Here is a 72,089-nt window from a genome sequence, read left to right on the forward strand (position 1 = left end):
GCCGCTCGAGTTGTCAGGTGAATTATTGATCAGCTGACTCAGCTCCCTTTTTATTAATGAAAACAGGAAAAAAGTGGACCGAGCGGAGTCTGGAGAGCCGAGACCAGAAGGAGGACTCTCAGGTGTCTGCTCCAGGTACACTACTAAATCTGATCCGACCACAACGTGTCCAACCTGTAGGACAGACCGCAGACAAGGTAGCAGAGGGACTTCCGGTGAGACTGTCAAAGTAAAACTCATTGGACGATGCGGACGATAGTAAGAAGAGTCTGGAACTTTAAATACATTAGATGAAGCATACTCGAAACACACTTTAAAGTAATAAATAAAATGTATCCTGTGGCAGAACTATTATTATTTATTTTTTTCTATAAATGTATTTATTTTTTTAATTAGATTGCAATTGTACCTTTTACTTTATCGGAGTGCTGTTCTTGTTTTTCTTTAAAAGCATAATAATTAATAAATAATAATAAAGCATATCATTATATATATATTTTTTAAATTTAACCCATGCTTTTAAGCAATATTATATATATATATATATATATATATATATATATATATATATATATATATATATATATATATATATATATATATATATATATATATATATATATATGGTTTTGAGGTGGATCAATGTTCCTTTTGTAATAGTGAAAAAAAATAGTTTTTCTTTCCTCTCCTTTCTTTCTTTCTCCTTATTGTATAGATTTATGAGGATCTTAAACTCTAAGCTATATTTATATAGGGTTTTTTTTTAATTTATCTATATTTTCTAAGGGTAAATGTATATTGTAATTGTTTGTAATTTTATTTACATTTTATTTTTTTCTTGTATGGCCCTGATCCTCTTCCGTAGTTTTTTTTTTGCCCTATCAAAATGTTTTGCTGTGACATAAAAAATTGGATTTCTTTAAAAAATTAATAATGTGCCGCCATTTGAATATTTATTATTAATATTAATATTAATATTAATATACTATTTGAAGTTATGTTTAAAAAGTGGTCCTACTCTCTGGAATTCTTTACCACATGAACTCAGGTCTGTTACAACAGTTTCTTCCTTTAGGGTTAGGGTTAACGACTAAAAACACACCTTTTTTCTCCAGCTTTCGTTAGGTAAAGGGTAAAATGCTCTTTTAAAAGCAGGACTATTGTTGTTTCTTTTAACAATGATAATATCATTACCTCTTACCCTGCTCCACCATAATTTTTATGCTGTATTATATGTTTTTGAGTTTTTATGTATGTCACATTATTTTATGGTTTATTTTATCTGTCTTATATATAATGTTAATGCAATGTTTAATGTGTGTATATTGTATATTTATGTCATGTATGATTTTTACTTTAAGCACATTGAGTTTACGCCTGCCGTATGAAATGTGCTATATAAATAAATTTGACTTGACTTGACTTGGTCCATTTTATTTTTATTATTATTATTATTATTTTTTTTTTCTATTTTAAAAAAAAAAAATGAGATTGCAATTGTACCTTTTACTTCTATTGGAGTGCTGTACTTGTTTTTCTTTAAAAGCATAATAATTATAAGCATAAGCATAATAATTAATAAATAATAATAAAGCATATAATTTGATATATTTTTTTTAATTGAACCCATGCTTTTAAGCAATATATATATATATATATTATATGCTTTAAAGCAATAATATATATATATATATATATATATATATATATATATATATATATATATATATATATATACATATATTATATGCTTTAAAGCAATATAAAATATTGCTTTAATTTTCCTCTGTAACCTGTTGATTAATTGTGAAAAAATATAATAAAAATAAAATATAATAAAAATAAAATAAAATAAAAATAAATTAAAAATAAAAATGAAATAAAATAAAATATAAAAATAAATTAAAATAAAATAAAATAAAAAGCAATATAAAATATTGCTTTAAAGCATGGGTTAAATTTAAATATATATATATATATATATATATATATATATAATAATAATAATAATATATATATATTTTTAAATTGAACCCATGCTTTTATTTTGAAGGCAGCATCCTTTCATCCGGTCTTCTGCTGCTAATGCTCGGTGACTTGATCTCCATGTATCTTATTTCGGTTCTGTCTTTTCCTGTTGCTGATAATTGCTGGTGGGACTCCTGCCCGGCAGCGGTAGATAGAGGAGGGTCGGTCTGGGTCTCTGTCCCCCCAGACCGGGACTCCGCTGCCCCCCTTACCCCGTCCAATCAGAGCTCCCACTGAGCCCTCAGCAGGCCGGAATTCCTGCTCTCTTATCTCATTCATCAGTTTTACCGTCACCGCTCAGGGCCTGACCAACTCTCAGTATTTAAGGAATGCTGATGCGCTGCCTCTCAGACTCTAGCACTAAAAATAGAAAATACAGGGACTGCAGTCAGTTAGCAGACCTTATCTACAGAGGTATTGTGGAATTACTCCAGTAAAAAACAACAACTGTCTATTGTACTGATGAATTCATCTTTAAAAGAAGAAAATTAGCTGGTTTTAAGCCTCTGAAATATAAAGAATTATTGCATTTATCTGTTTAATGTCATTGTGAAGTTCACTACTGGTCAAAAGTTTTAGAACACACCAACTTTTCCAGAATTTAATTGAAAATGATGCAGTTTAATGTCTCAGTGTACTCTGAAATTAATGCACATTTGCAACATTTAAAATTCTTGATTGAGCATGATAGTGTTTTGAAAGTTTAAAAAAAGATTCAAAATCACATTTTATGTTGGACAAAAGGACTAAAAAATGACACAAAATGACAAAAAAGACACAAAATGACTAAAAAAAGACACAAAATGACAAAAAAAGACACAAAATGACAAAAAAGACACAAAAAGACACAATATGACCAAAAAAGACACAAAATGACTTACAAAGATATGAAAAGAATTCAAAAATGGACAAAATAGCCCAAGACTCCATAGAGTTAAGTTGTTAACCCATTTCTTGTTCCCTGAAAAAGGCCTACTTGTATAATTCTGAAATGTACATTATTTTTCAGTTTTGGTTAAGCTTACCTTTTTTTATTTACCTCTGGCAGTTCACCACTTACCTTTGGACCCTTTCAAGCTGTTCATTTGACTTGAACTGCTTGAATTTCAATAAAAAACTGGAAAAATTGGGGTGTTCTAAAACTTTTGACCGGTAGTGTAAATATATAACACATTTTAGACGGTGTGCTTCATAAATGAGTTAAACTATGGAATTTGACTTTAAGAGCACTCTGGGTCAATATAAGGCAGAGTAAAAATGGCAAAACCTGAGCATAATAGTTTGTGTTGTTGTGTTGTTTTTGTTTTGTTTGTCTGTTCTTTTTTGTTTGTTTTCCTCATCTGTTTTATTTGTTCCTTATTTATGCTAGGTAACAATGTCTGTTGTCTCTAATAAGTTTTCGACTTTGGCAAGTTTGTGTTTCTGTGCATATTTTTTAGAGCTATTTTGATTTACCCTATGGGAGGAAATATGAGTTGTGGGAATTAACTGTTGATTAATTGTGAAAAAATATAATAAAAATAAAATATAATAAAAATAAAATAAAGTAAATTTAAATTTAAATAAAAACAAAAACTAAAATAAATAAACAAACAAATAATAAATAAAAAAAAGAAATAAAATAAAATAAAATAAAATAAAAATAAAATAAATAAAATAAAATAAAATAAAATAAAATAAAATAAAATAAAATAAAATTAAATTAAATTAAATTAAATTAAATTAAATTAAATTAAATTAAATTAAATTAAATTAAATTAAATTAAAATAAAATAAAATAAATGAGTTAAACTACTCCAGGTCTAGAATCAGATCCAGAGGGCTACAGCACAACACAACGTCCATAAGAATAAAATTAAAGAACTGTGTGAAACAACATTTTCTTGCTCTTAGAATAACTTTTATTTATTTTACTTTACAAAGAGGTCTCCACCAAAGCTCTTGGTTACTGAATCTATATTCAAATACAAACAATCTGTGAATAATCTATTCAGACAGTGGGCTAAATGTTTGACAGGGGAGGTCAGAAATTAATTTCAGGCAACAACAACAACAACAGCAACAACATTTCTGACACAAAAGTATATTTTTTTTGTCCAAACATTACACACACAAACTGTATCAGGTCAGAAATGGCAATGATTAAAATGTGCAATAAAACCAACAATGGCAGTCTTTAATAACGTCTCTTTTTTTTTTTTGGCCTCTTTTTGGCGTCAGAGGAGAGGAGCGCTTGTTGTTGACGCCGTGGCTATTTGGAGGGAGTGATGTCATCACTGACAAGAGTCATGGCCGCCGAGGATGACACGAAAAAAAAAATGGCATGACCCCTGATGAGGCTGTAGACTGGAATGAGTGGGGAGAAATGTGTCGCTGCTGCACACACACACACACACACACACACACACACACATACAAACTGATAGGCATGTACAGGAACATCTCAAAGAATTGGAATATCATGAAAAAGTTCAGTATTTTTTGAGTTTTGTGAGTTTTGTGTTCATTATCACTAAGCCACACTCTCAGAAAATAGAGTACAGAATTGTACCTTTAAAGGTACAATGGCAGTACCCTCAGAAGGTACTTTTTTGTACCTTTATTTTGAAGTACAAAAATGGACCTTTAAAAAAAGGTACGAAATTAGCCTTTATAGGGTACACTGTAAAAAATAATCTGTTTAATTTACGGTAAAATACCGGCAGCTCTGGTTGCCAGAACTTCACCGTAAAAATTACAGTGAGTGGATTTTCTATTCTAAATTTAAATGTAAATATCAGCAAAAAAACTGTAATTTAGTCTGAATAATCCTGTTATTTTTAGGGTAATTGTGTCATTCATTCACACATCATGGTATTTCTCCATACATTTTGCATGAAAATGTTATATTTTACAGCAAAACTGTGTGTTTCTTCCAGTTTATGACAGAAAAAAGTAAAAGTTTTGCGCTATTCTTTGATTTACGGTAATTAAAAGTGTCTAATACGGTGATGTACAATTTTTCATTTTATGCCCTATTTCTGATGTATTTGACAGAGATTTACTGTTATTTCTACAAACCTTTTTTACAGTGTACAGTATTGTACCAGTTATTAATTTTATATATTTTTGTGTATCTACATTATACAAAAGACAAATAAGTTTTCACTTTATCAGAATGTTTTTCACATCAGAAAGAATTTTCACATCTCATTTTCATTTAACTAAACAATGTAAAATTGTTTAAAATTAAAAAAGTTGAACTAACCTACTGCTGAAGAAAGACTAAATCATTATTTAAACAATAATTAATATTTAGGCTACTGTCATTTGTAGAGCCTGACACAGATTGTCTATTGCAGTAGTTCTCAACCTTTTTGAGTCGCGACCCCCAATTTAACATGCATGTTGTCCACGACCCCCGCTCACTGAACACAATCAAAATGACCAAAAAAAGGAAACAAAATGACCAAAAAAAGACACAAAATGACTTAAAAAAAGACACAAAATGACTTTAAAAAAGACACAAAATGACCAAAAGACTCAAAATGACAAAAAAAGACACAAAATGACCAAAAAAGGAAACAAAATGACCAAAAAAAGACACAAAATGACTTAAAAAAAGACACAAAATGACTTTAAAAAAGACACAAAATGACTTTAAAAAAGACACAAAATGACTTAAAAAAAGACACAAAATGACCCAAAAAAAGGACACAAAATGACTTAAAAAAAGACACAAAATGACCAAAAAAAGACACAAAATGACTTAAAAAAAAGACACAAAGTGACTTTAAAAAAGACACAAAATGACTTTAAAAAAGACACAAAATGACTTAAAAAAAGGACACAAAATGACTTAAAAAAAGACACAATGACCAAAAAAAGACACAAAAAAAAGACACAAAGTGACTTTAAAAAAGACACAAAATGACTTAAAAAAAGGACACAAAATGACCAAAAAAAAGACACAAAATGACAAAGAAAAAAGACGCAAAATGACAAAAAAAAGGGACACAAAATGACTTAAAAAAAGGACACAAAATGACTTAAAAAAAGACAGAAAATGACCAAAAAAAGGACACAAAATGACCAAAAAAAAGACACAAAATGACAAAAAGACACAAAATGACTAAAAAAAACACAAAATGACAAAAAATGTTGTGTTCAAAATGATTTGGCGACCCCCAGAAATCATCTTGCGACCCTAATTGGGGTCCCGACCCCAAGGTTGAGAACAGCTGGTCTATTGTACCCCAGCATGTAAAAGGAAGGGTACATATTTGTACCTTTTACCACTTGGGTACCCATATTTACCATTTTGGCCCTCAAAAAGGTACACATAGGTACCTTAAGGTCCAATAATTGGCCCTATAGGGGTTCCATTAGTGTAGATTGTACCTCGGGGGACAAAAAAAACAAAAAAACTCGTATTGTACCCCTTTTTCTGAGAGTGCAGAATCATCAAAATTACAAGAAAAACAGGCTTGAAATATTTCACACTATGTAATAAATCAGTATAATATACAAGCTTCGATTTCTGAAATAATTGACAAAAAAATATTGAACTTTTTCCACCATATTCTAATTTTGAGATGCAGCTGTAGTTGGAATGATGGCAGGGTCGGGCCACATGGAGAGTTATTCTAGGAGTCGGTGGTGAGGACTACGTATCCCAGGGGGCCGCTGGACTCGACATTAAGAGGACGCTTTGAAGGGCACCCCGGGGTCTTCTTGACACTGTTGCTGTAACTGGAGGCAATATTAAGAGGTAAAGAGGAAATAATGGCAGCAAGTTGTGCAGGAGAAGCTTTTTCTACTTGGCGTGTGATATCAGCGAGCTGGCACTGTTCTGTTTCTCATAGGGTTCTATGGTTAACTAAGCTGCCCTACAGGCTAACTGCAGTAACTACACAAAGGGTTAAACTGAGAAAAACTGCTTTAAAGTTGTTGTTTTTTAACGTTTTTAACTATCCAGCCAAATGTTTTATATGTAGATAAGTGATATGACACTTACACTACCGGTCAAAAGTTTTAGAACACCCCAATTTTTCCAGTTTTTTACTGAAATTCAAGCAGTTCAAGTCAAATGAACAGCTTGAAAGGGTCCAAAGGTAAGTGGTGAACTGCCAGAGGTAAATAAAAAAAGGTAAGCTTAACCAAAACTGAAAAATAATGTACATTTCAGAATTATACAAGTAGGCCTTTTTCAGGGAACAAGAAATGGGTTAACAACTTAACTCTATGGAGTCTTGGGCTATTTTGTCCATTTTTGAATTCTTTTCATGTCTTTGTAAGTCATTTTGTGTCTTTTTTTGTTCATTTTGTGTCTTTTTTTGTCATTTTGTGTCTTTTTTTGGTCATTTTGTGTCTTTTTTTAGTCCTTTAGTCCAGCATAAAATGTGATTTTGAATCTTTTTTTTACTTTCAAAACACTATCATGCTCAATAAAGAATTTTAAATGTTGCAAATGTGCATTAATTTCAGAGTACACTGAGACATTAAACTGCATCATTTTCAATTAAATTCTGGAAAAGTTGGTGTGTTCTAAAACTTTTGACCAGTAGTGTAGGTCTACATGTATTGATGATGTCATTTTCATGCTCAAAAATCATGATGATTTATTTGACCTCTGACCCCAAAAATGTAGTTACTGTACTCTGGTTTTGCTGTAAAAGGTTGTTTTTTTTTTTTTGCATTTTAGACTTATTATAAAGTAATGATATATTTTAGTCTTAATATCATTTTATCTCACTTTTTTACTTCATCACTATCTAGATAATAATTTCCCTTTCAAATAAACTTATAATTTCTATTATTCTTGTCTTCACTATTCAATACAATGAATAAATTCAAGGCTACACTGTATCACAGTGGATTTTTTTTTGTAGTTATTGCAATTTTTACATCATTATTTCTCTGAAATAAAGCAAAATGGAAATCTAAAACTTTGTCACAAGATAAAACAGACATCAAGGAGTTCATTTTTAGTTATAATTCAATTCCAACCAACAATGTAGTTACTGCAGTTATAGACTTTGCAGGGCAGTAAGGGCAGTAGGTGCAAAGTTACACAGGCAAACACTGCCCTCTAGTGGGCAAACAGGATATAAACATAAAGGGCATTTAAGAGCTTCGGTACTCACAAAATACAATCATCAAAGAAAAAAACAAATGAAGAAATAATAAAGCACTTTTTTGTGAAAATCTACAGATGCATCATAAGTTAATAGAACATCAAATAGTATCTGTGTAGAGTTCAATAAGAAAATAATGAACTTTTACAATGGGACAAGTGTTGACAAAGCCTGGAAGTGATCTGTCCGGATCAGATCTCATCAGGGATCCCCACTAGTGGGAACTGTAATACTGATCGCTGATGGTTGAGTATAATACCACATTTGGTAACATTAACAGCCTGGTTTTTTTAGAATCCGCTCAGATGTCCTGAACTGCCATGATTCAATCATTTTATCATTCCGTTTTCCCAATACGACCAGCAAATTTGATGCTTTTTTCCTCTCGAGACCGGGATTTATGTCAGTATTTTTGAAACAAGATGTGTTGTTTTCCTGAGATAATCAGATATGGTAGAGTTAAAAAACACACACTCAAAAACTAGTTTAGAATTAAATCACTTGTATTAAATCAACTGCATTTTAACCTTTTTGTTCAGGGTTAAAGGCAGATTTTCAAGCTTTTTCTTAACTGTTTTTTATTATCTGGGGGTTCGACTGGTGTTTTTTTTTTAAATTTATATTAGGGAACACATATTCAACATTTAGCATGCAAATAAGTAACATATTGGCTCTTAATTAATCGTTATTAAGTAGTTATTAATGCCTTATTCTGCATGTTATTGAGGGAAAACTCTTAGTTAATGTCTTACTGGTTGTATAATAAGGCCATGCAGAATAAGGCATTAATAACTACTTAATAACGATTAATTAAGAGCCAATATGTTACTTATTTGCAGCTAATAAGCAACTAATTAATGTTGAATATGTGTTCCCTAATATAAAGTGTTACTTTTTTTTTATTACATCATCCTGTTGTGCCTTCTTCTTCTGCAATATAATGATTTTCCGACTGGAGAACTGGCTCCATGAACCAACTCCTAATAATCCCATAACCATAGTGGATGAAAATAATTGTGTTATCACAGAAAAACTGGTGAAATAAAATGTTTGAATCATGATCATTTAGGTTTTCTGTAATCGTCTGATCAGAGCCAGTGACATTAACCCTTTAATGCACAACGTGGGTCTAAAGTGACCCGACCAAGTTTTTATATTCTATATCTTTGCAATAAATTAATTTCATCATTCAGTATTCCAGGTTTTCCTCAATTAACTTATTGTTGATCATCATACATCCTAATTTTATGTTTTCATTTCTTACTTTTTGAATAAAAAACCTTTTTTGTATCACTACGCTTCTAATGCACTTCTTGGCTAAGTAGTTAGCTAAGTAGCTTGCTAAGCTAACTACCTAGCTAACTTCTTGGCTAAGTAGTTAGCTTAGCAAAGTACTTAGCCAAGTAGTTAGCTATAATACAAAAACAAATTTTCTTCATAAAATATATTAACTTATTGTTGATCATCATACATCCTAATTTTATGTTTTCATTTCTTACTTTTTGAATAAAAAGCCTTTTTTGTATCACTCCTAATGCACTTCTTGGCTAAGTAGTTAGCTAAGTAGCTTGCTAAGCTAACTACTTAGCTAACTTCTTGGCTAAGTGGTTAGCTTAGCAAACGACTTAGCCAAGTAGTTAGCTATAATACAAAAACACATTTTCTTCATAAAATATGAAAGGAAAAATGGATATAATGATCTGTTTTAATAAAAAAAAAAGATATTCAAACACACAGCCAGCATGAAATAACAATTTTTGACATTTTTGACCCATGTTGTGCATTAAAAGGTGTTTATATGTTGTGCATGAAAGGGTTAAAACCCCTCTGGATCAGTGAAACTGTCCTGTGCCATGAATGTTGAGGGTTTTAAAGTAAAACATGCATGGCACTTTATTGAGATTAGCTATCAAAGCTTTGGCAGATCAGATGAAAGTTGAGGGACCAGCGTCTCAGACCGTCTCACTACTGAGCATCAGTAGGTGTCCACTCCTTTATTTAGTTAACTTTGTTTGAGAGGAGGCGCAGGGAGCCTCCTTTACTCCTCACATATCCAGCCAGGCTCTCTCTCTCTCCACACAGTGTATAACCTGCCCAATGATAAAGTCTTCATCTCAGCACTATTTCTCTCCTCCTGAGAGAGGAGGTGGGGAGTCACAGGCCATCAGTTGTGAGGAGTCGAGTCCTCACAACTGCTGTGTGTCTGTGTACCGTATTTAGATTGGGCGGGCGGGCGGCGAGGAGGAGGTGGAGGGGAGAAGGGTATACTATATTCCTGGCTGTCGGTCAAAAAAATAAAAAAGCTCCTGAAGTCTGAGCCCCCGTCGGCCAGGTAACCAGAGACCTGGAGAGGGGAGTCAGCGTGGGACATGAGGAGAGGAACAATGTGGCTCTTTGTGCAAAGCCGGGCAGAGAAAACAAACCGTTTCCCCTGAAAGAGATCAAGTTCAGCCTCCATCTGAGGAGACCACACAGGGCTGATCACAGGAGGAGGAGGAGGAGGAGGAGGAGGGGGGGGGGGGAGGAGAGGAAGAGCGAAGGAGAGAAGTAGAGGAGGAGACAAGGCCCTGTCTGCTGCCTGGAGGAGGAGGGGGGAGGCAGAGAGGAGGAGGGGAGGAGAGGAAGATATGAGGAGGAGGAGAGGAGGAGAAGAGGAGGGGGGAGGAGGAGGAGAGGGGGAAGAGAGGAGGAGGAAGAGGAAGAGAGGAGGAGAGGAGAGGAAGAGGAGGAGAGGAGAGGAGAGGAGAGGAAGAAGAGGAGGAAGAGAGGAGGAGGGGAGGAGAGGAGAGGAAGAGGGGGAGAGGAGGATATGAGGAGGAGGAGAGGAGGAGAAGAGGGGGAGGAGAGGAGAGGAGGAGGGGGAGGAGAGGAGGAGAAGGAGGAGGAGGAGGAGAGGTGGAGGAGGAGAGGAGGAGAGGAGGGGGAGAAGAGGAGGAGGAGAGGAAGAGGAGGAGAGGAGGGGGAGGAGGAAAGGAGGAGGAGGAGGAGAGGAGGAGGAAAGGAGGAGGAGAGGAAGAGGAGGAGGAGGAGGAGAGGAGGAGGAGGTAAGGAGGAGGAGGAGGAGGGGAAGAGAGGAAGAGGAGAAGGGGGAGGATTAGAGGAGGAGGAAGAGGAGGAGAGGAGGAGGAGAGGAAGAGGAGGAGGAGGAGGAGGGGAGGAGAGGAAGAGGAAGAGGAGAAGAAGAGGAGGAGGAGAGGAGGAAGAGAGGAAGAGGAGGAGGAGAGGAGGAGGAGAGGAAGAGGAGGAGAGGAGGAGAGGAGAGGAAGAGGAGGAGAGGAGGAGAGGAGAGGAGGAGAGGAAGAGGAGGAGGAGGAGGAGGAGGAGGAGGAGGAGGAGGAGTGCATCTGGGCAGCCACACTAACACTAATGTAGACACACAGACAGAGTTTGGGGAGGTGATGAAGATGATGATGATGATGAAGATGAAGTGAGACGCTTCGTATCACTGAACACATCAAACAGACGAGCCGTTGATCCTCTTTGGTCCAATCAGAAAGTGTCTGAGTTCTTCTTCTTCCACGCTGAAGAGATGAATCTCCGTCTGGAGCTTCCTGGTCGCCTCCTGCTGCTCTGCAGGCTGAGACCCTGCTGGCTGCAGGTGTTAGCGCTGGCGCTGTCCACTAGAGGGCGTGGCACTGAATCTGGCACCGCCATACAGTGTTAAACAGGGAGTCTGTTCATTAGGAGAGAGAGAGAGAGAGAGAGAGAGGGAGGAGAAAAAAGGGAGAAAAGAGTGGTGAGCAAGGTTATTATAGTTAATGAAAACTAACGAAATAACGAAAACTAGAACTGAAAAAACATTTTCTTTAACTGAAATTTAAAAAAAACTAAAAAAAAAGAGTTTGGTAACACTTTACAATAACCATCATTTATAGATGGTAAATAGACCATTTATAAATGGTAAACAGATTACCAGTTTATTAATGTTTAATCATCATTTATAAACCATATATAGGCCATTTAGAATGGTGAATAGAAAATGTAATAATTTTGAACTATAATTTATAAATGCCAAATAGATTACTTTACCTTAAACAACCATAATAATTCGTTTATTAATAGCTTTACACTCATTATAACATTTTTAACACCATATTAAGTATGTAAATGATTTCAAAATTATTCTTATACCTTTAAGAAATTGCTTGAAACCATTTAAAGATTAAATATGTATAGAATTTTGTAAATGGTTAATAATAACTGGTTTATAAACCATCTATAAACATCACTTAGATGGTTATTGTAAAGTGTTACCAAGAGTTTTTTTAAAAAAAGATAACTAACTGAACTGTATTATGTGGTTACAAAACTAACTAAAATTACAGTGAAAAAGTCCTTTGTTTTCAACTTTTTTCATACATAATCCAGTGTTTCTATTAGAATGCAACACATTATAAATATGTTTACTGAGACTGGGATGTTTACACTAGAACCAAAATTCAGTACACCTGGAACTGTAAGAGTTAATAACTTTATTTTTATTATTTTATTTTAGCTAAGATGGATAAACCACGCTGCAAAAAAAGAAAAGTTGGGTGAATTCAAAATTTCAAGGCAACAAACTTAGATAAAATGTCAAGTTGGACAATTAAACTAAATATTTTAAGTTTTGTTTTTGAGTTTGCTCTTGAGTTAGCATTGATACGCTAATGGCTACTCTTGTAGCTGTAACAAGTAGCGCCGCTAGCATCAGTTAGCCGCTAGCATCAGTTAGCCGCTAGCTTTCGCTAATGACCGCATTTCCCAACAAAGAAATAAGAGTTATCAGAACTATTGTCCCTTGTTGTGAACCCCAACTTAAAGATATAAGTAACAACAACTCACCAACTTGTTTTTGAGCAGACAACTGGCTTCCTTTGTTGTGCTAACTTACATTATTGCCCTAAACGTCAATAATTTATATTTCCAAGTTTTACCAACTTAAATCACTGTTTTAGGCCAAAAAATACAAGTTGGCTTTTTTTGCAGTGCAAAGGAAATAAAGGAAACATTTATTATGACCTCTTTGAATCTCACACCCAACACATAGCCCATTATAAAACTAACACTAAAAATAATAAAAACTAAACTAAAACTAAGTATTTTTCAAAAACAAAAAACTAAACTAAAACTAGCAAACTCACTCTAAAAACTAATTAAACTAACTGAATTTGAAAACAAAAATTCACAACGAAAAGAAAAACACAACCACTAGGTTTTAGTGGACTCTGTTGTATTACCAAGGTTATTATAGTTAATGACAACTAACAAAATGACCAAAACTAGAATTGAAAAAACATTTTCATTCACTGAAATAAAAATACAAACTAGAGGTTTTTTTTAAATGATAACTTACTGAAACTGTATTTTGTGGCTACAAAACTAACTAAAACTAACTAAAATTATAGTGAAAATGTCCTTCGTTTTCCTCTTTGTCAACTTTTTTCATACTTAAACCTTTTTGGCTGATATGAAATCTATTTCATCTATCTGGTTTTATGACTTAATAAACTTATTGGGGCTGAGATGGATCAGACAAAGGAAATAAAGGAAACATTTATTGGGACCTTATTGAATCTGGACCCAACAAATACCCCATTACAAAAAAACTAAAACACTTAAACTAATAAAAACTAAACTAAAACTAATATTAAAACTAATAAAAACAAAACTAAAACCAAGCATTTTCCAAAAAATAAAAACTTTAAATTAAAACTAGCAAACAAAATCTAAAAACTAAAACTAACTGAATTTGAAAACAAAAAATTCACAACGAAATTAAAACTAAAACTAATGAAAAATCCGAAACTATTATAACCTTGGTTAGATTAGGGAACACATTAATTATTTGCTTATTAGCATGCATATAAGTAACATATTGGCTCTTAATTAGTCTTTATTAAGTAGTTATTAATGCCTTATTCTGAGGTTATTGAGGGAAAACTCTTAGTTAATGTCTTACTGGTTGTATAATAAGGCCATGCAGAATAAGGCATTAATAACTACTTAATAACGACTAAATAAGAGCCAATATGTTACTTATTTGCAGCTAATAAGCAACTAATTAATGTTGAATATGTGTTCCCTAATATAAAGTGTTACTTTTTTTTATTACATCATCCTGTTGTACCTTCTTCTTCTGCAATATAATGATTTTCCGACTGGAGAACTGGCTCCAGCTACTGCTTATCTCCATGAACCAACTCCTAATAATCCCATAACCATAGTGGATGAAAATAATTGTGTTATCACAGAAAAACTGGTGAAATAAAATGTTTGAATCATGATCATTTAGGTTTTCTTTAATCGTCTGATCAGAGCCAGTGACATTAACCCTTTGATGCACAACATGTTTTTATATTCTATACCTTTGCAATAAATTAATTTCATCATTCAGTATTCCAGGTTTTCCTCAATTAACTTATTGTTGATCATCATACATCTTAATTTTATGTTTTCATTTCTTACTTTTTTGAATAAAAAGCCTTTAACAAAACTAAAACTAGCAAACTCACTCTAAAAACTAACGAAATTAAAACTAAAACTAATGAAAAATCCCAAACTATTATAACCTTTAGTGGTGAGATGTTATAGTTTCTGGGCTGATTCTAATTTCCATTTCTAGGATATCTTATATCAACCCCTGCTGCTCTGGACACTCATTCCTTAATCCAGCTTTTCTACATGAGCGCTGAGAATGAGGCTTTTAGTCGTGTCAACACTCCGATAACTGTCGCACAGGGCACAATCAAAACCAAGAACATCTGGCCTCTTTCTCCCTCACACACTAACACAGACTTTCATTCAAACACACACACATATTAAACATAAACAGACGCACACACACTCTCATGTAAGGGCCAAACCAGGGTTCTGTACTCCCTCTGTCCCATTGCGTTTTAGTTTCAAACGCTCAGCGAATACCCATGTGGTGGGATCGGATTACACGGGGCTATAAAATATCCCAAATAAAGGCAAGGGAAAACTGAGACGGAAAAACGGGCTGTTTCCTGAGGTGAAATCCTTCACTTGGCTGCTGATTCTGTCAGAGTGGGAGATTTTTTTTTTAAGACTTTTAGCTGTGGAGACAATAGGACAGGACAGCAATGTTGGGCTCAGAGCACAGAGGTGGCGAGCTAAAGTCATTCGCATACAGCAGCCAGCTCCCATTACACACTACGCAGGGCCGTAAATCCATCTGCACGACACAGGCAGCATGCTGTGATTTCATATTCATTTGGTTGCTACGGGGACGCAGGAAACCACAACAAATGACAGAGAGCGAAGGTGGGAACTCATTTAGTGAAAGGAAATCTTGTAACTTAGACACACAACATCTGATTATGGTTTATGTTGTGCTTTCTCTATCAACAACCATCGTTTTTAAACAGAAATATTACCGTAACCCATGACCCAAGGGTGATTTTTTTTTTCAACATTTCAGAGATGAAGCAAGCGGTCTACACTGTAAAAAAAAAATTGGGTAACACTTTACAATAACCATCTAAGTCAGGGGTCTCAAACTCAAATTACCTGGGGGCCGCTGGAGGCAGTATCAAAATGACCAAAAAAAGACACAAAATGACTGAAAAAACACAAAATGACTTTAAAAAAAAAAGACATAAAATGACCCACAAAGACACAAAATGACCACAAAAAGACACAAAATTACAGAAAGACACAAAATGACTGATAAAGACACAAAATGACCAAAAAAAGACAAAACATGACCAAAAAAGACACAAAAGTACAGAAAAAGACACAAAATGACTGAAAAAACACAAAATTACTCAAAAAGACACAAAATGACAAAAAAGGCACAAAATGACCAAAAAAAAGACAAAAAACGACCAAAAAAGGCACAAAATGACAAAAAAAAAGGACAAAAAACGACCAAAAAAGACACAAAATTACAGAAAAAGACACAGAATTACTGAAAAAACTCTAAATTACTTTAAAAAAGACACAAATTGACCAAAAAAGACACAAAATTATTTTTAAAAAGACACAAAATTATTTTAAAAAAGACACAATTATTAAAAAAAGACACTAAATTATTTTAAAGAAGACACAAAATTACCAAAAAGACACAGAATGGGACCTTCCAAACACAACACGGTAAAGTGCCATTCATATAAAACTCACATTAAACTTTCATATCAAGGTGGGGGCCACAAAATATCGTCACGAGGGCCGCAATTGGCCCGCGGGCCGCGAGTTTGAGACCCATGATCTAAGTGATGTTTATAGATGGTTTATAAACCAATTATTATTAACCATTTACAAAATTCTATACATATTTAATCTTTAAATGTTTTCAATCAATTTCTTAAATCATTTTGAAATCATTTACATACTTAATATGGTGTTAAAAATGTTATAATGAGTGTAAAGCTATTAATAAACTAATAATTATGCTTGTTTATGGTAAAGTAATCTATTTGGCATTTATAAATTATAGTTCAACATTATTACATTTTCTATTCACCATTCTAAATGGCCTATATACGGTTCATAAATGAGGATTAAACATTAATAAACTACCTGTTTACCATTTATAAATGGTCTATTTACCATCTATAAATGATGGTTATTGTAAAGTGTTACCAAAAATTGTTTCATTTACGGTAAAATACTGGCAGTTGTGGTTGCCAGAACTTCACCGTAAAAAATACAGTGAGTGGGTTTTCTACTGTAAATTTAAATGCAAATATCAGGAAAAAATGTTTATTCAGACTGAATAATCCTGTTTTTTTTTAGGGTAATTGTGTCTTTGTGACATTATGGAATTTCTCCATTAATTTTACATACATTTAAAAAAATATTTTTACAGTTTAAGTTGTGTACTATTCCTTGATTAACGGTAATTAAGTGTCTACTACGGTAATATACAATTTTAAATTTTACACCTTATTTCTGATGCAACTTGACAGTGTTTTACTGTATTTTCTACAAACATTTTTTACAGTGTAGAGCACCTCCTCTTAAGAAATTTGGAGCAAACATTTAATTTCCTGCATTCTGGTGAATTATTATGCATCAATTTCTGCCTGTTCTGCATCAATTCTTGGTGGAAATGTCCCGATACTTCCTGCTTTAACTGTACATAGTTGACTCTTGTTCTTTCTGTTTTATGACAGATTGCAAATGTTGCTTTTGAGCAGCCTGACCTCACAGAAATACATGAACAGTACATAGTGGGGCGGATTAGCTCAATATTTTACAACAATCGTTCACTTTGTGATAAAAGCATGAAATTTGGTAGATGTGTTGGTGAATATGTTTCAAACAAATCTGGATATTGGGCCACCTCAAAAGCACCCCCTAGTGGCCGTGGCAGGCATTTGTTATACGAATAAATCAATGATGAATAAAAACTGCCCTTTTAATAATACCAACTGGTGATGAATTGTATATTTTTGGAAAGCCTGATTAGTCACCTTTACAACGAGGTACAGCTTGTGAGGATCGTGCATTCATGGAATGAGCAACGGGGCTAAACGTGTGGGTAGCACCCCCCAAAAATGTGCATCCCCTGTGGGGCGGATTAGCTCAATACATCACCAGAATTGTTTATTTTGTGATAGAAGCACACAATTTGGTGGATGTGTTGGTGGATTTGTTTCAAACAAATCTGTATATTAGGCCATCGCAAATTCCAAGATGGCGGCCATTTTTCAAGATGGCCGACACCTTAGTGGAGCAATTGAATGATATAATGGTTTATTTGGTGATACAAGCATACAAATTGGCATGAGCAGTCTCCATGGGTCACTTGACAATAAGCCACCCACAGTTACTGGGGTTGACAAAAAAACACTCCCAGCCACTTGAAATTTCTATTTTCAAGATGGCCGCCCCCTGGATCCTCAAAAGATAAATTTTCTCATAGAAATGTATTGGGATTTAGATTATTCTGGAAAACAAGTTTTAACACATCATAATACAGTTGTGTTGATTTGCCCATCATGGACAGATTAGACAAGAGTGAGTATCTGCACTACCAGGGCACACTGGTGATATATGACTGCTGTTAAACTCAGAGTGGGGTTCAGTGTCAGCCAATTGTAAAGTTGGTCAAAGAAGAGACGACAACTCTCTGAGTAGTTTGAGTTAACCGGGGGGTGTACAGATCGTACAGGGTAAAAATGGCATTGGATGAACGATTGGACTAAGTGTAGGGTTAAGGCATGAACTTAGTTGTATCCCATACATCAAAGTGCTTATTAAAAGGTGGTAAAAGGATAAACCCTCGGCCTCTGCCTTTGAATTTGCTGCAGACATTGCAGAAGCCATCATAACAGTTGAGAAAACAAACAGCAGGACACCAAGATCATACTGGTTATGATACCATTGCAAGAAATGTTCCATTATTTCATAAAATAAATGCTCTGCCTATCTTATGTAGTCCAACCCGACTAGATGAAGGTGATGGCATAGAAAGCACATTGACAAGAAACAGAGCAAAATATCATTCAAGCTGTAAACTTATGTTCAACAACACACAGCTGGAAAGGGCCCAAAAGAGAGCATCTACTGCTGCTAAAGACACTAAAGATACCAAAGATATCCATGTCAAGAGGTCAAGAAGATCCCAGACTTCTTATGAGGCTGGATATGTGTGGGGACAGGCATTGAAGAGACATCCACAAATGCCGAGCCCGTCCGACTGGGGATGGGTTAAACAGGACAAGGAGTGGAAAGTCTTCTGGACTCCACTTCCACCTATTGCGGAGAGTTGTTGGGAGTTGACAAAATGTGGGTGCACCAAGGCTTGTACTGGAAAGTGTAAGTGCTACAGATATGGACTCAGTTGCACATGCCTATGTATTGCCCCTGCTAGAACTTATTTGCTTGTTTCTTTTGCCAGTGTTATTCCTTGTTGTCCTTTGTGTTTTCAAGTGTAGGCCTATGGCTCGGCTTCCCCTCGCCACATTGGCGCATTATGTTCTATTTTGTCACCAGCCTATTACTGTGACATGTTCAGTTTTTACTTTGTAACATTGCTTTCACATTTTCAGTTTAGTTCCCTAGTATAGTTTCAGATACTGTTTGTCATGGTTCCGTGTCAGCCAGAGCAGCTGTTGCCTCTGAATCTGTCATTATTGCCATTCAGTATTAACCATTGCTCAATTATTATTTTGGAGCACTGTCCGTTCAGCACCACAACTGTGTTTCCCCACCCCTGAGTATTTATTTGGCATGTTTAATGGCAGTAGTAATGGTTAGTTATAAAAAAAGTAATTTAAAAAAGTATTTAAAAAAGCCCTCATGGTAAGGGAGCCTGTATACCTCGGTGAACCCGGAGAGCTACGCCGGTGGGAGGGAACTCCTGTCAGGTTTTACCAAACTGGACAGGTTGTGGACAAGGAGTCAGACAAAGCACAGTCAAACAACCTCTCTTGAGGAACCCAATACATTTCTATGAGGAAATTCATAATTTAAAGGTCCACATGGCAGGTGGCAGTCATCCTGAAAAAAAGAATTGCCGCCTTGAAATTTCCAGTAGCTGTGCCTGGCTTATTGTCAAGTGACCCACAGATCTGCTCATGCCAGTTTTTATGCGTATATCACCCAATAAACCATTGTATCACTTAACTGCTCCACTAAGGTGTCGGCCATCTTGAAAAATGGCAGCTATCTTGGAATTTCAAGTAACTGTGCGTTGCTTATTGTCAAGTGACCTACAGATACTGCTCATGCCAATTTTTATGCTTGTATCACCAAATAAACCATTATATCATTCAATTGCGCCACTAAGGTGTCGGCCATCTTAAAAAAATGGCCGCCATCTTACAATTTCAAATGTCTCGGACAATTTTTTTGTTAAGTGACCCATGGAGACTGCTCATGCCAATTTTTATGCTTGTGTCACCAAATAAACCATTATATCATTCAATTGCTCCACTAAAGTGTCGGCCATCTTGAAAAATGGCCGCCATCTTGGAATTTCAAGTAACTGTGGGTGGGTTATTGTCAAGTGACCAACAGAGACTGCTCATGCCAATTTGTATGCTTGTATCACACAAATAAACCATTATATCACTTAACCGCTCCACTTGGGTGTCGGCCATCTTGAAAAATGGCCGCCATCTTAAAATTTTAAATGTCTCAGACAATTTTCTTGTCAAGTGACCCATGGAGAGTGTTCATGCCAATTTTCACGCTTGTATCATAAACTGAAAGATTATATCACTTAGCCGCTCCACTAACAGAAGAATACAAGCCAAAGAGGAGGCTGTAGCCTGTGAATGTGAATATCAAGACCTAATAAAATGTTATACAAAGTTAATGTTCTTTTCTATTAGACTGTAATAAAGCTTTTGTCACTTTAACATGTCTCTAAATTATATTTGTGGTGCTGAAAACATGAAACAGCAGCTGTAGGGTAGGCAAAGCATTCCACGCCAGTAACCACCGGCGGCCATTTTTAAAAATGGCCGCCACAGCCATCAGAATTTTTTTTTGCAATGGCCCAATATCCAGATTCATTAAACATGTATTCAGCAATGAGTGTACCAAATTTGATGCTTTTATCACAAAATGAACGATTGTTCAGCTAATCCGCCCCACTAACATGCTGCTGTCATGTAATACCCCTCAGAAACAATGCAAATTAGGATCAATTGTACACAAATTCCCAGGTTCAATGCTGTTTGTGTACATTATTAAAACACAAAAGTGCATCAAGTCTATGCTGTGTTGTTTTAACTTTTGTACGTAAGTTAAGTTACATATAACATACTTATTTTAACCCTTTGATGCACAACATGGGTCTAAAGTGACCCGATATATATCATATGAGTTTTTATGTTATATATCTTTGCAATAAATTATTTTCATCATTCAGTATTCCAGGTTTCCCTCAATTAGTTTGTTTATGATCATCATACATACTAATTTTATGTTTTCCTTGATTAATGTTTTAATAAAATCCCTTTTTGTGTCACTACCCTTCTAATGCTTTAGCTAAGTAGCTTGCTAAGCTAACTACTTAGCTAACTTCTTGGCTAAGTAGTTAGCTAAGTTGCTTGCTAAGCTAACTACTTTGCTAACTTCTTGGCTAAGTAGTTAGCTAAGCCGCTTGCTGAGCTAATTACTTAGCTTACTTCTTGGCTAAGTGGTTAGCTAAGTAGCTTGCTAAGCTAACTACTTAGCTAACTCCTTGGCTAAGTAGTTAGCTAAATTGCTTGCTGAGCTAATTACTTAGCTAACTTCTTGGCTAAGTGGTTAGCTAAGTAGCTTGCTAAGCTAACTACTTAGCTAACTTCTTGGCTGAGTAGTTAGCTAAGTAGCTTGCTGAGCTAACTACTTAGCTAACTTCTTGGCTAAGTAGTTTGCTAAGTTGCTTGCTAAGCTAACTACTTAGCTAACTTCTTGGCAAAGTAGTTAGCTAAGTAGCTTGCTAAGCTAACTACTAAGCTAACTTCTTGGCTAAGTGGTTAGCTAAGTAGCTTGCTAAGCTAACTACTCAGCTAACTTCTTGGCTAAGTGGTTAGCTAAGTAGCTTGCTAAGCTAACTACTTAGCTAACTTCTTGGCTAAGTAGTTAGCTAAGTTGCTTGCTGAGCTAATTACTTAGCTAACTTCTTGGCTAAAAAGAAAAAGGCTTTTTTGTGAATTAAACCTCATAACAGTATATTAAGAAGTTAAATGAGCCCTGTCTTGATAAAATTAAATCCTGCTTACATAAATGCATCATAATATTAATCCAATTATTATTATTATTATTATTCCTTATAATATCTACCATGTTAATATTCATTATAACATTTTTAACACCATATTAAGTATGTTAATGATTTTGAAATGATTCATATACCTTTAAGAAATTAGTTGAAAACATTTAAAGATTAAATATGTATAGCACTTTGTAAATGGTTAATAATTGGTTTATAAACCATCTATAAACATCACTTAGTTGGTTATTGTAAAGTGTTACCGATGCTTTTAAAACAGGTTAAAGGCAGTGGCGGAAAGTAACAAAGTACATTTACTCAAGTACTCTACTTAAGTACAATTTTGACTTACTTGTACTTTACTTGAGTATTTCCATTTTATGTAACTTTATACTTCTACTCCACTACATTTTAGAGGCAAATATTGTACTTCTTACTCCACTACATTTAGCTGACAGCTTTAGTTACTTTACAGGTCGAGATTTAACATAAAAAAATACATTTAAAGTGATTTGACTTGTTGTTTTTTAATTAAACCTTGTAACAGTATATTAAATAGTTAAAACGATCCCTAACTTGATCAAATTACATTTGATTACTTGTGCTGCTTACATAAATACATCATAATATTAATCCAATAATATACTTGATATATATAAAACACTCTGAGTGGGTCCATTCTGCATAACGTGTACTTTTACTTTTGATACTTTAAGTACATTTTGATGCTGATCATTTTTTACTTTTACTTCAGTAAGTTTTGAATGCAGGACTTTTACTTGTAGTGGAGTAATTTCACAGTGTGGTATTAGTACTTTTACTTAAGTAAGAGATCTGAATACTTCTCCCACCACAGGTTAAAGCAGCTATTCTCAACCTTGGGGTCGGGACCCCATTTGGGGTCGCGAGATGATTTCTGGGGGTCGCCAAATCATTTTGGAAGTCAGCTCTGTCTCCACTGTGTTAAAGTGTTCATGTGTGAATGTGTTTTGGTAACTTAATGTCTTTTTCGGTCCATTTTGTGTCTTTTTTTGGTCATTTTGTGTCTTTAATTTGATCATTTTGTGGTCAATTTGTGTCTTTTTTGGTCATTTACTGTCTTTTCTGGTCATTTTGTGTCTTTTTTTGATCATTTTGTGTCTTTTTTTGATCATTTTGTGTCTTTTTTGGTCATTTTGTTTACTTTTTTTGGTCATTTTGTTTCTTTTTTGGGTGAACTGTATGTGTGAGATTCTGTTCAGTGAGCGGGGGTCGCGGAAAACATGCATGTTAAATTGGGGGTCGCGACTCAAAAAGGTTGAGAACTACTGGGTTAAAGGACAGTAGGTGAAGAACAGATGGCTGCTGCTAAATCATAACGGTAACCTTGAGGTGAGTGTCCAACCGGACACCCAGACACAGAGACGGATCAAGCGAGGCTGATTAAGTTTGACCCCAAAGTCAAACTCCGTCAAAGCGTCTTGCTGCATGAAGGCAGTGCAGACATGTGTGTGAGGTCAGAGCAGAGACAGAGGTGATTGTCAGGCAGACTACAAGGCGCTGTGAATATGAGAGCCAGCCCTCAGCTGTGATAGAGCTCTGGGGCTTTGCAAAAAAACACCGGGGCAGAACCAGAGCGGTTGGGTTACACATGTCATAATGACACCCTGTTCTGGCTTCGGCCTGTCTCTCTCTCCTCTTTCAGTGCTTTTCCTCCTCTTCACTCACCACCACTGTCCACTGCCAACCAGATGTTGTTGTTAGAAGCAGCAGAAATCCTCCTGACTTTGGACCAATCAGAGGCCCTCTTGATTTCACTTGATTGGTATAGTCTAAACCAGTAGTTCTCAACCTTTTTGGGTCGGGACCCCAATTGGGTTCGGGAGATGATTTCTGGGGGTCGCCAAATCATTTTGGAAGTCAGCTCTGTCTCCACTGTGTTAAAGTGTTCATGTGTTTTAGTCTTTTTGGTCACTTAATGTCTTTTTTTGGTCATTTTGTGTTTTTCTTTTTATCATTTTGTGGTCAATTTGTGTCTTTTTTGGTCATTTTGTTTCCTTTTTTTGGTCATTTTGTGTCTTTTTTTAGTCATTTTGTGTCTTTTTGTTTCCTTTTTTTGGTCATTTTGTTTCTTTTTTGGGTCATTTTGTGTCTTTTTTGGTCATTTTGTGTCTTTTTGTTTCCTTTTTTTGGTCATTTTGTTTATTTTTTGTGTCATTTTGTGTCTTTTTTGGGTCATTTTGTGTCTTTTTTGGTCATTTTGTGTCTTTTTGTTTCCTTTTTTTGGTCATTTTGTTTATTTTTTGTGTCATTTTGTGTCTTTTTTGGTCATTTTGTTTCTTTTTTGGGTCATTTTGTGTCTTTTTTGGTCATTTTGTGTCTTTTTGTTTCCTTTTTTTGGTCATTCTGTTTCTTTTTTGGGTCATTTTGTGTCTTTTTTGGTCATTTTGTGTCTTTTTGTGTCTTTTTTTTTATCATTTTGTGGTCAATTTGTGTCTTTTTTGGTCATTTTGTTTCCTTTTTTTGGTCATTTTGTGTCTTTTTTTAGTCATTTTGTGTCTTTTTGTTTCCTTTTTTTGGTCATTTTGTTTCTTTTTGGGTCATTTTGTGTCTTTTTTAGTCATTTTGTGTCTTTTTGTTTCCTTTTTTTGGTCATTTTGTTTATTTTTTGGGTCATTTTGTGTCTTTTTTGGTCATTTTGTGTCTTTTTGGTCATTTTGTGTCTTTTTTATCATTTTGTGGTCAATTTGTGTCTTTTTTGGTCATTTTGTTTCCTTTTTTTGGTCATTTTGTGTCTTTTTTTAGTCATTTTGTGTCTTTTTTTAGTCATTTTGTGTCTTTTTGTTTCCTTTTTTTGGTCATTTTGTTTATTTTTTGGGTCATTTTGTGTCTTTTTTGGTCATTTTGTGTCTTTTTGGTCATTTTGTTTCCTTTTTTTGGTCATTTTGTGTCTTTTTTTAGTCATTTTGTGTCTTTTTGTTTCCTTTTTTTGGTCATTTTGTTTCTTTTTGGGTCATTTTGTGTCTTTTTTAGTCATTTTGTGTCTTTTTGTTTCCTTTTTTTGGTCATTTTGTTTATTTTTTGGGTCATTTTGTGTCTTTTTTGGTCATTTTGTGTCTTTTTGGTCATTTTGTGTCTTTTTTATCATTTTGTGGTCAATTTGTGTCTTTTTTGGTCATTTTGTTTCCTTTTTTTGGTCATTTTGTGTCTTTTTTTAGTCATTTTGTGTCTTTTTTTAGTCATTTTGTGTCTTTTTGTTTCCTTTTTTTGGTCATTTTGTTTATTTTTTGGGTCATTTTGTGTCTTTTTGTTTCCTTTTTTTGGTCATTTTGTTTATTTTTTGGGTCATTTTGTGTCTTTTTTGGTCATTTTGTGTCTTTTTGGTCATTTTGTGTCTTTTTTTATCATTTTGTGGTCAATTTGTGTCTTTTTTGGTCATTTTGTTTCCTTTTTTTGGTCATTTTGTGTCTTTTTTTAGTCATTTTGTGTCTTTTTGTTTCCTTTTTTTGGTCATTTTGTTTCTTTTTTGGGTCATTTTGTGTCTTTTTTGGTCATTTTGTGTCTTTTTGTTTCCTTTTTTTGGTCATTTTGTTTATTTTTTGGGTCATTTTGTGTCTTTTTTGGTCATTTTGTGTCTTTTTGGTCATTTTGTGTCTTTTTTTATCATTTTGTGGTCAATTTGTGTCTTTTTTGGTCATTTTGTTTCCTTTTTTTGGTCATTTTGTGTCTTTTTTTAGTCATTTTGTGTCTTTTTGTTTCCTTTTTTTGGTCATATTGTTTCTTTTTTGGGTCATTTTGTGTCTTTTTTGGTCATTTTGTGTCTTTTTGTTTCCTTTTTTTGGTCATTTTGTTTATTTTTTGGGTCATTTTGTGTCTTTTTTGGTCATTTTGTGTCTTTTTGGTCATTTTGTGTCTTTTTTTTTTATCATTTTGTGGTCAATTTGTGTCTTTTTTGGTCATTTTGTTTCCTTTTTTTGGTCATTTTGTGTCTTTTTTTAGTCATTTTGTGTCTTTTTGTTTCCTTTTTTTGGTCATTTTGTTTCTTTTTTGGGTCATTTTGTGTCTTTTTTGGTCATTTTGTGTCTTTTTGTTTCCTTTTTTTGGTCATTTTGTTTATTTTTTGGGTCATTTTGTGTCTTTTTTGGTCATTTTTTGTCTTTTTTTTATCATTTTGTGGTCAATTTGTGTCTTTTTTGGTCATTTTGTTTCCTTTTTTTGGTCATTTTGTGTCTTTTTTTAGTCATTTTGTGTCTTTTTGTTTCCTTTTTTTGGTCATTTTGTTTATTTTTTGGGTCATTTTGTGTCTTTTTTGGTCATTTTGTGTCTTTTTGTTTCCTTTTTTTGGTCATTTTGTTTATTTTTTGGGTCATTTTGTGTCTTTTTTGGTCATTTTGTGTCTTTTTGGTCATTTTGTGTCTTTTTTTATCATTTTGTGGTCAATTTGTGTCTTTTTTGGTCATTTTGTTTCCTTTTTTTGGTCATTTTGTGTCTTTTTTTAGTCATTTTGTGTCTTTTTGTTTCCTTTTTTTGGTCATTTTGTTTCTTTTTTGGGTCATTTTGTGTCTTTTTTGGTCATTTTGTGTCTTTTTGTTTCCTTTTTTTGGTCATTTTGTTTATTTTTTGGGTCATTTTGTGTCTTTTTTGGTCATTTTGTGTCTTTTTGGTAATTTTGTTTCCTTTTTTTGGTAATTTTGTTTCTTTTTTGGGTGATCTGAACTGTGCGTGTGAGATTGTGTTCAGTGAGTGGGGGTCGCGGACAACATGCATGTTAAATTGGGGGGTCGCGACTCAAAAAGGTTGAGAACTACTGGTCTAAACCAGTAGTTCTCAACCTTTTTGAGTCGCGACCCCCCAATTTAAACATGCATGTTGTCACACTGAACAGAATCTCAAACGCACAGTTCAGATCATACAAACTCAGTTGATACAATGAATTTTGGACAAATAATGAAGCAGACAACAACTAAAACATCGATAACACTTTACAATAACCATCTAAGTAATGTTTATAGATGGTTTATAAACCAATTATTAACCATTTACAAAGTGCTATACATATTTAATCTTTAAATGGTTTCAACCAATTTCTTAAAGGTTTATGAATAATTTCAAAATCATTAACATACTTAATATGGTGTTAAAAGTGTAATAATGAGTGAAACTAAAACTATTAATTATAATTTAATTGTTTGTTAATGGTAAATTAATTATAAATTTACATTAATATACCATCTATTAGCCATTTATACATTATTTAGTTTGCTAAACAGTAATGAATTATCTATTTACCATTCTAAATGGCCTATTAACTGTTTATAAATGATGATTAAACATTAATAAACTATCTGTTTACCATTTATAAATTATGGTTATTGTAAAGTGTTACCAAAACATCTCTCTGACCAAAATGACTAAAAAGTTACATAAAATTAAGCAAAAAAGGACTCAAATTGACCACAAAATGACAACAAATGGCCGAAAAAAGAAATAAAATGACCAAAAAAGACACAATATGACCGAAAAAAGAAATAAAATGACCAAAAAAGGAAACAAAATGACCAAAAAAGACACAAATTGACCACAAAATTATAAAAAAAACACCCCAAAATGACCAAAAAGACACGAAATGACCAAAAAAAGACACAAAATGACCCAAAAAACCCACAAAATCACCAAAAAAAGACACTTAAACACATTGACTGATTTCCGAAATTATTTGGCGACCCCCAGAAATCATCTCGCGACCCCACTTGGGGTCGGGACCCCAAGGTTGAGAATAGCTGGTCTAAACGGCCGTGACACCACCCGTTGTCCTCACCCGCTGCTGGTATCTCGCCATTACAATATCATGTTCCTATTTTACTGTTATGTGCTGAGATTAATCTGCTGATATTAGCGAGATGGTTTAGATTTCAGCTGGCCTGCTTTTCTCTCCATTTTCCTCTCCAAAGGCCACGAGCATAGGTGTAGATTATGGGACAAGTCCTCTTTAATATGTAAAACATGTTTATTCGCCCCCCTCCCCGATTAAAAGTGGTGGTAGTAGTATTTAGATCCCTTATTTAAGTAAAAGTACTGATACCACACTGTGAAATGACTCCACTACAAGTAAAAGTCCTGCATTCAGAACTTACTGAAGTAAAAGTACTAAAGTATCAGCATCATGGAAAAAAAGACTGTCTATTCTACTGATTAATTATCTTTAAAATCATTGTTTCAAGTAGAAATATTAGAAAATTAGCTGTTTTTAGCCTCTGAAATATAAAGAAGTATTGCATTTATCTGTTTAATGTCATTGTGAAGTAAATATCTTTAAATTTTGGTAAATTGATCAGACAAACTCCATGAAAGTGGGAGTAATTGGGAATAATTTTCTAACATTTTATGGATTCAATTATTTATCAAGCAATCAATTCATTTAGAATCAATTAATCAAGAATATAAACATTTATTTATTTATTTATTTTTTAACTTTTCTAAATGAAGCTGTTTCCTTTTTCCATGGACTGAAAGTTATTTTATTTATTCACAAAATGTACATCCTTTATTATAAATAAATACTTGTTTATTGTAGGTTATGATGTGATAATATTTACAGAGGTGGAAGAAATATTCAGCTCCCTTACTTCAGTAAAAGTGCTAATACCACACTGTGAAATTACTCCACTACAGTAAAAGTCCTGCATTCAAAACTTACTGAAGTTAAAGTACAAAAGTATCAAAAGTAAAAGTACTCGTTATGCAGAATGGATCTACTCAGATTGTTTTATGTATTCTAAATATATTATTAGATTATTATTATGATGCTTTTATGTAAGCAGCATTTTAATTTTGTAAAGACAGGACTCATTTAAACTAGTTAATATAATATTATGAGGTTCATTTTTTTTAAAGTGTAGTAATTTAAAATTTATTTCTTTTTATGTTAAATCTCGACCTGTAAAGTAACTAAAGCTGTCAGCTAAATGTAGAGGAGTAGAAGTATAAAGTTACATAAAATGGAAATACTCAAGTAAAGTACAAGTACCTCAAAATTGTACAAAATGTACTTAAAGTATCAAAAGTAAAAGTACTCGTTATGCAGAACGAACCCACTCAGATTGTTTTATATATTCTAAATATATTATTGGATTATTATTATTGATACATTTATGTAAGCAGCATTTCATTTTTTCAAGATAGGGCTCATTTTAACTACTTAATATACTGTTATGGTAGGGTTTTTTTTTAAAAACAAAAACAAGTTGAATCACTATAAATCCATTTTCATGTTAAATCTTGACCTGAAATGTAACTAAAGCTGTCAGCTAAATATAGTGGAGTAAAAGGTAAAATATTTGCCTCAAAATGTAGTGAAGTATAAAGTTACATAAAATGGAAATACTCAAGTAAAGTACAAGTACCTCAAAATTGTACCTAATTACACACTGAAAAAATAAATAGTTGAACCTACTTAATTGAATTGTTTCATTTGGTAACACCTAAATGAATTAAGTTCTTTCAAATTTAAAATCAATTGTGTTAATCTAACTTATTAAATTAATTTGAAAGAACTTACTTCATTTTGGTGTTACCAAATGAAACAATTCAATTAAGTTGGTTCTTTTTTCAGTGCAGTACTTGAGTAAATGTACTTAGTTACATTCCATCACTGGCAAAAGTGAAAACAGGCTGCCATGCAAACAAAGCATTGTGACTGTCAGCTTGTGGTGAAGTGATCTCCTTTCAAAGTGACTCTCACTGGCTGTGCCCTCCACCTCCTTCCCCTGTTGTAACCTTAGAGCCCTGAGGAGTGCCAGGTTACTGGGATTCTCTCTCTTTGGCGCCATGCTGTTTAGTGACCACGCGCATACTGTGAGACCTGTGATTAAGCCTGCCCTGTGCATGTGTGCATGTGTGCATGTGTGAATGTGTGCGTGCACACTTTTTCCAATCCCTCGTCAAATGGCATTTAAAAATAATGGCTGTTTTTTTAATTTGACCAACACAGAACACAGTGTGGGTGTGGCACAATGCCACAGGATTTAGAAAAGCTTATGCAAATGCAGCTGGTTTACTCTTAAATGTACCCGACAATCTCTGAAATGCAGTAAATCCCACCCACTGGCTGCTTGTGTTATGTTGAGTAGGATAACAAGGTACGGTATTTCTCTCCCTTCTTCCCATATACAAGTCAGTATCATCAGCATATCTATCTATACTTTGTCCCGTAACAGAATCTCTCACCTCCATCCTCTACTTATTCTGATCTCGGATTCGTAGGCATCGCCTCTTCAGAGCTGGCTCCATGTCTCCTGCACTTGGCATGTTAGCAGGGCTCCTCAGGCTGCCCTTGTCCCTGAGTTTGGGCAAGAGCAGCGGGGTGGTGGTCCCACCTGTCTTTGGCGCTGTGGGCAGGGCATAGGCATGGTCCTCATCGGGAACATGGGGGTCCTCTCCTACCTCCCCGACTACCGCTAAGGGCTCTTCTGCCTGACCGACCGGGCCCTCAGTGTGCACCGAACCAACAACAGAGCACTTGTTCTCTTTGATGGCCTCCAGCTCGTTGAGCGCGGGGTCAAGGGGCGGTGCTGGTACTCTCTGGGGTGAGGGGGAGTCCGGGCTGGCGGCTGTGGGTGAGGAGGACATCCCGTTTGGACTGTGGTTCTGAGAATTCAGGGCAGAGGATGTGGCATCGTATGGATGGCTGCTCCCTGTGGGGCTGGGGGGTGTGTGTGGAGGCGGGGTATGGGGGTCCTGGTGGTGGTAGACAGTGTCGTGTGAAGGGGATTGTGGTAGAAGAGGGGTGGGCCTGATGATGTCGTGGAGCCCTGATCTGGTACCCTGCCCAGTTCCTGACTCTCCCAGTCCTGATAGGTCCACCATTCCATTGGCACTGGGCTTCACCTGGGTCCTCTGAAGAACCCGTTGGATGACTTGCCGCTCTGACTGCTGCTGCTTATAGTCTGTGAGCCCCTCTGAGCCTGAGGCCGAGCAGGGGGACTCGTTGTACTGGGCTCTGGGGGACGACGCTCCACTGTGGGGGGTGGAGGTTGGGGACGGGAATGGCCTCTCTGATTTCACCCAATCTGTGTTGGGGTCACTTGGCGAGGGAAGACCTTGAGTCAAGGTTCCACCCAATTTGTTGGTTATCAATCTGCTGCCCCCTTCATGAATCCCTGGAGATGGTGGTCTGGTAGCCCTGGATCTGCCCCGGTCTACCCCTTCTGGCACGGGCTGGATAACACCACTGTGACTGGGAGTTTCTACCGGTGCCTTAGAAGGGACTGGGATGGGGATAGGGATGGGTATGGGGACAGGAAGGGGGACGATGATTGGATAAGGCACCAGGACGGTGGGTTGGGGCAGAAGAGGGCTAAAGGAAGGGATCCCATAGTTCATCATGTGGGGCATTGGGACCGGACCTCTTGGCATCATGTTTATAGGAGGGGAGTGCAAGCCAGGGAAGTAGGCTCCTGGGAAGGGATGCACCAGTCCAGGGGGGTTCATGGAGGAGGTCGGGGGCTGCAGGTGAGGAGAGTGAGGAGGTCTGTGGATGGGGCTGGAAGGGGGGCCAGGGTGTCTGGGAGGGTTTGCAAGGGGGCTTTTCAGGCCCTGAGCATGAAGAGGAGGTCTGATGAAGGGCATGGGCATTTGAGGTACAGGTTGATGCTCCAGAGGGGGGCGAGGATGAGGAGCAGGATGATGGGGAGTAGGGTGGGGAGACACCTCCTTAGTAGGAGGAGGAGGCTGGATGGGTCTCTCCAGGGTCCTCAGCCCAGAGACGGGGATCTTGGAATTGGAAGAGGATGCTTCTGAGGGGGACATGGAGGTGGATTCTGCCGGTCCATGGATTGGTGTTGGCCCTCTTGGGGAAAGGTTTCTGTGGCGAGGGTCTCCCAGGCTGCTGCTGCTGCTCCAGGACTCCGGAGTGAGAAGCTTCTGCCCGGCCAGGATGGTGTCGGCCCGGCCCCCCTCCTGGCTGGGTCTGCTGGGGCTGGAGCTGGTGAGAGCCGCGCGGGCTTCTCGGTAGAAAACATCCATCTTGTACTGATTGAGACACTTGGTGCTGCAGAACTGGAGTCGTTCCTCACCAGATCCAAAGTCCAGGTACTCTTTAGTGTGACGGACATGCTTGCACCAGTCACATACCTGTGGCACAGGGGACAGAGACTGTGGAGGGTCATTGAAGTGACAGATCCTAGCTCAGAACTTTGCACAAATATACAGTAATGAGAAGATAAAGAATGCAAGCTACAAGTTTTTGAATCTGTTTAAACTCCCAAAGCCCACCAGAATTTTTTGAAAATAAAAATGTTCGGTGATGTTTGGTGTAAAAATCACCAAAATGCCACCATTTATCATAGACAGAAACTATAAATGTGTTAAATGTATCTGTCAGGAAAATTAATCAAATCTAAACCTAAAATGTTGATTTAAAATCTTTTTTATCTTCATTCTATTTCATTTTTATTATTCTATTCTAATATTCTGGTTTTACTCTGTACTTGTTCTGCTGCAACACTTGAAGTTCCCTCATGGGGAATCAATAAAGGAATGTCTTATCTTATCTTAAAATCTTATCACTATTATTTACATACATATAGTACAGGCCAAAAGTTTGGACACACACCTTCTCATTTAATGCGTTTTTCTTTATTTTCATGACTATTTACATTGTAGATTCTCACTGAAGGCATCAAAACTATGAATGAACACATATGGAATTATGTACTTAACAAAAAAAGTGTGAAATAACTGAAAACATGTCTTGTATTTTAGATTCCTCAAAGTAACCACCCTTTGCTTACTAGAATATAAGACATGTTTTCAGTTATTTCACACTTTTTTGTTAAGTACATAATTCCACATGTGTTCATTAATAGATTTGATGAATCTACAATGTCAATAGTCATGAAAATAAAGGAAACGCATTGAATGAGAAGGTGTGTCCAAACTTTTGGCCTGTACTGTACAGTAAAGAGAAGATAAAGAATGCAAGCTACACGTTTTTAAATCTGTTTAAACTCCCAAAGCCCACCAGAATTTTTTTAAAATAAAAATATTATAAAAATCACCAAAATGCAACCAGACAGAAACTATAAATGTGTTAAATGTCTCTGTCAGGAAAATTAATCAAATCTAAACCTAAAATGTCGATTTAAAATCTTTTTTATCTTCATTCTATTTCATCTTTATTATTCTTTTCTAATATTCTGGTTTTACTCTGTACTTGTTCTGCTGCAACACTTGAAGTTCCCTCATGGGGAATCAATAAAGGAATGTCTTATCTTATCTTATCTTATCTTAAAATCTTATCACTATTATTTACATACATATGTATTTTTTCTGTTTGTTTTTTAAATCTATTTTAGTTTCTTATTTTCCTCTGCACCTTTCCCAATTGTAATAATTTGAATAATGCAGCATGCATACACTTTCACTTTCCAATATATGCAGCAAAAGAAATTATGTTGGGTTTAATTGAAAATCTGAAAAATCCTGAACTAAAAAGAATCACTTTTTGATTTAATTTTTTTGTAAAATAAGTAATCAAAACAAGTTCTGCTGAGGATTAATCTTCTAATTTGATAAAAAGGATACAGTACCAAAACAGTATTTTTTTTAAGTTTTAAAAACAAAAATACATTACTCCACTATAGAATACTCTGGCTCTGTGTTTGTAACAAAAATATACTGTAATATATATACAAGCCATCACTGTAATTTTTGCATTTATTTTTTGTAAAAATACTTTTTCTCACTGTTAAATGTCCTAAACACCATATCTCTAACAAAAATATACTGTCATATTCAATGGTAAAATCTTTAATTTATGCAGCATTTATAAAATATTTTCTTGTCAATTATATGGCAGAACAGCGTTTCTTTCGATGGACAAACTTTTTTTTTTTTAACAGTAAAAAATGGAATAAAATGGCAATCTTAAACGTGAAATCAACAGTGCTTTTATTGTAACGTGAGGGTTCGATGTGTGGTGGTTGGATCACTTTATAGCAAGATGGAGACAGATTACTTTCTTAAACAGTCACCAAACTTCAATACAACTTCACTTCCTGGTTTCTCACATCCCACCTGACTGAATTAACCAATCAGAAGCCAGTCCTAAACTGTCTTAAAGACGCAGCTGCAAACATTCAACATGTAAATATGTAAATAATAAATGTGCGACATAAATACACAAACAGCCAACTGATGAAAATTATAACATTGTAAAAGCATCTTTTAGTAAATTAACTCAAATATAAAGTATATTAACTTTAATTAAAAAAAAATTAAATTAAATTAAATTAATTTAATTTAAAAATAAATTAAAAATTTAATTTTTAATTTATTACGGTAAAGTTCTGGAGCAGCAACAACAGCTGCCGTTTTTTTACCGTAAAAACAACAGGGTTTTTTCTTTCAGTGTAATACTCGACATTGGAAAACAAAAGACACATTGAATTAGTCCTCTTACTCTGACGTTGCTGTTTATCTTCAGCACCAGTCTGGGCGAGTCCTCTGCATGAGGGTGCTGAGGGGATCTCTCACCATGGAGGTCTTCGTCTCTGGCCTGAAGGGGAAAACCACAGTGAGACACACATGACATGAACCACAATGAATGCTCAAATTCACCATGATGTACACTACCGGTCAAAAGTTTTAGAACAGCCCAATTTTTCCAGTTTTTTATTGAAATTCAAGCAGTTCAAGTCAAATGAACAGCTTGAAAGGGTCCAAAGGTAAGTGGTGAACTGCCAGAGGTAAATAAAAAAAGGTAAGCTTAACCAAAACTGGAAAATAATGTACATTTCAGAATTATACAAGTAGGCCTTTTTCAGGGAACAAGAAATGGGTTAACAACTTAACTCTATGGAGTCTTGGGCTATTTTGTCCATTTTTGAATTCTTTTCATGTCTTTGTAAGTCATTTTGTGTCCATTTTTGGTCATTTTGTTTCTTTTTTTAGTCATTTTGTGTCTTTTTTGGTCATTTTGTTTCTTTTTTTGGTCATTTTGTGTCTTTTGGTGTCTTTTTTTGTCATTTTGTGTCTTTTTTTTGTCATTTTGTGTCTTTTTTGGTAATTTTGTGTCTTTTTTTAGTCATTTTGTGTTTTTTTTGGTCATTTTGTTTCTTTTTTTGTCATTTTATGTCTTTTTTGGTCATTTTGTGTCTTTTTTTTGGTCATTTTGTGTCTTTTTTGGTCATTTTGTTTCTTTTTTTGTCATTTTGTGTCTTATTTTTGGTCATTTTGTTTCTTTTTTTAGACATTTTGTGTCTTTTGGTGTCTTTTTTTGTCATTTTGTGTCTTTTTTTGGTCATTTTGTTTCTTTTTTTGTCATTTTGTTTCTTTTTTTAGTCATTTTGTGTCTTTTTTTGGTCATTTTGTGTCATTTTTGAGTCCTTTAGTCCAACATAAAATGTGATTTTGAATCTTTTTTTTTACTTTCAAAAACACTATCATGCTCAATAAAGAATTTTAAATGTTGCAAATGTGCATTAATGTCAGAGTACACTGAGACATTAAACTGCATCATTTTCAATTAAATTCTGGAAAAGTTGGTGTGTTCTAAAACTTTTGACCAGTAGTGTAATTGCTGTTGATCAAAACGCGACACTGGAATAATTCTGTCATTAAACCAGTCATTAAACCAAATTTGAGCTTCTTACATAACAAGTGCAGAAAATAGCTTTGAATTAATCGGCTTGTCATCGAGGTTTAAAGCAGTTTGAACTTGCGTGGCAGCCCCTAAAGGTCAATAATACAACAAAGGGAAATCACTGTGTTGTGAAACAGATACGGCTCTACAACCGGGTAAAGAGATAATGCAGGTGATGTATTGTCAGATTATTAATGGCCTTGCCAGTATTAATATAGGAAATTCCACTTGATTCATGTAAGCTGATCTGCTGTGGATTTGAGTGCTCCCCCATCTCTGTAACCCATTGAGTCGTGTTGAGTTACGAAACATGAAGCAGCTGAAGGTAAGGTATGCACTGAAAGTGGACACCTCACCCCAGGCCTCCTGGCCTTCCTCTCAGACAAGCAGCGACAAGCCAACAGCTTCCTCCCGCCTCCCAAAACTACAGGGCTTGTTGCCTGTTCAGCCCTGCTTTTTTTTTTTTTTTTGCAGCATATACAAACATATATATACACTACTGGTCAAAAGTTTTAGAACACACCAACTTGATGGTGAAATTGAAAATGATGCAGTTTAATGTCTCAGTGTACTCTGAAATTAATGCACATTTGCAACATTTAAAATTCTTTATTGAGCATGATAGTGTTTTGAAAGTAAAAAAAAGATTCAAAATCACATTTTATGTTGGACTAAAGGACTAAAAAAGACACAAAATGACAAAAAAGAAAACCAGAAGACACAAAATGGCTAAAAAAAGACACAAAATGACCAAAAAAAGACACCAAAAGACACAAAATGACTAAAAAAAGACACAAAATGACCAAAAAAAGACACAAAATTACCAAAATAAGACACAAAATTACCAAAATAAGACACAAAATTACCAAAATAAGACACAAAATGACAAAAAAAGACACCTAAAGACGCAAAATGACAAAAAAAAGACACAAAATGACAAAAAAAAGACACAAAATGACCAAAATAAGACACAAAATGACAAAAAAAAAGACACCTAAAGACACAAAATGACCAAAAAAAGACACAAAATGACCAAAAAAAAGACACAAAATGACCAAAAAAAGACACAAAATGACCAAAAAAGACACAAAATTACCAAAAAAAGACACAAAATGACAAAAAAAGACACCAAAGGACACAAAATGACTTATAAAGAATTTAATTGAATTCAATAAAGAATTTTAAATGTTGCAAATGTGCATTAATTTCAGAGTACACTGAGACATTAAACTGCATCATTTTCAATTAAATTCTTTATAAGTCATTTTGTGTCCTTTGGTGTCTTTTTTTGTCATTTTGTGTCTTTTTTTTGTCATTTTTTGTCTTTTTTGGGTCATTTTGTGTCTTTTTTTAGCCATTTTGTGTCTTCTGGTTTTCTTTTTGGTCATTTTGTGTCTTTTTTTTGTCATTTTGTGTCTTAATCTTCCACCTGAATTCCTGCCACGTGTTGGAGTTAGTTACTTTGTGTTCTTCTGAACATATTTCCTCCCAGCGCTCCTTTTTGTCTCTGTTGTCGTGTGAATAAACCCAGCGCGGTATCAACAACAGTGAGGGTGAAAGGCGATCCAGCTCCCGTCTAAAGAGGGTATCTCCGTGTCGTAATGGAAGGTGAAGAATCACTGCGATGTGCATCAGAGCGGTTAGCCATAGTTGTATCTTTCCTGTCCTCCACACCAAAGCCACTTAATGGCCGGCCCCTCCTCCATTAACGCTGAAACTGATACTAAGTGTCCCTCTGCAAACTTTGACCTCACTCCCCCAATTCCTATACTGGGCCCTCCATAATTACTAGAAAGTGTGTTCTCAGAGATCCCCCCTTTTAAAATCCCTGTAAATGAATCCATCAGATATGACCTCACAGGATCAGCAGTATCTGTTTCTGGAGGTTTTAGTTTACCTGCCAGAAACCACTTGATGCTCAGGTGACACAGCTGGCACCAACTATGAAGCCTTATAAAGTGCTCGTGATGTGTGAGCAGTGGTGGAATAAGTATTCAGATCCCTTACTTCAGTAAAAGTACTGATACCACACTGTGAAATGACTCAACTACAAGTAAAAGTCCTGCATTTTTCGGCCATTTTGTCTCCTTTTTTGTCATTTTGTGTCTTTTTTTGGTCATTTTGTTTCTTTTTTTGTCATTTTGTGTCTTTTTTTGTCATTTTGTGTCTTTTTTTGGTCATTTTGTGTCTTTTGGTGTCTTTTTTTTGTCATTTTGTGTCTTTTTTTGGTCATTTTGTTTCTTTTTGTAGTCATTTTGTGTCTTTTTTTGTCATTTTATGTCTTTTTTTGGTCATTTTGTTTCTTTTTTGTCATTTTGTGTCTTTTTTTGGTCATTTTGTTTCTTTTTTTGTCATTTTGTGTCTTTTTTTGGTCATTTTGTTTCTTTTTTTAGTCATTTTGTGTCCTTTTTTAGTCATTTTGTGTCTTTTTTTGGTCATTTTGTTTCTTTTTTTAGTCATCTTGTGTCTTTTTGTGTCTTTTTTTGGTCATTTTGTGTCTTTTTTTTAGCCATTTTGTGTCTTCTGGTTTTCTTTTTTGTCATTTTGTGTCTTTTTTTAGTCCTTTAGTCCAACATAAAATGTGATTTTGAATCTTTTTTTTCTTTCAAAACACTATCATGCTCAATAAAGAATTTTAAATGTTGCAAATGTGCATTAATTTCAGAGTACACTGAGACATTAAACTGCATCATTTTCATTTTCACCATCAAGTTGGTGTGTTCTAAAACTTTTGACCGGTAGTGTACATATTAGTCAGCCTCACAGACAAAGTAAACGCCACACCTACGGCTGGGCGATATATATCCATATATTTTTAAATGAGACAAAAAAATTATATATATTTTTTTGCATTAAAATTTTCATTTATCAATGGTGTAGACCAAAAACTATTTGTATTCTTCAATTGTAACATTGTATAGCCTTTTTACAGCATATTAAAAAAGTTTTGACATTTAAGTCAACTAAAATGTGCTTCATAGCTTACGAAAGTCTGCGGCCCGGCGCTTTAACCTTTAAGTTTTGCCAACTTTGAGTTTAGTTTTGAGTTCCCCTAGATTAGTTTTCAAAAGCATATTAATAAATGCTCAATATGACTATTAATAATGTTGGTAGGCTAATTTAGACTTATTTGGCTGTTTAATTTTCATTTTAGGCTCAATATAAAGTTTGCGGCTCCATTCCGCAATTTTTTTTTTGGGGTTAGGGTTAGGCTAATACATTTTTTCATGAGTAAAGGGCAGCCAATAAGGCCCTTCCTCTGGTTTTCACCACTCTAGAGGCACTTTAGCGCGCTTTTTCAACCACGGAGGCACCAAACAGGAAAAAGGCCACTAGAAGGGCACTCATTAAGACACGTTATTGAATTTTCTTGCTCTAGAGGGCACATCATCATAATTTATTGTATGAAGGAGCATCCTAGAGGGCACCAAATACTTTTTTGCACGTGTAAAAGGCAGCCAATAAGGCACTTCCTCTTGTTTTCACCACTCTAGAGGCACTTTAGCGCGCTTTTTCAACCATGGAGGCATGGTCCGCCACTGCTGATATGTATTTTCCTACTGACCTTATTGCGTTTGAAGTAGGCCCGTCTGCAGGCGGCGAAACACTTCTCACTGCAGAAGCTCTTGAGCTCTGAGCCCATGCACAGAGAGTAGCGCTTCACGCCTTCCTTCTGGCACCAAACACACACGATCTGCACATTCTGCACATCTTCCACTGCAGAAAAAAACAGTTTGAGGTCAATTAATGAGTGCAATTTGTTTTACCAACCAGCTTTACTACAGCAGCTCAGTTTCAAACAGGTGTGTGAGGCTGTTCAGGAGATCATTTAAGGTAAAGATTCAAGAGGATTTCAACAAGAAGTCCTTACCTCTCAATATCTGTGAAGAGCTAAAGCTAAATACTGCACTGCAAAAAAATGTCGCCTAAAAACCAGATAAAAACAGTAAATCTGAGGGAAATGATCTTGCTGCATGGACAGATAATTTACCTTGACAAGATTTCTTAAATTAAGATTATTAAATCTAGAAATAAGCATGAAGCAAAAATAATTAATCATGTTTTAAGAGTTAATTTCTTATTTTACACACAATACACAAATTGACCAAAAAAGACACAAAATGATCGAAAAAGACACAAAATTACCAAAAATATATGTAAAAATGACCACTAAAATGACACAAATTGACAAAAAAAAGACACAAATTGACCAAAAAAGACACAAAATTACCAAAAAAGACATAAAATGACCATGAAAAAGACTCAAGATGAACAAAAAAGACATGAAATGACCAAAAAAGACACAAACTGACCAAAAATAGATGTAAAAATGACCACTAAAAAGACACAATGATGAAATTTACTCTTAAAACAAGATAAATTAAAGCTGCCAGCAGTGATGAACTGGCCCGAGCAGAGTGACCTGCATATTATTTGTTTCTTACCAAGATAAAAAAACCCTTTAGATTTAGAAGTGTTAGATTATTTATCTTGTTTTAAGAGTTAATTTCTTATTTTAAGTGTTCAACATGCTTATTTCTAGATTTAACAATCTTTAATTTAAGAAATCTTGTCAAGAGAAATTATCTGTCCATGCAGCAAGATCATTTCCCTCAGATTTAGTGTTTTTATCTCAACCTGGTCTCACAGGAATCCGTGAAATAGCCACGGATTTGCTTAACTCAAAATCCGTGGAATAGCCACGGAATCACTCAAATTTCCGTGGAACTGACACGGATTTGGCTACAATGCAAGTTAATGACAGTCATATCCCGTGGCTATTCCAACATACAAAGTGATTATGTACATTCACTGAGTGAATATTTAGAAAATAAAACATATATTTCTCGCTAGAAATGTGATCAAAATCCATTTTTATGCAGAAACTAAGTCAAAATATTGATTTTTTTCACTAAAAATTAGAGAACTGTCCGCCATGTTTTTTGTTCTGCCGGGACCTTGAAAGTCACGTGACTTGGAACAAACCAATATCCTACGATCATATACTGTGAGCCAAAATATGGTAATATACTGTAAATAAATTACAGTAAGTAAACTGTAAAATAACAGTAAAATACTGGCGTCTTCTTTATGGCTCCTGAACATTTATATCAGCCCTGTCAACAGTCAAAGGGCTCTATTTTGTTTTGTTTATGTACATCTAAGATGAGATTTACTCTGCCCTGCAAAGTCTAACTGCAGTAACTACATTTTTGGTGACATCGAAATTGAGTTCTAACTAAAAATGAACTCCTTGATGTCTGTTTTATCTTGTGACAAGGTTTTAGATTTCAGTTTTGCTTTATTTCAGAGAAATAATTATATAAAAACAACAAAATCCAACTCAAAACCAAGCAGTAATTGCACTTACCACAGTCTGCTTTGGATATATATGCTAATTTAAACATAAAAATAATTAATTAATAATTAATTAATTATAAGTTTATTTGAAAGGGAAATTATTATCTAGATAGTGATCAAGTAAAAAAGTGAGATAAAATTATATTAAGACTAAAATATAACATTACTTTATTAAATATATTTGAATAGAGTTGTTAAACACTTTTAAATACACTGATAACAAAATCAATTCAGAAATGTTTATTCACTGAAAATAAAATATATAAGCTGAAAGAAGACAACAACATTGTTGTTACTGCACTCTGTTTTTGCAGACGCTAGAAGCTACATTTTTGGGGTCAAAGGTCAAATAAAGCATCATGGATTTTGAGCATAAAAATGACATCATCAATACATGTACAAATAAGTGTCATATCTTTTATCTAAATGTAACCAATTTTGCTGGCCAGTTAAAAAACTTTTAAAAAAAATTTAAAGCAGTTTTTCTCAGTTTGACCCTTTGTGTAGTTCCTGCAGTTAGACTTTGTAGGACAGAATACTTTTCAATATAATATTAATATATTAAGGTGAGACTTTTGGGGCTCTTCTTTCAAACTAGTGGAAAGAAAACATTTCTGGATTTTGAGATTTCTGGCTCAGAAGTGTCCTGTCTATATTCTGAAGGATTTTACAGATGGATTTGTTCATCCATCCTTCATAAAAACATGGTGATTTTCTTTTTTTATAGCTGTTGACAGTATTTCCTGATTTATGTAGCAATAAGAGAAGACATCCAAAAACCTTTTAGTCTAATATATCAACCAAATAAAACATTTTTTTTAAGCTTTATCTGATGTTAATTCTTCTTCTGTTCTGGAAAGTTTTGCAAACTGGCACTTATTTAATAAGATAATGCCTTATTTACATAATTAAACATGAAATGCAAGCACTTGTAGTCCCTATAATTAAATTATAGCAAAATACTGAATATAAAAAGGCTGGAAAATCAGTAATACCTTAAATCATCCGTTAAAATGTTGATTTACTGATGCTCTAAATGAAAAAGAAAACAGTTCTCTGAAATAAATTACGTTGCAGATTATGTTGCTGTCACACTACAAAGCAGCTGCAGATCAAGAGGATCAGTGAATGCAACACATTTTCTCTTGTTTTGTCTGTGTACTCCAATATATTGGGTCTAAAATGAAAGAATGATTAAAACAGATATGTACTGACTTTCTACTTCACGGTGCTGTATGTTCAGGATAAAATGAGCTTCACTTCTTACACTCAAAACATAAAATGAATGTCAGCTCTTACACTTCAGTCGTTCTTTCACCATAATGTGCCAGAATACAAAGTCAAAACAATTCAAACTGTGTCTGGGTCCATATAGCTACAGACCACACAAAGTTTTAAGAGGTAATTTCTTATTTTTAAGCATACAACATGCTTATTTCTAGATCTGATAATCTTAATTTAAGAAATCTTGTCAAGGTAAATTATCTGTCCATGCAGCAAGATCATTTCCCTCAGATTTACTGTTTTTATCTTGTTTTTAGGCGACACTTTTTTGCAACCTGGTCTCACAGAAATCCGTGGAATAGCCACGGAATCGCTCAAATTTCCGTGAAACTGACACGGATTTCGCTACAATGCAAATTAATGCCAGTCATATCCCGTGGCTATTCCAACATACAATGTGATTATGTACATTCACTGAGTGAAGATTTAAAAATAAAACATATATTTCTCGCTAGAAATGTGATCAAAATCCATTTTTATGCAGAACTAAGTCAAAATATTGATTTTTCACTAAAAATGAGAGAACTGTCCACCATGTTTTTTGTTCTGACCGCCGGGACCTTGAAAGTCACGTGACTTGGAACAAACCAATAGGAACAAATATCCATGGAATAGCCACGGGATATGATGTCATTAACTTGCATTGTAGCCAAATCCGTGTCAGTTTCACGGAAATTTGAGTGATTCCGTGGCTATTCCACGGATTTTGAGTTAAGCGAAATCCGTGGCTATTTCACGGATTCCTGTGAGACCATGTTCGTAAATACACAGCATTTGGTTACAGTGTGGATTATTTGTGCATGTGTGGATCTGGAGGCATCAAACTACCTGCTGATGGTTTTATAAGGGGGACGATGACCGGGGCACTCTTGTGCTCCTTGGGGCTGGTCAGTGATGAACTCTTAGAGGAGGACGAAGGTGAAGAGGAGGGGACGCTGGAGGACTCTCTCTCTCCGCTCTTCATGGCGAGGACCGAGTGACCCACTTTGGTGTCCAGGCTCTTGGGATTTGGCAATGAGTTCTCTGAAAGACACAAAGATATGATAATGCAAAGGGATTTCTCCAAAGTTTTAGAACACCCCAATTTTTCCAGTTTTTTATTGAAATTCAAGCAGTTCAAGTCAAATGAACAGCTTGAAAGGGTCCAAAGGTAAGTGGTGAACTGCCAGAGGTAAATAAAAAAAGGTAAGCTTAACCAAAACTGGAAAATAATGTACATTTCAGAATTATACAAGTAGGCCTTTTTCAGGGAACAAGAAATGGGTTAACAACTTAACTCTATGGAGTCTTGGGCTATTTTGTCCATTTTTGAATTCTTTTCATGTCTTTGTAAGTCATTTTGTGTCTTTTTTTAGTCATTTTGTGTCTTTTGGTGTCTTTTATTGTCATTTTGTGTCTTTTTTTGTCATATTGTGTCTTTTTTTTGTCATTTTGTGTCTTTTTTTGGTCATTTTGTGTCTTTTTTTAGTCCTTTAGTCCAACATAAAATGTGATTTTGAATCTTTTTTTTACTTTCAAAACACTATCATGCTCAATAAAGAATTTTAAATGCTGCAAATGTGCATTAATTTCAGAGTACACTGAGACATTAAACTGCATCATTTTCAATTAAATTCTGGAAAAGTTGGTGTGTTCTAAAACTTTTGACCAGTAGTGTATATATATGTATATATATATATATTAAAAATGAAAAGATAAAATAATGCAAAGGGATTTTCATGTAATCCAATAGCATAAATCCACAGTATGGATAACATGATACTGTAATAACGCCTGCACCCATAACAATGCTCTACGCTGGTTTTTAATACAGTTGTTTTGAGAAACAATAGATGCATCTGAATGAATGAAACTTGAGAAGTTGCAACTAAAGGAGAGTACGTCTGGCAAAACAGTGACTCTATGTCTGCACTGGAACCTGCAGAGCCTGTTGTTGTAAACCGAAGAAAAAAAAACCCCTAACTATGGACACCTGGCGTCACCTTTTAGCACAGACACATGCTGCCGTCTCTCTCGGTAGTTTCTGATCTCGTTGGCCTCCGAGTCTCTGAGGTCGACCTTGTCGTAGCCGTACCATCCCAGCAGCTCGTTCATGGTGCTTTCTGCAAACGTCTGCACGAGAAAAAGAGGAGAAGAAATCACTGATTAATGTAAAGCAGGGGTCTCAAACTCAAATTACCTGGGGGCCGCTGGAGGCAGTATCAAAATGACCAAAAAAAGACACAAAGTGACCGAAAAAAGACACAAAATGACAAAAAACACACAAAATGACAAAAAAAAAATACACGGAATTATGAAAAAAGACAATATTATTAAAAAAAGACACAAAATTACCAAAAAAGGACACAAAATTATTAAAAAAAGACAAAAAATGACCAAAAACTACACAACATTACTAAAAAAAGACACAAAATTACAAAAAAGAAACAAAATTACAAAAAAAGACACAAAATTACAAAAAAAGACACAAAATTATTTTTAAAAAGACAAAAAATTACCAAAAAAGACACAATGTTATTTAAAAAAGACACAAAATTATTAAAAAAAGACACAAAATTACCAAAAAAGGACACAAAATTATTAAAAAAGACAAAAAAATGACCAAAAACTACGCAACATTACTAAAAAAAGACACAAAATTACAAAAAAAGAAACAAAATTACAAAAAAAGACACAATGTTATTTAAAAAAGACACAAAATTATTTAACAAAATTTAAAATTACAAAAAATCACAAAATTACCAAAAAAGAGTAATTAAAGGGACCTTCCACACACAACACGGTAAAGTGCCATTCATATAAAACTCACATTAAACTTTCATATCAAGGTGGGGGCCACAAAATATCGTCACGAGGGCCACAATTGGCCCGCGGGCCGCGAGTTTGAGACCCATGATGTAAAGCAGGGGTCTCAAACTCGCGGCCCGCGGGCTGATGTGTGTGGAAGGTCCCTTTAATTACTTTAAAAAATAATAATTTTGTGTCTTTTTTTAAATTATTTTGTATCATTTTTGTTAATTCTGTGTCTTTTTTTGGTAATTTTGTGTCTTTTTAAAAACAATTTTGTGCCTTTTTTGGTAATTTTGTCTTTTTTGATAATTTTGTGTCTTTTTTGAAATAATTTTGTGTCTTTTTTGGTAATTATGTGTCTTTTTTGAAATAATTTTGTGTCTTTTTTTGGTAATTCTGTGTTTTTTTGGTCATTTTGTTTCTTTTTTAAATAATTTAGTTTTTTCTGTCATTTTGTGTCTTTTTTCCAGGTCATTTTGTCTTTTTTTTAAATAATTTTATGTCTTTTTTGGGAATTATGTGTATTTCTTGGTCATTTTGATGCTGCCTCCAGCGGCCCCCAGGTAATTTGAGTTTGAGCCCCCTGATGTAAAGCGAGAGGGTAACTGAGCCGTGGCTCGCCTGCAAATGGGAAATTGTGAGCGTAAATCTTCGGGGTTGTTAGTGGAACTTTTTATCCTATGTTAAACATAATCAGACCTTCCTACTCTACTGAATCAATGCGAGGGATTCTTTCTCAGCCCCAGCCCTAGTTGGGGAAATGAATATGGGCACAGTGGAGTACAGTATGACGCTTTTTCCATGATGTATTCAAGTTGTTTACTCTTGCTAAATCTGAGACGGAAAGGTTTAAAACCTAACACCAGTGTGAAATCTATGAATCATCCTTTGTTTATCTCTTATAATTGGAAAAAAGAGGGAGAAAAGAAAACTGTTTCCCCGCAGATGGGATGTGTGGTCCCTTCTTTTTTCTTTTTTTATTACGACCAGATGAAAAAAAAAAAAATAAAAGACACAAAGGTCTCTCTCTTTATCCACCCACCTCTCTCTGTGGCTTTGGGAGAACCGGATTGGAGGAGAAACCTGATCCGGAACGGGCAGAAATCAGAGCGGGACACCCAACACCACAGCGAGGTCCCACGGTTCTCGGAAATGCCCCACTCCTCTCTCTTCTCCTCTAGTGTCCACCACTCTCTCTCTCTCTCTCTCTCTCTCTCTCTCTCTCTCTCTCTCTCTCTCTCTCTCTCTCTCTCTCTCCCAGTTTTTTTCACCTCCCATCTTCACCACACTCCAAAAAATAACTTGTTCCCAGCAAGGTTATTATCAACCTGGTCTCACAGAAATCCGTGAAATAGCCACGGAATCGCTCAAATTTCCGTGAAACTGACACGGATTTCGCTACAATGCAAGTTAATGACAGTCATATCCCGTGGCTATTCCATGGATATTTGTTCCTATTGGTTTGTTCCAAGTCACGTGACTTTCAACGTTCCGGCGGTCAGAACAAAAAACATGGCGGACAGTTCTCTCATTTTTAGTGAAAAAATTAATATTTTGACTTTGTTTCTGCATAAAAATGGATTTTGATCACATTTCTAGCGAGAAATATATGTTTTATTTTCTAAATATTCACTCAGTGAATGTACAGGTTAGGTGAGCTTACCGCTAAGTGAGGTTAGCGCTAGGTGAGGTTTCCGCTAAGTGAGGTTACCGCTAGGTGAGGTTACCGCTAAGTGAGGTTACCGCTAGGTGAGGATACCGCTAAGTGAGGTTACCGCTAGGTGAGGTTACCGCTAGGTGAGGATACCGCTAGGTGAGGTTACCGCTAGGTGAGGTTACCGCTAAGTGAGGTTACCGCTAGGTGAGGTTTCCACTAGGTGAGGTTACCGCTAGGTGAGGTTACGGCTAAGTGAGGTTACCGCTAGATGAGGTTACCGCTAGGTGAGGTTACCGCTAGGTGAGGTTACCGCTAAGTGAGATTACCGCTACGTGAGGTTACCGCTAGGTGAGGTTACAGATAAGTGAGGTTACCGCTAGGTGAGGTTTCCGCTAAGTGAGGTTACCACTAGGTGAGGTTACCGCTAGGTGAGGTTTCCGCTAAGTGAGGTTACCGCTAGGTGAAGTTACCGCTAGGTGAGGTTTCCGCTAGGTGAGGTTACCGCTAGGTGAGGTTACCGCTAAGTGAGATTACAGCTAGGTGAGGTTACCGCTAGGTGAGGTTACCGCTAGGTGAGGTTACCGCTAAGTGAGATTACCGCTAGGTGAGGTTACCGCTAGGCGAGGTTGCCGCTAAGGGAGGTTACCGCTAGGTGAGGTTACCGCTAGGTGAGGTTACCGCTAAGTGAGGTTACCGCTAGGTGAGGTTTCCGCTAAGTGAGGTTACCGCTAGGTGAGGTTACCGCTAAGTGAGGTTACCGCTAGGTGAGGTTACCGCTAGGTGAGGTTACCGCTAAGTGAGATTACCGCTAGGTGAGGTTACCACTAGGTGAGGTTACCGCTAGGTGAGGTTACCGCTAAGTGAGATTACCGCTAGGTGAGGTTACCATTAGGTGAGGTTACCGCTAAGTGAGATTACCGCTAGGTGAGGTTACCGCTAGGTGAGGTTACCGCTAAGTGAGGTTACCGCTAGGTGAGGTTACCGCTAGAAGCCCGGGTTCTTCCCATCTGTCTCCCCCCTTCACACTGTCTCTCACTATCAATAAACCCTTGAAAATGGCCAAAAAAAACCCCAAAAAGAATTGATTTGAAATCTTAACCCATTAGAATTGGGTTGTTTTAACCAACCTTATAATAGTTTTGGATTTTTCATTAGTTTTAGTTTTAATTTCGTTGTGAATTTTTGTTTTCGAATTCAGTTAGTTTTAGTTAGTTTTTAGAGTGAGTTTTCTAGTTTTAGCTAGTTTTTATTTTTTGAAAATGCTTAGTTTTAGTTTAGTTTTTGTGTTAGTTTTAGTTTTTTTGTAATGGGCTATGTGTTGGTGCCAGATTCAAAGAGGTCATAATAAATTTAGCCTTTATTTCCTTTGGTTTATCATCTCAGCCCCAATAAGGTTATTAACTCTTACAGTTCTGGGTGTTTTGTATTTTGGTTCTAGTGTAAACATCCCAGTCTCAGTAAACATATTCACCATGTGTTGCATGTTCAAATAGAAACACTGAATTATGAATGAAAAAACGAAAACTAAGCACATTTTCACTATAATTTTAGCTAGTTTTAGTTAGTTTTGTAACCACGCAATACAGTTTCAGTTAGTTATCGTTTTTTTTAAAAAACTCTAGTTTTTATTTTTATTTCAGTTAACGAAAATCTTTTTTCAATTCTAGTTTTCGTTATTTCGTTAGTTTTCGTTAACTATAATAACCTTGGTTTTAACATAAATTATTCTTGTAAATTTTAAATTATTGCATTTTATGCTAAAACTACCTGTTTTAAAGAACCTGGTCTCACAGAAATCCGTGAAATAGCCACAGATTTCGCTTAACTCAAAATCCGTGGAATAGCCACGGAATCACTCAAATTTCCGTGAAACTGAGACGGATTTGGCTACAATGCAAGTTAATGACAGTCATATCCCGTGGCTATTCCATGGATATTTGTTCCTATTGGTTTGTTCCAAGTCACGTGACTTTCAAGGTCCCGGCGGTCAGAACAAAAAACATGGCGGACAGTTCTCTCATTTTTAGTGAAAAAATCAATATTTTGACTTAGTTTCTGCATAAAAATGGATTTTGATCACATTTCTAGCGAGAAATCTATGTTTTATTTTCTAAATCTTCACTCAGTGAATGTACATAATCACTTTGTATGTTGGAATAGCCACGGGATATGACTGTCATTAACCTGCATTGTAGCCAAATCCGTGTCAGTTTCACGGAAATTTGAGTGATTCCGTGGCTATTCCACGGATTTTGAGTGAAGCGAAATCCGTGGCTATTTCACGGATTCCTGTGAGACCATGTTGGTTTTAAAACTGTTTAAAAACCACAAAACATCATTTTCTATAGCAGAAGCTACATGTTAGACTAAGGATAAGATGACAGACACCCAGTTTGCTTTTTTTGAGTGCAGCCTCCCCTCCGCCCCTGCCTCCACCTTCCAGCCCTGACACCCGACCCAGCTCCTCCTCTCAGGTTTCAGCCTTTTCCAGCACAGCCAGTCTGCTGTGGTGGTGTTGTAGTGCTGTAGTACTGACTGCACATTCTTTCCCCTGCTTTCCTCACTCCGACCTCTGCTCTGCTCTGCTCTAGGGCCTCAGAGAAATGGATATCTGCCTCGCTTTGCTCACTTTCTGCTGTGTATGTGTGTGTGTGTCTCAGAGAGTGTGTGGGTGAGTGCAAGCAGTGGTATCATATCCAGCTAAATATGCCTAACGATGATTAAAGTTAAGTATCCGGTGTCTGGTGCTGCGCTCGGGTCTGACGTGGAGGGAGTAGGTCCGAATGTGGTGTTGAAACAGATGTATTACAGAGACAACACTCGGCTGGACCTCAGCTCAGCTAGAATCAGTTTTCCTGCCTTCCTGTCTGTCTTTTTCCCCCCTTTTTACCCTTTTTCTTTTCCATAATTTGGCTCATTTTTTAAAAAGGTGCACATCCCTAACTTATCACATGACATCTAATTTAGGTATTTCTCCTACACTGCAAAAAAAGAAATGGGTAACACTTTACAATAACCATCATTTATAAACGGTAAACAGATAGTTTATTAATGTTTAATCATCATTTATAAACTGTTTATAGACATTTAGAATGGTAAATACATAATTTATTAATGTTTAACTAACTTAATCATGTATAAATGGCAAATAGATGTATATTCATTTATAAAAATGTCTATTAATGTAAGTTTATAGTTACTTTACCATTAACAAACAATTAAATTATAATTAATTGTTTATAAATGGTTTTAGTTGCACCCATTTTAATATTTTTAACTCCACATTAAGTATGTTAATGATTTTGAAATTATTCATACACCTTTAAGAAATTGGTTGAAAACATTTAACGATAAAATACGTAAAGCACTTTGTAAATGGTTAATAATTGGTTTATAAACCATCTATAAACATTATTTAGTTGGTTATTGTAAAGTGTTACCAAGAAATGTTGGGTGAACTCAAAACTTCAAGGCAACAAACTTCGATAAAATTTTAAGTTGGACAATTAAATTAAATATTTTAAGTTTTGTTTTTGAGTTTGCTCAACTCTGAATTTCTCTGGCACGATTGTAACGCCGCTATGAAATGTCAGCTAATGTTGTGACCACAATTTTGAGTTAGCATTGATACGCTAATGGCTACTCTTGTAGCTGTAACAAGCAGCGCCGCTAGCATCAGTTAGCCGCTAGCATCAGTTAGCCGCTAGCATCAGTTAGCCGCTAGCATCTGTTAGCCGCTAGCTTTCGCTAATGACCGAATTTCACAACAAAGAAATAAGAGTTAGCAGAACTATTGTCCCTTCTTGTAACTGACGCTAGCGGCGCTGCTTGTTACAGTTAGCCGCTAGCTTCAGTTAGCCGCTAGCTTTCGCTAATAACCGAATTTCACCACTTTCCCGCATTTCCCAACAAAGAAATAAGAGTTATCAGAACTATTGTCCCTTGTTGTGAACCCCAACTTAAAGATATAAGTAACAACAACTCACCAACTTGTTTTTGAGCAGACAACTGGCTTCCTTTGTTGTGCTAACTTACATTATTGCCCTAAATGTCAATAATTTATATTTCCAAGTTTTACCAAATTAAATCACTGTTTTAGGCCAAAAAATAGCCTACAAGTTGGCTTTTTTGCAGTGTACATTCATACAGCTTAGTGTCATTTACTCCTTTTTTTGTTTCTTGTTAACGAAAGTCTGGCTGTTTTTTTTTTCACCCACCCCTCCACTTCCCACAATGTTGTTTTTGTTTCTTTTTGGCAGTTCAGACAAACATCTGCTTTGTGAGAGTGACAAGCCATATCCCAAACCACAGAGAGAGCTGCAGCCAAAGGCAACAAACCGGGGCCGACCCTGAGATTCAGCCCAGGCAGGCTCACATCAAGCGGGGATATCGTTTCACATGTTTTGATTAAAATTAGTTAAGTTGTAACTCTACACCTCCCCTGGATATCAAACGCTACAATCCAAACCACTTACACAAAAAGAGCACATTTCCTCTCTCACGAAAGGCCAGAATCTCCTCCCCCCTCAAAAAACTTGTCTTTTTAGATTTCTAACTCCTGCTTGAAGGAGCTTCAGATATCCCTTTAGTCAACACTCTCAAATAGCCAGTGTCCGAACCCAAACAAAGCAGACAATCCATGGTTTAGTTTCCATGCAGTAATGGTCTTATAATGGTGGCAGGAAATCAAGTCTGTTACTGTGATTTAACTGTGAGTGTCCTTTAAAAGCAAGCAGCAGAGGAGAGATTTCTTAATGAACATTATCTATGAATAGGAACTTTATTTTGGAGGGATATTTACAAACTGTGTCATAGTGTTTTCCCCTCAGTGTGAGGCTGGGACATGGCTATTTACAGGACATAAATGCCCTCTCTCTTTAGGAAAGGCATGAGGGCAAAGCTTCTGTTGTACAGCAAGTGTGCGCTGTACCCGCAAGAGCGGGGAAGAAGTGACGCACATCTGGATGTCCGCTGCGCATTACGGTGCGCGCGTCCGGCCACAGCTGGCCTGACATGGCGTCCCCAGTACGCACAGGCCAACCGAGTCTTATTCACAGCGAACATCTATAATTAAAACGCCCTGTGTTTTGCGTGTGTGACATTTTAGAGCTTATATTTATAAGTTTATTATGAGTTATTGTCCTTTAAGAGGTGCAAACTTTCACGGTAGTTCTTATAAATCTGCAACAAAAGTGACTTCCTGGCGTGTGATTGTTTAAATAAAAGCCATAAGGAGAGCATTCAGGGAAAACAAACACTGTGTGTGTGTGTGTGTGTGTGTGTGTGTGTGTGTGTGTGTGTGTGATTATTCCCAGCATTGATCTGTGCGCAGTTGACTCCCCTGAGTAGGAAGACATTGTGCGCGTACAGACAGAAGTTATTGCTCGCTCAATATGATTCACTTTATCAAAACTAATCACACAAACTCACCTTCATCTCCTGGTTGATCTCCCTCTTTACGGGGTGCGCAGGTTTCCTGCTGCGTTTATTTTCCGGTGGTCTCCCTTTCTCCATCTCTGGCATAGTCCTGGTCTGGCTGTGGATCCAATCCGGATCAGTGTTGAGTGTCAAGCTGGAGGGTGTTTTAGCGGAGTAGCTGAGAGTGGAAGCTGTCACTCCCGGTGACAGCGGCTGTCATTCCCGGAGGTCTGAGTCCCTCATCTGGGGCTCCGCTCCATTAGAGTCCACTGAACATGTGTGCGCTCCGGGCTGGAGGCTCCGCCGCTCCACAATCCCAACTCTCTCTCAACAGTCAAGTACCTGCAGGTGACAAAGACAAAACTTCCTGTTGGGACTTTCAAAGTAAAACCAAATGAGATGAAAATAAAAGAGGGCATTCTATATTTTAGGTTCCCAACCTTTTCATGGTACCCTCTCGTTTTCTTTTTGAGATATTCAGCATTTTCGTCTCCCTGACGCTTTGCCATTTTTCCAGCTCTGTGTTTCTGTTGTTAGGCGAGGTTACCGCTAGGTGAGGTTACCGTTAGGTGAGGTTACCGCTAGGTGAGGTTACCGTTAGGTGAGGTTACCGCTAGGTGAGGTTGCCGCTAAGTGAGGTTACCGCTAAGTGAGGTTACCGCTAAGTGAGGTTACCACTAGGTGAGGTTACTGCAAAGTGAGGTTACCGCTAGGTGAGGTTACCGCTAGGTAAGGTTACCGCTAAGTGAGGTTACCGCTAAGTGAGGTTACCGCTAGGTGAGGTTGCCGCTAAGTGAGGTTACCGCTAAGTGAGGTTACCACTAGGTGAGGTTACTGCAAAGTGAGGTTACCGCTAGGTGAGGTTACCGCTAAGTGAGGTTACCGCTAGGTGAGGTTACCGCTAGGTGAGGTTACCACTAGGTGAGGTTACCGCTAAGTGAGCTTACTGCTAGGTGAGGTTACCGCTAGGTGAGGTTACCGCTAAGTGAGGTTGCCGCTAGGTGAGGTTACCGCTAGGTGAGGTTACCGCTAGGTGAGGTTACCGCTAGGTGTGGTTACCGCTAAGTGAGCTTACCGCTAGGTGAGGTTACCGCTAAGTGAGGTTACCGCTAGGTGAGGTAACCGCTAAGTGAGGTTACCGCTAGGTGAGGTTACCGCTAAGTGAGGTTACCGCTAGGTGAGGTTTCCGCTAGGTGAGGTTACCGCTAGGTGAGGTTACCGTTAAGTGAGGTTACCGCTAGGTGAGGTTACCGCGAGGTGAGGTTACCGCTAGGTGAGGTTACCGCTAAGTGAGGTTGCCGCTAGGTGAGGTTGCCGCTAAGTGAGGTTACCGCTAGGTGAGGTTGCCGCTAGGTGAGGTTACCGCTAAGTGAGGTTACCGCTAGGTGAGGTTACCGCTAGGTGAGGTTACCGCTAAGTGAGGTTGCCGCTAGGTGAGGTTACCGCTAGGTGAGGTTACCGCTAGGTGAGGCTACCGCTAAGTGAGGTTACCGCTAGGTGAGGTTACCGATAGGTGAGGTTACCGCTAAGTGAGGTTACCGATAGGTGAGGTTACCGCTAGGTGAGGTTTCCGCTAGGTGAGGTTACCGCTAGGTGAGGTTACCGCTAAGTGAGGTTACCGCTAGGTGAGGTTACCGCTAGGTGAGGTTACCGCTAGGTGAGGCTACCGCTAAGTGAGGTTACCGCTAGGTGAGGTTACCGATAGGTGAGGTTACCGCTAAGTGAGGTTACCGATAGGTGAGGTTGCCGCCAGGTGAGGTTACCGCTAGGTGAGGTTACCGCTAGGTGAGGTTACCGCTAAGTGAGGTTGCCGCTAGGTGAGGTTACCACTGGGTGAGGTTACAGCTAGTTGAGGTTACCGCTAAGTGAGGTTACCACTAGGTGAGGTTACCGCTAGGTGAGGCTACCGCTAGGTGAGGTTACCGCTAAGTGAGGTTACCGCTAGGTGAGGTTACCGCTAAGTGAGGTTGCCGCTAGGCGAGGTTGCCGCTAGGTGAGGTTACCGCGAGGTGAGGTTACCGCTAAGTGAGGTTGCCGCTAGGTGAGGTTGCCGCTAAGTGAGGTTACCGCTAGGTGAGGTTACCGCTAGGTGAGGTTGCCGCTAGGTGAGGTTACCGCTAGGTGAGGTTACCGCTAGGTGAGGTTACCGCTAAGTGAGGTTACCGCTAAGTGAGGTTGCCGCTAGGTGAGGTTACCGCTAGGTGAGGTTACCGCTAGGTGAGGTTACCGCTAGGTGAGGCTACCGCTAAGTGAGGTTGCCGCTAGGTGAGGTTGCTGCTAGGTGAGGTTACCGCTAAGTGAGGTTACCGCTAGGTGAGGTTACCGCTAGGTGAGGTTACCGCTAGGTGAGGTTACCGCTAAGTGAGGTTACCGCTAGGTGAGGTTACCGCTAGGTGAGGTTACCGCTCATTCGATCGAAGTTCATTTGAATATTAACAGCATTGTCGATTGCCACAACCAAAATAAAACTAGTCACTAAAAGGTTGATCCAAACTAAACTGAATTCACTTATTTTTATAGGCTATTGTTGGAAGGTTGCAGCATTTGCAATATGTAAAAAGTAAGCAAATAAACAAGTAATTAACTAATTAATACAACAAATTTGAGGATATACCATAAACAATATCGCTGCTCACTTCAAATAATCTTTTTGTTCACACACACACTAAAGAATAAATACAGCACCATTCATTTTGTTTTTGAATCAGATTAAGTAGTATCAAATTTGCCTTAAACTAGGTTTATGTTGTAAGCTATACAAGAAACTATGACACATTTTTGAAATAAATGGAGATATGTTAAGCACCATAATTTGTGTCAAAATAAACTTTGCGTTCCAATATTATACTACCGTGGTATTAAGGATGCCAGAAAGATATTTTAAGTCGAAAAAGATAATATTTCGAATGCATTATGCACAAAATGCCAGGATGTCCTGCTGCATATGGCCATATTTTGCATTTTGCATTTTTCTGGCTATTCTGACCCACAATCCTTTGCACAAAATACAATGGTGGAAAAGTATTCAGATCCCTTACTTCAGTAAAAATACTAATACCACACTGCATAATTACTACAAATAAAAGTCCTGCATTCAAAACTTACTGAAGTAAAAGTATAAAGTATCAAACAAAATGTACTTAAAAGATTGTTTTATACATTCCAAATATATTTTTAGATTATTTGTATTGATGCAATTATGTAAGCAGCGTTTTAATTTTGTAAAGGTGGGTCTCATTTTAACTACATACATAGAATTTATGTTTATGTTGTGAGGTTTAATAATAAAAAAGTCTAATCACTTTATATTGATCATGTATTTTATGTTAAATCTCGACCTGAAAAGTAACTAAAGCTGTCAGCTAAATGTAGCGGAGTAAAAATACAATATTTGCCTCAAAATGTAGTGAAGTAGAAGTAAAAAGTTACATAAAATGGAAAAACTCAGGTAAAGTACAAGTTCCTCAAAATTGTACTTAAGTACAGTACTTGAGTAAATGTACTTAGATTAAAGTGGCAAATCAACGAGAAATAATGTGCAGATTCATGAGATTTAAAATGGTGAATCTGCGAGAAAAAAGTTGCTTTTTCCCCACTTTTGTCTCATAAATCTGCAACTTTTTTTGCGCAGATTTGCTACTTTAAATCTCTTAAATCTGCAACTTTTTTTCTTGTAGATTTGCCACTTTAATCTAGTTAATTTGCAACTTTTTTTTAGAAAAACGACTATTATTTTTATTCATACTTGGCCTTAATATGCCGTCATAGTCAAGTTCTCCTCGTACGACTTTTTCTTGCACATTTTTACATTGGAGGTCAAGGTCAATAAAGTTAATATTATTATATTATTATCATACTGACTGGTCAGATGTCATGGTGTCACAGTCTGTGATGAAGCCTGATCTTTGCTGATTAGATGGAAGAATATAAAGGGTTAAGATTATTAAATCTAGAAATAAGCATGTTGAACGCTTAAAATAAGAAATTAACTCTTAAAACAAGATAAATCATATAACACTTCTAAATCTAAAGTTTTTTTTAACTTGGTAAGAAACAAATAATCATCAGGTCACTCTGCTCGGGCCAGTTCATCACTGCTTGCAGCTTTAATTGGTAACACTTTACAATAACCATAATTTATAAATGGTAAACAGATAGTTTATTAATGTTTAATCAGCATTTATAAACCGTATATAGACCATTTAGAATGGTAAATACATAATTTCTTAATGTCTAACTAACTCCATCATTCATAAATTACAAATAGATGGTATATTAATGTAAGTTTATAGTTACTTTACCATTAAGAAACCAATACATTATAATTAATAGTTAATCAATAGTTTTAGTTGCACTCATTTTAACATTTTTAACACCATATTAGGTATGTTAATGATTTTGAAATGATTCATATACCTTTAAGAAATTGGTTGAAAACATTTAATAATTAAATATGTATAGCACTTTGTAAATGGTTAATAATTGGTTTATAAACCATCTATAAACATTACTTAGTTGGTTATTGTAAAGTGTTACCCTTTAATTTATCTTGTTTTAAGAGTTAATTTCTTATTTTAAGCGTTCAACATTTGTCAAGTGAAATTTTCTGTCCATACAGCAAGATAATTTCCCTCCGATTTAGTGTTTTTATCTTGTTTTTAGACACTGAGGTGTCTTTTTGATGAAAGACAACATGATATAATTTCCGCTTTTATTATGAAAATGAAGTTGCCTAGCTTCCTGTCTCATTCCTGCTGTTTCTCTGCTCCTTGATGCTGCTGCCCTCTCCGGGTAGGGAAGGGAGGGCCCTGTGATTTGATGTAACCCAACACCTGGCGCCCACCCCTCCCAAATCTCAACAGATACATTTCATAAGGAATGCAAAGACTGTGTTTTATCTGAGGGGACACAGTACAAACACTGTCTGTATACTCTTGTCTTAAAATAAAGAGATGAAAAGAACGCTGTGAGTTAAATGATACCATGGCAGAATGTATGGGGCTTTCTCAAATGGCATCTGTTTGATCAGTGTCTGTCTGTGTGTGTGTGTGTGTGTGTGTGTGTATTGCATAAAAAACACCTGAAATGTTCACATTTGGCCCCTGAGCCACACCGCCTTATGAAAAGTGACACATGCCAGAGTGCAGCCTTACATATGAAGGGGGTGTGTGTCCTCTGTCTGTGTGTAAACATTTGTCCTATTTGTGATGGTAAAGGCCAAAGGATTTATTACCATATGATGTTACCAGGCTATGAAAAGATGGAGGGAGTACACTGTAAAAAAAAAAGCCAAAAACGGCAGCTGTGGTTGCCAGAAAATTAACGTAATAAATACGGTTTCTATGGTATTTACACTACCGGTCAAAAGTTTTAGAACACCCCAATTTTTCCATTTTTTAATTGAAAATCAAGCAGTTCAAGTCAAATGAACAGCTTGAAAGGGTCCAAAGGTAAGTGGTGAACTGCCAGAGGTAAATAAAAAAAAGGTAAAATATAATGTACATTTCAGAATTAGGCCTTTTTCTCAGGGAACAAGAAATGGGTTAATAACTTAACTCTATGGAGTCTTGGGCTATTTTGTCCATTTTTGAATTCTTTTCATGTCTTTGTAAGTCATTTTGTGTCTTTTTTGTGTCATTTTGTGTCATTTTGTGTCTTTTTTTAGTCATTTTGTGTCTTTTTTTGGTCATTTTGTATCTTTTTTAGTCATTTAGTCCAACATAAAATGTGATTTTGGAAAATGGTTTTAGACGTTTTTTCACCATTTCCAAGCTGCATACTTTAACAAACTCCTTCCACAGATTTAATCCGATCGACTTCGGACTGTTCAGTACCATCAAAAGGCCTTTGACATCAAAAGTGATTAAAAGCTTTGCAGACCGTCACACTATGGGCGCGTGGTATGGCGGCAAAATATGGCGTTTTGGCATAAAACATGTGATAGTATAACTTGACCATACATTGTCCAATCTGCCTCAAACTTGTCATGCATGATGATGGTCCATCACTGAACAGTTCTACATAACAAGATTTCATAAAGTCCCGCCATTTTTGATTAGCCACGCCCCCTTTTTCTAACTAATGAACCGTTTGATGTAGAGACTTGCATGAGGTGTCAGTGAACTCAGTTCATCGCTGCAGTTTTAATTTAATGCAGCTTTAATTCTATTGTGATGGATTGAGGTGGCTTTGGTAGCTAAGCAACCAGGGCCAGGTGGCGGCCACCAATCAGAGCAGAACAATCAACTGAAATCAACCGGCAAAACCGTTACTCCTGTAATTGATCCGACTTCTCTTTGAGCATCCTCACACTGTAAAAAATGTTTGTATAAATAACAGTAAAACTCTGTCAAATTAATCAGAAATAGGGCATAAAATTAAAAATTGTATATTACCGTATTAGACACTTTTAATTACCGTAAATTAAAGAATAGCACAAATCTTTTACTTTTTTCTGTCATAAACTGTAGGAAACACACAGTTTTGCTGTAAAAATATAACATTTTCATGCAAAATATATGGAGAAATACCATGATGTGTGAATGAATGACACAATTACCCTTAAAATAAAGGGACTATTCAGTCTAAATGACCTTTTTGCTACTCACTGTATTTTGTACGGTGAAGTTCTGGCAACTGAAGCTGCCGGTATTTTACCGTAAAATAAACAGATTCTTTTTTACAGTGCAGTTCTTCCTGAATGTCTACATTTGTGTCTTTTGAACAAAAATAAAGAAATTGTCTTTTTAGAGTGTTCAGAAGAAACTGGTACCTCTAAAATTCCTCCAGAAATGTTCCCTCCTTTTTACTATGGCGGTCTATGAGGCTGTGGGTGGAGTTGGTGGATCATCTGTGCGTCCTACGCCCAAACTATAACTCTGACAGCTTTACCACAACAATGTGAGGGAGAAGACACATTTTCATACGTTTATCCCGTTCATCGCTGCTTGCAGCTTTAATTCTATCGTGATGGATTGAGGTGATAAAGTTGGTCATGTCATTGCCAAACATGGTGGCAAACTAAATCCATTGGCACCAAACATGTAAATTAAAAAATAACTGCCATTGCCATTGCCATGGGGTCCCTTGACCTCTGCCCTCAAGATATATGAATGAAAATGGGTTTTTATGGAGACCTACAAGTCTCATCTATGCAGCTATGTCCACTTTCAACCTGGTCTCACAGAAATCCGTGGAATAGCCACGGATTCGCTTAACTCAAAATCCGTGGAATAGCCACGGATTCACTCAAATTTCCGTGAAACTGACACGGATTTCGTTACAATGCAAGTTAATATTTGTTCCTATTGGTTTGTTCCAAGTCACGTGACTTTCAAGGTCCCGGCAGTCAGAACAAAAAACATGGCGGACAGTTCTCTCATTTTTAGTGAAAAAATCAATATTTTGACTTTGTTTCTGCATAAAAATGGATTTTGATCACATTTCTAGCGAGAAATATATGTTTTATTTTCTAAATATTCACTCAGTGAATGTACATAATCACTTTGTATGTTGGAATAGCCACGGGATATGACTGGCATTAACTTGCATTGTAACGAAATCCGTGTCAGTTTCACGGAAATTTGAGTGATTCCGTGACTATTTCACGGATTCCTGTGAGATCATGTTGCTCTACTGCATCCCAAAAAATTGTCTTTTCTCTTGCAGCACTATCTCTTGGTACTGAACCCCATGCAGAGAGACAGGCAGGTAGACAGACAGTCAGGCGAGACTTGAAGGCTGTTTCAAAGCTCTGTCTCCAGCCGGCCTCAGTCTGCTCTGGTTGGAGGAATCCAGGGACCACGGCTCATGTAAACAGAAACCCGATCCAGTGCACACGGCTTGGGTTTCGCCCCCTCGTACACCCGCTGATGATACCTGATCCGGCCCGGCTTTGGGAACAGGGCTTATCTGATGCCTCACAAAAGGCCCCTCTCTCTCCGGCTCTCCATAACAGCGCACATCTGGTGCCTCTGCAGGGAGCGCTGTCCCTTTAGGTTCCTCCGGGGGTGAAGGCGGGGATAAGACCCTCTCACTATTGCCTCAGAAATCCACTTACACAAATGATAGAGGACTAGAGACAGTATTTATAGGTCTAAAGTTACAATCCCAAACATCTGGAGCGGATCATGAAAATTGGCCACTACTATTACTTGCAATATTGTCAATGGATGCATGATTACAGTGAAAGTACCCTGTCAATTTAGAAGATGATTGAACATGTTGTAGTCTGGTTTTTACAGAGGGGTGGGGTGGGGGTGGGGGGTATAGTATAGTACAGTGTGATCCACTGTGGTTTACAGTTAAGTGTTTTCACCATCAGGGGGTGATGTCTACCCATTGGCTTTACTAAATTGTGCCAATGAACAAAGTCTGGTGTTTTCCCAGCATCAAATTACATGCAAATACAGTCATCATGAAGTCATCTGTGTTTCTGGCTCAGCGACAAGATAAACAAAAGCCTGTAACATGTACCACACATTTAACTAGAATTTGCATTTTATATTTGATTAAAATCTTTGACATTTTGCTTTATACTGCAGTCAACCATGTACAATGCAGAAAGTAACTCATTTATATAATCAAATCATAAATCAAATAATGTAAATATATGCAACTGAACTCAGGCTGCATCCCTCTTCCTAATTTTGTGCTGCAGTTTATTTGTGTATTCAATTATCTTGTTTTTCCCTCATGGATAATCTTGTGTAGATATAAAAGTGCAATGTTAACCTAAACTAGAACATTTCTAAAGACATTTTGAGTGTGCTTGACTCTGGCCTGTGACTCTCACCCATACATTATTAGATTACAATTTGAACTGTTTTCAAAATGGAAAAGAGGAGGAAGCCATGTAAGATAATTAACCAGGTGTTAGTGTGTGTGTGTGTGTGTGTGTCTGTCTGTCTGTCTGAAAGTAGTGTGAATCTTCACACACTGTAAAAAAAAATCTGTTTAATTTACGGTAAAATACCGGCAGCTGTGGTTGCCAGAACATCACTGTAAAAAATACAGTGAGTGTATGTAAATGTAAATATCAGCAAAAACTGTAATTTATACTGAATAATCCCATTACTTTTAGGATAATTGTGTCATCATGGTGTTTCTCCATTAACTTTACATGAAAATGTTATATTTTGACAGCAAAACTGTGTGTTTTCTACAGTTTATGACAGTAGAATTTAAAGTTTTATACTATTCTTTGATTTACAGTCATTAAAAGTATCTACTACGGTGATGTACAATGTTTAATTTTATGACCTATTTCTGATGCAATTTGACAGTGTTTTACTGTAATTTCTACAAACATTTTTTACAGTGTGTACAGTTGTGCAGTTCAGTTTGTGTGTTGTTTTTTTTTTTTTTGTGTGTGTGTGTGTGTGTGTTTTTTTTGGGGTGGGGGGTTGGGGGGGGGGCAGGCTTTGGTAGCTAAGCAACCAGGACCAGGTGGCGGCCACCAATCAGAGCAGAGCAATCAACTGAAATCAACTGCTCCTGTGAAGCCACTGACAGAGAGCGAAAAACAGCAGAAAGTTTTCCTTGAACAGAAAGCATTTTTGCCAAAACCGTCACTCCTGTAATTGATCCGACTTCTCTTTGAGCATCCTCAGTTCTTCCTGAACGTCTACATATGTTTCTTTTTAAGAAAAATTAAAAAATAGCTTTGTTAGAGCAATATAAAAAAAACTGTTACATCTCCCTTTTTCAGAAATCTTCCTGCGTTTTTAATATGGGAGCCAATGAGGCTGTTGGTGCATGTTTGTGGCGCATTTGTGCATCGTACGCCCAAACTATAACTCTGACAGCTTTACCAGAGGATTGTGAGTGAGAAGACAAATTTTCCTACGTTTCTATGTATAAATTATTTCTGTAGAGTGGAATTTGCGGCCTGGAGAGCAGTTTTCTAATTCATTTTTTGACAATTCTTTTTAGTGTATGTGTGACCAAAACTGTGGGAGGAGTAGTCGACAGAAAAAAAACACAGAATAAACGGAAGAATAAAATCTAGAATTAAGCTCAGTGAATGGTATATATTGTGCTCTTTCAAGCACACTCAATAACAACAAAGTGTCCTGCCTGGAATGGCAAAAATGTATAGTGTATATATAACAACATAAACTATGACTCCTTACGTAGAGAATCATTTTTGCTAAATATTTATACCTAGTTTACTGAACAAACTAAAAAATAACCAGAATGTTAGCTTGCTTCCTATGAAATGTATAGGGTGAAGAGGTAAAGTCATATAATAAATGATAAATGCTGGATCATTTTGGCCTATATTATTAAATTATTTTGTGACACATAGCTGATTTCGAGATTAACATTATGTTAATCATTAATTTTTTAAACTTAAATAGGATATAAATATGATATTTCCATCCTAAATTCATTATAAACTGTATGAGCGATACTAACCCCGGAAAAAACACATCTTTCTTGCATGTGTGCAGACAAGTAATGCATTTTCAAACCGTTTGTGCCTCTAAAACTGTCATTTTGGTTGTGTTAGCTTGTGATGCTAAAGTGACTTTCTGTTTACATAAGCGGTTGCTCTTGATTGGACAGTCTTAAATGGTCTCCTAGCAACTGATTTACACATTCTTAAATAAATATTAACGTCTTTAAGTAAGATTTTTATTTTTACTTTAATAAAATTAAAGTTTATTTTGAATATTTTAATGGTCATACTGAAAATAATAATATTACACAAAATAGAAGGCATAACACCATACAAACTGTCAAACACTTTAAAAGATATAAATTGATATATTTCACTTTATCAAAATACACATCTTATTTTACACATTTATTAACAAAATATATATACCCTCAGTGTTTTGCTCTTTTCAGTCAGTACTTTTTATACACCTTTAACATGTTTTTAATGATAGTTATTACAATAATAGTTATTATCATTATTATTATAATAGCTATAATAATATAATAATAATAATAATAATAATAATAATAATAACTAGTTCAACATTTTTGTATGTAATGACTCAAGCAATGAAATGAGGACTATTAGTTTTATATGGAATGACTATTCAGCATTCACAAGTATAGTTAATTATGACTGACATGACATAAGCAATGATAATGTTATAAAGCAGCAGAGAGTTGTATGAAAGCACTTGATGACTGTCTAAAAGCATTTGTTGTGTGTTGTAAGGAGAAACTGTTACTATGATGAGCACAAATGACTAAATGTTGTGAAAATGTTAACTCTATGGAGTTTTGGGGCTATTTTGTCTATTTTTGAATCCTTTTCATGCTGCCTGTATACACAGCTTAAAAAATGTTTAAATGCCATGTTGGTTTATTTATTTTTTCCAGCACAACCTCACCTACACTGTAAAAAATGTCTGTAGATTTTACGGTGAAAAACTGCTAAACCACGACAGTAAAAGACCGTAAAATGATAAATGGGTTAATTCAGTTTCAGTAACAATGAAACACTGTAAATGTATATATCAGCCAGAACAGTATTTTTACAAGTTTTAAGTAAAAAAAACATTACTCTATTACTGTAAAATACATTGGCACCGTGTTTGTAACAAAAAGCATCACTGTAATTTTTGCATTTATTTTTTGTAAAAATACTTTTTCTCACTGTTAAATGTACTAAACACCATATCTTTAACAAAAAACATACTGTAATATTTAATGGTAAAATCTTTTACATGCATTTATAAAGTATTTTCTTGTCAATTATATGTCAAATCTTTTGATGGAAAAACCTTTTATTTATACGGTAAAAAATGGAATAAATGCAATCTTAAACATGAAATCAACAGTGTCAATATCTTTTTACCGTAATATTAGAAAAAAGTTGCACCGTATTTATTACGGTAACGTTCTGGCAACCACAGCTGCCAGTTTTCGTAACACCGTAAAAACAACGGGTTTTTTTTTTTACAGTGTATATGACCTAATAATAATTGATTTTTTATTCTGACTTACTGGATCAACATTTTGAACCAAAAAGAAAGAAAGAAAAACCAACATAAATGTGATCTTCTGATTGTGTGTGATCCTGTCATCCAACTCTTTATTCTCCAACTTTATTCTAGTGGGACTCTAGTGGGGCGCTATTTGGTCATTTTCTGTCTTTTTTGGTCATTTTGTGCCATTTTCTGTCTTTTTTGTGTATTTTTTGGTCATTTTCTGTCTTTTTTGTGTTTTTTTTTGTTATTTTGTCTCTTTTTTTGGTCATTTTGTGTCTTTTTTAGTCCTTTAGTACAACATAAAACGTGATTTTGAATCTTTTTTGTTTACTTACACACTATCATGCTCAATAAAGAATTGTAAATTTTGCAAATGTGACCAAAGGTGTCCAATCTACCATATAAGAGGGTTCCATCCAGTTCTATCATTTGATACTAAATCTATTTGAGCTTGTCTCCAGTTTTACTTGGTATATCATCATCAAACTGAAACTGGCCTCATGGAGTTTACAGCCAGAACTTTAGAGGTAAATTTACAGTAGGGCTCCACGCTGCTTTGGTTTCTAGTCTGATGGAGTCAACAAGTCTGGATTATTTGGATACTTTGGACACTCCACAGGATTAATTCCCCCCCATGATTTAACTTGGCATCAATGTGATGTTGGTAAGTCATGTTGTGTCTTTTTTTTAGTCATTTTGTGTCTTTCCTTGGTCATTTTGTGTTTTTTTTCATTCTTTTTGTCTTTTTTTTTAGTCATTTTGTCTCTTTTTTGGTCGTTTTGTGTCTTTTTTTAGTCATTTTGTCTCTTTTTTTGTCATCTTGTGTGTTTTTTTAATCATTTTGTCTTTTTTTAGTCATTTTGTGTCTTTTTTTTAGTCATTTTGTGTCTTTTTTTAATCATTTTGTGTCTTTTCTTGGTCATTTTGCGTTTTTTTTTTAAGTCATGTAGTGTCTTTTTTTTAAACTAATTTTGTGTCTTTTTTAGTCCTTTAGTCCAACATAAAATCATCATCAAACTGAAACTGGCCTCATGGAGTTTACAGCCAGAACTTTAGAGGTAAATGTACAGTAGGGCTCCACGCTGCTTTGTTTTCTAGTCTGGATGTATGAAGAAGTCTGGATTTGGAGCTTTTGGAGACTCCAGAGCGTTAATATTTTTAATATTTTATTTTTGAGAGATGCACCAAAGCGACTGAGAAAAACTGTAAACTTAGCCCTATAAAGCCAAGTGTATCATATTTGATACACAAGTTGTTGAGACCTCAACATCATCAGTCTGATATATTTTTTTCCTGAAAAACCTGATGTATACATGTGTTGGAGATTAAAAAAACAACAACTGAGCAACAAAATGCACAAAAATACCAGATGTAGCAAAAATGATACAGGTTCATTGCTGGGTGAAAACTTCATATCAGCAGATAAATACTTTTTTTCTTGCATATTTGAATTAAAATGTTAAAAGGAAAGTCTTAATAGGATAAAAATGTTCGGTTTTATGTTTTTGTTAGTTCAAGAAAAACAAACTGTGAGCAACAAATTGTACAAAAAGACCTGATGTATCAAATATGATACAAATTAGAATTCATATATGCAAATTGATTTATTTTTTTTTGTCAGCAGGTTCAATATATACTCAAGTTTTTAAAAAAAATATAATTTTCTGGCAATTATTTCATGGTTCAGGCTTTATAGGGTTAGTAATAGATGTATGAGTGGATGGTGAGGTCCGGTGGTGAACACTAGGTGTCGCTGTTGCCACATTTAACATTTCCAGCTGAGAGCTCGTTCAACAGGTTGGACTGACTTTAGAGTTCGCCCCTTTTTTTATCTCTCCTTTTTCTCCTTTTATTTTTAGATCATTCTTCGATTGATGTTATTTTCTTGTCAGCACAAGTCCAGGTGAAGTAACACAGGAGTTTTCTCCGCTGAAATGAGTATTGACTTCTCAATAATCAGCCTGAACTAAGCAGAATAACAACATTTATTAAATCATCATGGAGAAATAACGGTGGTAGCAGTGTGCAGGTGTATTAAAAGTAGATAATACCAAGTTCGATTTACTTTGTGAATATGTTTATTAAATTAGATTATTTTCAACAAATTTTCACACAAGATGTTCAAGAAAATGTGCGATTTTTGCGGAGCATGCGCGCTAGACGGACTCCCCAAATGTTTTATTTCCCCACTCCTGCATACAATTATCCGTAAAGTCTGCCATCTAGCCTCGAATCAAAGTTCCTGTGGGGAAACCACTTTGCAGAATTTTATTACATTTGTGTATAAGTCTTATTTGCACCATGTCCGGTCCTCTGCCAGGATCCTATAGCTACGTCACAGACTGTATAAAAAGCTCCGACTGATGCAGCGTCCACATTAGAGAGAAGCAGCGTCTGTGGGCAGCCTCCTCCACCTGGCCAAATTACTGCAAAAAAAAAAAAAAAAAAAAAGGAAAAATGTCCAAAATGACGATCGTTCAGCTTGGAGTGATTGTGTTCGCCATATGTTTATCAACACAGGTATGCTGATTTATTATATTCTTTATTATAGTCTTTTTTTTAGCTGACAATTTCATTCTAACGACATTTTTTGGAATTTATTGTGCACGGGATATCTGTATTTATTTTGCATGGAATTGACCTGTGTGTTATTACTCTTTAATGATGCTTCTAGACGGGGTTTACACACTAATGATGGGCTGATGTGATGGTCTGGATTACAGCAGGCTAGACTTGAAGCTCTCTAGGGAAATTAACATGATCCTGAATCCCACTCAGTCGATTTCTAAATTAGTGTGTGTGTTTAATTAAACTTTATTCCCAGTCATAATACTTTTTTTGTCTTCTCTTCTCACATTTATCTTTACCTCTTGTGCACTCCGGTGAATTAATGATTCAGGTGCAGTGTATTGTCTACCTGTACGGAGGTGGGGAGGGAATCTAAAGTTACTTTTGTGTGTGCAAAAGGAAACCTGATACGCACGCGCAGAAACTTTGGTCTCTCTTAGCTTTTAATTATAATTTTTTTTTACTTTTATCTGTTGTTAGGAAGTGTTAGCTGGATGAAAAAAATAAGTGGGGTCATAAAAGACTGATTGATTGATTGATTGATGTTTAAAAAAGGAGTTTATGATGCTTTATTCAGTCGTGAGAATCACTTTTTGTTGAATTTATCAGGGAATTTGCATCTGGTATTTGTATTTGTCACAGTCAAGTCAAGTCAAAGTTTATCTATAGAGCACATTTAAAAACAACCTCAGTTGACCAAAGTGCTGTACAGTTATTAAAATAGAATAAATCATCCACAAATAGGTATAAATAAAAACAATAAAAACAATAAAATACTAAAAACAATAAAATAAAATAGAATAAAACAGTAATAAAAACTCAATCCAAAACAGTGTTAGAGATAAAAAGACAAATAAAAAAAGGGTAAAAAAGTAAAAAAGAAAGCCAAGGATTCTTGCCTAGCTGGGACTGAACGCCAAGGAGAATAAATAGGTAGAATAGTTTGTTTCTAATCCCTCTATTTTCTTCTTCTTCTCCTTTTTCCTCCAACAGGTGCAAGCCAATAACAACACAGACCCCACAGCGGGGGGCAACTCCACCTCCAACCCCAACGCCACCACCACCATGGCCACAGACACCCACAGCAGTTCGACCAACACTACCGGCGCCGGCGGAGCGAGCGGAGCAGGCGTCTCGCTGCACGCCGGCGCCGCCTCCTTCCTGATCCCCGCCATCATGGCCGCCTCTCTCCTGCAGCAGCGCTACTGTTGAAGCCCCCCACCTCCCCAACATCCCTTCATCCCAACCTCCTCCTCCTCCTCCTCCTCCTCTTCTTCTTCACCGCACTGCACAGAGACCACAACACGGATGGACTCCACAACCTTCTTTGTCCTCCTTAAGTAATGATAAAAATATGTATAATTCAAGACATTTCTTCAATAAAAAGGGGGCTCAGCTGGAGATCACCACCACCACGAAAGAAAGGCTCCCCCTCCCCAATCAGCCCCTACATGCATGGGATCAAAAGGAATGGCGGTTCCCCTTTTGGCTCGCGTTTCCATTGTCACGCCATCACATTGTGGAGATGCTCAGGGCTGCGGTTGTCATGTCACATGTCTTGATTGAAATGCGGACCACTTGAGTGTACAGAGGTTCTTTTTTGTGGCTTTAAATACACCTGGCAATCAATATCAGAATGGTTTTTGTCTGTTAAGTGAAGTTTGGCACATACAGTAGGAGATTTAACACAAAAAAATGAAAGAAAAAAAGTGTGAGCCAGATGACATTTTTTAGTTGAATTCTTTCACGATTTGGCTCTTCGGTCTTTTTATTAGAAACGTCAAAGAAGATGTATGTAGCAAATAAGTTGCCACAAGACTCGTGTCAGTTTTGCCTTGTGATTTTTAAAGAGTTGTGGTCTTTTACAATGAGGGTTTGATTGACACCTTTCCCCCCCTTCATCCATGGGTTAGACCCAGGAAATGACTGTATGTATAACCATATGGGAAGGGTTGATGTTAGATTTATATTTCCCCCCACTTATAGTTTATATTTTGTATAAATGGAAATGTTGTACCGTTTATTAGTTTGGGTATAAGATAATGGAAGAAATGAAAATGTACAATAAATTATGAAAAACGAAAATGACAGCTGTAATTGTTTCTTTGATTCCTGTTTAAACGTTTATCTTTCCTGTGAAAGCGGCACCAAAACCAATATTTAACTAATGAGATTTAATGGTTGATTATCTTGTTCTTCCGTCCTGCAAATTTTGCATGGGACTAAGTCCATAAAAGCATCCTGATACGGCTGATTTAAAGGGTGTGGCGATGTCATATTCACCATTACTGAGCAGCCAGGCAGTCTAGACGGGCAACTGCTGAACTGAACGCCAGAGATGGACTCAGCATTCCCTGATGCCCTCACTGATCTCCTCTGGATTAGAGCCAAAGCAGCTCTTGACTGGAAACAGCCCCAACCTCAGTGGTATTCTAGTGATGTACAAAGTCTAAACAACTTTCATTATGATTATGATTCTTCATTTTGACTCGACCAGAAGGAGAGAAGTAAGCTGCATTCTGTCAGCATGCAGAAACCTGTTATTTCAGTCAGGAGTGTTTTTTTTCACATCTTTTTTTCAATTACTGGAGGAATAGTGATGAGTTTAAAGAGGCCCCAGGGGGACGCAATGTCATATTTGATTAGGTGTTTAAACAAGTTTGGCTTCTCGCTGTTACGCAACGTTGCCTCGTCCTGTCGACGTCTCGCTGCTTTATTCTGCAACAGCTGCAGAACATGGAAAAATGTGCAGTGGTGGAAAAAATATCAGTATTCAGTTCCTTTATTTTAATAAAAGTACTAATACAACACTGTGAAATGACTCCACTACAAGTAAAAGTCCTGCATTCAAAACTTACTGAAGTAAAAGTACAAAAGTATCAGCATCAAAATGTAAAGTATCAAAAGTAAAAGTTGTTATGCAGAATGGACCCACTCATTGTTTTATATATTCTAAATATATAATTGGATTATTTTTATTATTGATGTATTTATGTATGCAGTCTTTTAATTTTCTCAAGGTAGAGCTCATTTTAACTATATTGTTATGAGGTTTAATTAAAAAAAAATGTCTTATCACTTTAAATTGATCATGTTTTATGTTAAATCTCAACCTGTACAACAACTAAACATGTAGTAAAAAGTACAATATTTGTAATGTAGTGAAGTAGAAGTATGAAGTTACATAAAATGTAAATACTCAAGTCAAGTACAAGTACAAATTGTACTTAAGTACAGTACTTGAGTATTTGTACTTATTTACATTCCACCACGGAAAATGTGTACATTAAAACATGAATATCACTTTGATTTAATATAGATTTCAAATGAAAAAAAAAACTTTAAAAATAAATAATAGGAAAATAGTTTATCTTTAAAAGGGATTTGTACTATTGGGAAAACTAGTAGTAGTGCTAATTTGTAAGTATGAAAGTATACAATGCAATTAAAAAACAGGCAGATATTTTATGATGTGTACATGCATTTTTAATCTATTTAACAGAATTTGTAGCATTTGTTGGAGCAAACGTGCTACATTTACACCATCACAGTGCTTTTATCATATCATTTAAACACAACTCTGTGTTTTCTGGCAAGCACACTGCAAAAAAAAAGAAAAGTTGGGTGAACTCAAAATTTCAAGGCAACAAACTTCGATGAAATTTCAAGTTGGACAATTAAACTAAATATTTTAAGTTTTGTTTTTGAGTTTGCTCAACTCTGAATTCAGTTTTTTTTTCAACTCAACACGATTGTAACGCCGCTATGAGATGTCAGCTAATGTTGCGATCACAATTTTGAGTTAGCATTGATACGCTAATGGCTACTCTTGTAGCTGTAACAAGCAGCGCCGCTAGCGTCAGTAAGCCACTAGCGTCAGTTAGCCGCTAGCATCAGTTAGCAGCTAGCATCAGTTAGCCGCTAGCTTTCGCTAATAACCGAATTTCACCGCTTTCCCGCATTTCACAACAAAGAAATAAGATTTTGAGTTAGCATTGATACGCTAATGGCTACTCTTGTAACTGTAACAGGTAACAAGCAGCGCCGCTAGCATCAGTTAGCCGCTAGCATCAGTTAGCCGCTAGCTTTCGCTAATAACCGAATTTCACCGCTTTCCCGCATTTCACAACAAAGAAATAAGATTTTGAGTTAGCATTGATACGCTAATGGCTACTCTTGTAACTGTAACAGGTAACAAGCAGCGCCGCTAGCATCAGTTAGCCGCTAGCTTTCGCTAATAACCGAATTTCACCGCTTTCCCGCATTTCACAACAAAGAAATAAGAGTTATCAGAACTATTGCCCCTTGTTGTGAACCCCAACTTAAAGATATAAGTAACAACAACTCATCAACTTGTTTTTGAGCAGACAACTGGCTTCCTTTGTTGTGCTAACTTACATTATTGCCCTAAACGTCAATCATTTATATTTCCAAGTTTTACTAACTTGAATCACTGTTTTAGGCCAAAAAATAATACAAGTTGGCTTTTTTTGCAGTGCAGTCGGGTATCAAAACTGATCAAAATAAGCAAAACTACAAAAAAACAGGCCTGCATGTGTGTTTTGGGAGATGAGTGATGGCAGGGTGAGTATAGCGTGCAGCTCGGAAATGCCTCAGCACCAGTAAAGCCAGCCTCATGACTCATTAGCTCAGACTATTGTCTCTCAATCCTCTCTGCACTATTAACCTCTCCCCACACAACGCCGTCCCCCCACCATCTCCCCTCCCTTTTAACATCCCTTTTTTCCGGATCTATCCATTTATCATCCTCCACCGCTCCGGTCTGCAGGGGCTGCTGGATGGACGTGGCTTCTCAAAAATGACTAAGGGCTTTTTTTCTTTTCCTAAACAGTTTCAGAATATTGTTACAATGAGAGCTTTTCACACTTTTTTGAGAAGGCACTTCACCATATAATTTGTTTAATAGTTGGTTTTGCAATGGCAGTGAATCAGGTTAAATGTCATTCACTATATATAGAGAGAACACAATTTAAAACCAGTCTCTCCTGCATCACTTAAAAGTCATTATCTAAATATCAACTTTAATTGATGCAGCTGTCTTTTTGTGTTGTTTTGTTTTTGTTTTGTGATGTCAACCATGTTTTATGTGACATGTAATTATGTATTGTCTGTGTGTTCTTTTTGTTTTATGTTATGTATTCATATAATGTATGTCAAGTAATCTGTATGTTCTGTAATTTCCCGGCTTGGGATAAATAAAGTCTATCTATCTATCTATCTATCTATCTATCTATCTATCTGTCTATCTGTCTATCTATCTATCTATCTATCTATGTCTGTTATCATTCTGTGTATTTCTACATTGTATTTGTCACACTGAAATATGATGATAGACCCCAGGAAGAATAGCTGCTGCTTTGCAAAAGCTAATGGGGATCTAAATAAAGTACAAACAAACAACAAACAAACAAACAAACAAACTAGTAATGACATCTGGTAAACTTAAATTCTTTCTTTCAAAATTATTTTTATTGGATTTTCCCTGGATGCATAATTATATCAGTTGTCAGAGCACACATCATTTTATCCAATACCTCCATAGATTAGGCAAGTACAAAAGAAATATTAACACCAAAATTATATAGTCAAAATATACAAAAACAAAGCCATTTATTAC

At 36.0% G+C, this 72,089-nt stretch overlaps 2 protein-coding genes across 2 annotated transcripts in view; both read right to left on the reverse strand.

Annotated features, from left to right (window-relative positions):
• The window catches only part of LOC131990838 (rho-associated protein kinase 2-like), a 102,345-nt gene extending 102,145 nt beyond the window's left edge, over positions 1-200 (reverse strand). Inside the window, exon 1 of the mRNA XM_059355996.1 lies at positions 1-200. This exon is cut by the window's left edge and continues 250 nt beyond it. The gene's annotated coding sequence lies outside the window, so the exon portion shown is untranslated.
• An 11,325-nt stretch (positions 201-11,525) lies between these two features.
• On the reverse strand, positions 11,526-52,182 carry LOC131991564 (sine oculis-binding protein homolog). The gene is made up of 7 exons (XM_059357026.1): positions 51,945-52,182; positions 44,050-44,179; positions 42,896-43,090; positions 38,988-39,139; positions 34,241-34,336; positions 30,007-31,911; positions 11,526-11,817 (listed from the first exon to the last, which is right to left on the reverse strand). The coding sequence occupies exons 1-6, from the start codon at positions 52,035-52,037 to the stop codon at positions 30,016-30,018; spliced, it is 2,562 nt and encodes an 853-aa protein (XP_059213009.1). The 5' UTR covers positions 52,038-52,182; the 3' UTR covers positions 11,526-11,817; positions 30,007-30,015.
• Between the last annotated feature and the right edge of the window lie 19,907 nt (positions 52,183-72,089).

This window comes from Centropristis striata, chromosome 18 (genome assembly GCF_030273125.1).
Source record: "Centropristis striata isolate RG_2023a ecotype Rhode Island chromosome 18, C.striata_1.0, whole genome shotgun sequence".
Taxonomy (NCBI): domain Eukaryota; kingdom Metazoa; phylum Chordata; class Actinopteri; order Perciformes; family Serranidae; genus Centropristis; species Centropristis striata.

Coding starts and splice junctions, on each gene's coding strand:
- LOC131991564 (XM_059357026.1), bottom strand. CDS start 52,037: ATGCCAGAGATGGAGAAAGGGAGACCACCGGAAAATAAACGCAGCAGG. Junction 44,180..51,944: donor AGATCAACCAGGAGATGAAG/GTGAGTTTGTGT, acceptor TTTCTCGTGCAG/ACGTTTGCAGAAAGCACCAT. Junction 43,091..44,049: donor GCATGTGTCTGTGCTAAAAG/GTGACGCCAGGT, acceptor TGTGTCTTTCAG/AGAACTCATTGCCAAATCCC.